Below are 72,089 nucleotides of genomic sequence, written 5' to 3'. Positions count from 1 at the left end.
GAAGGCATCAGCCTCGATCGCGTTGAGGTCCAATCCTGCATACCTCGAAGGCATCAGCCTCGATCGCGTCGAGGTCTAAATCCTCCGCATCTCGAAGGCATCAGCCTTGATCGCGTCGAGGTCCAATTCCTTCACACCTTGAAGGCATCAACCTCAGTTGCGTCGAGGTTCAAACCCTTTGCATCTCAAAGGAATCAGCCTCGGTCGCATCGAGGTCCAAAACCTCCGCAACCTGAAGGCATTAGCCTCAGTCGCTTTGAGGTCCAAACCCTTCATAACTTGAAGGCATCAGCCTCGGTCACGTCGAGGTCCAAACCCTCTGCACCTAGAAGGCATCAGCCTCGGTCCTGTTGAGGTCCCGACCCTTCGTACCATGAAGGCATCAACCTCAGTAACGTCGAGGTCTAAACCCTTCGCACCTCAAAGGCATCGGTCTCGGTTGCGTCGAGGTCCCAACCCTTTGCACCTTGAAGGCACCAGCCTCGGTTGCATAGTAGTGTTGTCAAATTTTCCAAAACAGAAATGTACTGCGATAACTTCACTTTGGGAACTGAAGAAGCTGCTGAAATCTTCGCTCTTTCAAGTCTTCGAAAGAAGGGACTGTACTTTTGATGCAAGGTCTAGAGGAACGAACTCATGTTCACACTCTCCGCACCGCGAAGGCCTACTCTATCCTTGCGCACCTAACATACCTATAGGTACTCTTACTATTGCACCCTCCAAACGCCAGCAATCGCAGAGTGCGAGGGGGCTAAGGAAAGGGAGAACTCCTGGAGTATATGTGTGAGCACAAGGCGAGGAACCAGACCGCTACGTCTCCCTGAAGTAAATATAGGTCTAACAAGCACATGAGACCGCTACGCCTCCCTGAAGTACGATGGAACGAAGATGGCCGGCCTTGGCTTCTGGAACTACCGCCTCTGCTGGAGGACCTGTAACGGCGCATGACGTGATGACGTGGGTACCCTAAGCACAAAGACCTATTGAAAATAGAATCTCCCCAAACCCGAGTAGTCGTGGGTTCCGCCTGGAAGGAATACGAGTCGAAGGTTGTAAAATCCAGCTCCTATGACGCCTTCGCATCTTCCTCAGCATCATCCTCCTTAGCTCGGGACATTACATCCGCAAGGATGTCTGGTGGCAACAGGGCCAAAGGCCTCGAAGGCCGTCCACCACTCGTCCACCCCTACAAAGCTCGAGCCGGCATTCGAAGAGGAAGCGGAGGGATCCCCCGACTCCGCCCTTACCAAAACATCGGGGGGCACCCATGGGTCCACATGTCCTCGGAAATCGCGAGGAAGGACGAAACGCTCCCATTGCAAGGTCGGTGTTATAGACGGGGGGGGGGTCAGACGCCTGGGGCCCCTCCCCGAAGGCAACGGTCCGAGTACCTAAGATGCTTCCGGCTGCCTCAGATCGCTCGCCTTGTACACATAAGCCCTGCTCAAGGATTAACGCGATGACATATGCACCCCAATATATCAACAAACTAAAAGACAAGATAAAAGATAGACATCATCCCACTAAAAGATTAGCCAATAAAAATCAGGATACATAAAGCATGAGTGCCGGGCCAACATGATACGTCCTCGGACCCCACAGAAATATAAGAGAAGCAAAACATAACACACGCGAACCCTACTTAGAATTACACCTATAGCAGTAGGTCACGTGGGGTGTCACCCACGCACGGGGGTAGCTGCTGCGAAGTGGAGTCCGGCTCGGGAGGCTACCCGGAGAAGTCCTACTGAGATGTAGTTCCACTTGAGGAGACATCGGGACGCGGAGCTTGAGCCCCCGTTGGAGAATCCGAGCGAGGAGCCTCATGGGCGCTTAACTCTAGGCGATCTGTTATGAATTGTAGCATCGCGGGCCAGCCATGCTTCATCCATACGCCCCAGCGGAAGCCGGTAATCGTTGCACGTACCTCCGTTGTGGGCACCTCGAATAGGTGGGCCTCCACCGCAGAGTTAGGGACCAGCTGCTCCAGCACCACAAGATAGCTACACCCCGCGCAGTGCAACAGCGCCAGCTACGCCCTCAATGCAACATAGACGCTGGAGTTGGCAAATACCTCAGCAGCGTTGATCGTTGCCCTTATGGGAGATTGGAGCTAGCGGAGCGTCGGGCACATGTTGTTCGGCCCCGATGGCAAAGGTGTGGCATGGGCCTAAGGTCTTCCAACACCTTCTTGAGGACCTGGGCCGCCTCCGTCGCACACCTGTGCAACCCTTGGCGCTCAGAACACAGTGCGTCCTTTGTGGCCCGGGTAGCCCTCCCCTCACGCTGAGCCTCGACCAAAATAACCGAAGATACTAGGCCTCGCTTTTTGAGGAAACATGAGCCACATTGGCCATGCCTATAGCATCCTCTGTAGCACGGCGGGCCTCGGCAGCCTCCCGGGCCACTTCCTCCACATGCTCCTGGTGCGTCACCTCCTCTTGCAGGCAGCCCTCTACGGTTACCGCTTGCTTCTCAGATTTCACCAATGCGTGATAGAGTCTGTCTACGTCAGCGCAAGCCTAGTCGTGAGCCGCCGTGAGGTCCTAGCACTGCAAACACTCCTGCGCCTCCACCAGGACCAATTGCTGCTGGTTGCAGTGAAGGGGCGTAAGGACAACATTCAATAAATTACCACCACAAGGGTCCCATGCAAATGAAAATACCTGCCAAGCCATCACTCAAAGACACACCACCACCTCTTTCAGAGGCCTCTGAGCCAGAGATCACCTCACCTCCCCACTTGTAAAGAGATATGAGATGGAGGCAAAGATGCTCAACACCTCCGGACGAAGTGCGAAGTCGACCAGGGTCAGGGCCTTGAGGGTCAAGCCCCACTCCAGAGGAGCAGAGGCATGCATCCCAGAGGGTCCAGAGCCCCCAGCCCTAACCACGACAACCAAGACCTTGTCCGCAGCCACGACTCAGGGTGGTGAAGTCTTGGCCTCCGGCGTGCTACCTCCGGCCCCCTAGAGGAATTAGCGGGACTCTGGCCGAAACCAATACCTCTGGAGAGGGGGTCCCTAAAGGGTTCATACAACGACCCCTGCAAACAAGAAGGCAAAGTCAAGACTTTGCCATGAGTACAGCCCAAAAAGAAACATAGAGAAGAAAAATGGAGAATTGCGGGCTCACCAGCGCTAACGATCATGGCTGCCATCGGACTTGTCACATCCTTATCATCGATGGGGGAAGGATCCCCAGGGTCCAAGGTAATCCAGGGAAACCTCGCACCCTCCTCCGCCTGGCTGAGGATAGTCGGGTCTAGACGGGTCGAAGCCTCCCTGAGTCCCTCGCCTCCGGACCAGGCCTCATCTTCAGAAACACCACCTCCGGCCCCAGAGTCCTGGCCGAGCCTCCGGCGCTTTGCCCCCTCTGACCCTGTCCTGGACAACCCGGTTGTTGAACTAGTGCACGATCCCACCGAGACGATGGGAGTCCGGGCCGGGAGCGAGGTCGTCGCGATCGTGGATCCCATGACGTCGACAGTAGAACGCCCACACTTTACAGCTCTCTAGGGCTCTGCCAGATCGTGCCACACCGGGACCGCCAAACTGAGGTGCGAGCAGATCTGGTGACGCTCCCAGCTCCCTACTAGTTCCATGCGCTACTCCTACTCGGTGAGAGAAGGCTGACCGAGGAACTTGTCCACGGCTTCAGTGGCTTCCTCCAGTGTTAGGCACCATTCTGAAAGAAAAAGGTGTCTCGCGTCTGCGAGTTTGAAGTTAGATAGCAGGGAGGACTCACAAAAATCAATAGCGATTCGGCTTGCCTTCGGCTTCCTCACCTTGCTCAAAGGCATAGTCCTAATCTACCTGGAGGGGTTTGATGCACAGCATTGTGAACTCCTCCACGAGGTCGCGCATGCTCATACTTTGTGCCACCCTGTCGGAGGAGCTCCAACCTCAAAGTCATCCAGGCCTTAGGCATCTCCACTACCAGAGTCTGAATGTACTGGATCTCTTGGTTGGTAGAGCAAAGAGGAGACCTGGAGCCCACGATGTAGTAAAATCACCTCTTCGACCACCCAGTGTACCACCGCTTGTTTATGGCTTTCACCGGGAACACTCCATGATACTTCGGCTGGAGCTGGAAGTTCACGCTGGCGAAGTTGAGGGCTTTCTTCACTCTGTCCTCCATCTGAAGCTTTAGCTGGCAGTTTGCCTCGTGGAGGGTGACAAAGAACTTTGCGCGCCTCTCACAGCCCTCCGCCCGCATAGCCCACTCAAAGATAGCCAAGCAGACAATGGCGTTGGTCGAGAGCTAGAGAAGCTCCACAAAATAATACCTAAGCACCCACTCGAGTTGTGGCATCTTTGGGAACCCGATCCTAGCATTGAGGAAGGTTTTGAGGACCACAGTTTCATGGCTTTGTGCTGTTGGGAAAGACTCTCTTCGTGGAACGTGGCTCGACCAGCCGATCGAGCTCGGCCTCGGTGGTGGTCAACGCACCCAATGCACCGATCTGAAAAGGGTATTTCCTGCTGGCGTGGCGGAGCTCTACACCTAGCGACAAGCTAGGCAACGGCGGAAGGTTTTCCGCCGCCTAGGATTTTGCTGACCCGTGGGCATCGATGGTTTCACCTGCATCACTGCCAGTGGCGGCCGCTGCCGCCGTGGTGGCATGATCTCCCGATGACACGTGACCCTTCGGTGGTGAGCCCGCTCCACTATGGGTGCCGGAGCAAGCCATGGCTCCCTAAAAAAATGATGTGGAGAGCTTGTCTACCCAGGAGTCTGCATAGGATGGGGCTGGTGGGTGCATGCGTAAGAACTCAAGTAGCAAAAACAGAGATACCAGATGAGAATGATGCTCGTCCAAAACCCCCCACCTTAAAGATTGGGGAAATGGGCTGTTACCTCCTCGCGGTGCATGTACATGTCCTTTTTCCTCTCCTTGCAATCATGGGGAGACAAAAACCACTCTCCAAGACGCTTCAATGCCAAGGTGTCACGTGCGCTACCTCTGACCGAACAGACGTGACTACATCACCCACCTCAGGCCGCATTTGATGTTCTCCCCCATAGGTAACGTTAGGTATTCAGCCTGCACCCCTGACCAACACTTCCAAGTTCATCACCATCGGAGGGTTGAGGGCTTGTAATCGTGGAGCCAAAGATCGCCGGAGGCCCTGCTCCGGATACCACGGGGATGGCTGCGACCATCCTCGCGAGGGGCTGCTATTGGTGGAATCACCATTAAAGACCCCCGACATCTCTTGGCCCTGGAGGTTCGGGCCTGAAGACCACCAGACTCCGGCCCCCTCCGAGCCTAGGGCTCCGGGGCGGTCCCGGAGGCCATGCCTCCAAACTCTCGAAGCCTTCAATCCTTCAGAAAGATCAATCAAGAGGGGGCCCACAGACCGCCCCCACGTGCGGTGAGGTGACCGATATTTAATGCTGGTGTAGGTGATGGCTTCCTGGTAGATGGTGCAGGTGGTGGTCATCTAACACGCTGGTGCAGTGCGGCACCAAATAGATGACTTATCGCTAGAACAACCGTCTTACCAATCGTAGGGATAATTTACTAGGCTAGAACGCTCTCTGGTTATACAGTATAAGACATATATCTCTATCTACCTCCTATGAACATATTTATATATTTACACTCTGAATATCAGTATAGATACAGACCCTTGGCCATCAAACTAAAGAAAGAAAAAAGAGATTGCTCAAACAATCTTGATGTTTCTTCTTTCTCCGTCTCTCCTTAAAGCTTGAGCCTTTTTATAATTAACTCTCGCCACACTTTATTTGTAGAAGACAATTTCTTTCATCAAAGACTGAAAGTGTCTGTCTCAAAACCTGGTCAGAAAGAAAGGGTCGGTCAATGGCAATGCTGGTTGGGCACCCTCCTGAAGCAGTACGTTCTCGGTGGCTTGTTCGTTCACTCACCAGATCATGTATTTATCTGCAAGGAATTAATGCAACTGTGGTTGGTAGGCTCCATCGTTTACATTTATGTTGCTTTCTGAAGGTTCCTTGCAGAATACAATGAAGTTTGTGGTCAGAGTTATTCGAACATCGTAAGGTGATTATATTTGTTCAGTAATCATACTCACTCTCGTGATTATCAAATTTGCATTCTCCGGCTGTGCGACTACATGACTAGAAAAGGGATCGGACTTTCAAGTGCTATTTTTCTTTCTATATATTCGCCGTCTTTTGCCAATTCCAACATTTTTATTCAGCGTGGGGCAGCCACCGTGGTGGACTGGTGGTAGGTAAACAGAAAGTTATCGAAACTGTGTTTGGTAGCTCTCACATCTGCTCCAATTTCTGGCCTATAGTTTTTGCTTCAGAAAGCTACTTGTTCCATCCAGTACAACAACTAACGGACTGAAAATTAGTATATCACTTACATGCTACTGAAAATTCAGAACTCGCACACTGCCATTTATGGCCTAGTTCCTGCTTAAGGAAGCTACATATTCTACAATGTCAAATAAACAGATTGCTGATTGCCACTTGAGTACATCACTCAAAGAACAGTAGAACTTCAAGACAGGTCAGGTAGAAGTAAATAACAACCCAACTGAAATATAATTTTCAGGCCAAACCCAGAGGAAGTGTTACATTTGGTCCTCCTGCGACAATTCTTTTAGCATACCCAGTGATCACTCCATCACCCCAAAACAGCAATGATTACCAGGGGTAGGGCGCAAATCATTTTCCGAGTCAAGTTGCCGCCATTGATCACAACCCAAGAGCGAACTTCAAAGCGATTTAGACACAGTACTAGCACTCCATTGCCAAAGCGCCAACAGCAACTCTTTCTCGTCGTACTAATTTTGTCCCATGCGGTAGGTATGAGTGGAGAGCTCATGGCGACAGGCAAAGAAATCCCTTGTGCTCCCCCTCCGCTACTAGCAATCATCAACACAAAGGCAAATTATTTAAGCAAAGGACCCTTTTGCACTCTTGTGAGTTAAGAACCATATCCACCATATAAAAAGAACCCTTTGCGATTCAGGGGAAGTTAACGCTGTCTGGATGATTTTGTTTCTGGCAAAGCGTCTTCCTTTCCTTTTAGCCAATTCAGGTGAAGTTACTTGTATACGTTAACTGATTCGGCAAATTAAACCTTGTGCTTTATGACATGATTCTCTTTTGAGCTGTTGTGAAGAAAGCTTCTCCAAGAATAGGCTAAAATGGGACTCCATAGTCCATATTAGATGAAACATCATATTACGGGAGCAAAACATTCATTATATTAGGATAATTAAAAGAAGGAATTGAGTAGCATAGTTCATCCCAAATTAATACAACACCATGTCTTAAGAAGCTGCTGGCCATGACATGCACATTGCAGGCTGTGGCAGCACAGCTACACAAAGAACAACGCCACGCACACACTCACACATGGATCGATCAATATAGCAAACACCAACGAACGATCAAAGGGAAACAAAAGAGACGCGATCTGAACATACACGGCGTGTTTATTTTTGATGTATTTTTCTTCTTCTCCTCACCTCTTCTCCTCCGGCCTTGCATGGATACGTGGATGGCACGTGGACCTAGTTGATGGGCAGGGGCTTGCCGTCCCACTCCTTGAGGCACTCGAGCATGGGGTCGATGAGCTTGCCCTGGCTGATTCCGAGGAACACCTTGTTGCACTCCTCGCCGGGGGACTTGAGCTTCTCGCCCGTCAGGAACACGCAGCCCAGCTCTTCGCGGACGAAGCGGTACAGTGGGAACGACCGGCTCTCCTTGATCCGGTTCGCGATAGGCGCGGTGCCCTCCGCCACGGCCACGCGGGCGGTCTCCACCTCCCGGGGTAGCACGGAGCGCAGCTCCTCCTCGAACTTGGTGATCTTGGAGAACACAGAGGGCTCCCGCTCGGCCTCGCCGCTGGTGAGGGCGTGGTCCACGAGCACGGCGCGCAGCTTCTGCATCAGCGGGAAGCTGGCGCTGGCCGGGTCCTCGGCGTAGGTGAACACTGCCTCGCGGTCGATGGCGGTGATGAGGTTCTTCTCGCTGAAGCGCGCGATGGAGAGGTCGCCGGTCGGGTTCATGGTGAGCACCTTCTTGGCCACCTGAGTCACGCAGTTCTTCACTGAGGTCTTGATGTTCTCCTCGAGGTGGCGCAGGTCCACGGCCTGGCAGAGCGCGACAATGTACGTCGAGGACATGAGCTTGAGGATGTCAATGGCCTCGGCGGTCTTCCTGGCCGAGACGAGACCGAGGGAGTTCACGTCCTGGTTGTGCTGCTCAGCGCTCTGGACGTGGTTGGTGATCGGGTTGCCGAGGTACTGGAGCTCAGAGCAGTAGGAAGCCATGGCGATCTCGGTGCCCTTGAAACCGTAGTCCAAGCTGGGGTTGCGGCTGCCGGCCAGGTTGGAGGTCAGCCCGTTGTTGTAGAACTCGTTCACCAGCTCAGAGAACTGCGCGAACATGAGCTTGCCGATGTTGGCGATGGCGAGGCGGGCGTTGTCCATGGACACACCGATGGGGGTGCCCTGGAAGTTGCCGCCGTGGAGCGCCTTGCCGCGGTGGACGTCGATGACCGGGTTGTCGTTGACGGAGTTGACCTCACGCTCGATGGACTTGGTGGCAGCGCGGATGACCTCGATCTGGGGGCCGAGCCACTGCGGCGACGTGCGGAGCGCGTATCTGTCCTGCTTGGGCTTGAGCAGAGGGTCCAGCTCGTTGACCTTCTTGGCGTGCTTCATGAAGGAGCTGCCGTCCAGGATGTGCTCCATGATGGCTGCGGCCTCGATGGAGCCCGGGTGGTGCTTCAGCTTGTGGGTGAGGTGGTCGGTGTACTCGGGCTTGCCGTTCATGACCTCGCAGAACACGGCGGACAGGACCTCGGAGAGGACGGCGAGGACGTTGGCATCGTACAGCACCGTGGCCGCGAGAGCGGAGCCGACGGACGTGCCATTAACAATGGCGAGGCCCTCCTTGGGGTTGAGCTTGAAGAAGCCGCCCTCGATGCCGGCGACCTTGAACGCCTCGGCGGCGTCCACCTTCCTGCCGTCCACTGTGACAGCCTGCGCGTTGGGGCGGCCGGTGATGAGACCGGCAATGTAGGACAGCGGGACAAGGTCGCCGGACGCGGTGATGGTGCCCCGGAGCGGCAGGCAGGGGCTGACGCCGGTGTTGAGCAGCTTGGTGATGGCCTCGAGGATCTCGAAGCGGATGCCGGAGTAGCCCTGGAGGAGGGTGTTGATGCGCACGAGCATGGCCGCGCGGACCGTCTCCGACGGCAGCGTGTGGCCGTCGCTACCGGTGCCGAAGATTCCGGCGTTGAGATGCCTGCAGGGGAGCGCACATGGTCAGCACGGGCAAACACCGATCGCCACACAATTCGTTAGTTAACTGCCCAGTTGCAGTAAAAGAAAAAACAAAATACAAGTCGACAACTAGAAGCACTAGTGCTTGTTAATTCTTTGTCCTTTTGTTACAGCTCGTATTCAAATCTCGAAATCAGAAAAGGTCCGTGACTGAGCATGTCCTGACGATAGAAATACTCATACTCTTACGTTTCGGATTGGTACTGTTTGAGTCTACATGGGTATGCACCATTTTTTTATTGTCAGTAATTCACATCTAGACTTGGGTACATGTTTGTAAGTTGCACATCTAAACAAGTAGATTACTTTTTGATGAAACTTGAAAGAAGAAGAAAATATCTTGATATACGTGTTTTTGGACTATGTATGCACATGATGCCATAAATGTAGACATATAGAGGCGCCCAACTGCCGTTTTTAAGTACATGCATAGGCACTTTGTTTTCTTTTCCAGCTCACATGCATAATATACAAATTCTAGCTTCAGTCTAAAATAAGCATCATTTTGAGTTACATATAATCAACTATTTTAAACTTTAACTATAAATTACTTTTTATATATTTAGTTTATATATATTTGAAAATGTCATAGGTAAATTTATCTTAAAAAATATTTCCATAATAATATAATTTTACTATATTTTATTAATATATTAAAAAATAAAAGTCAAAATTGTATTACGGGACGTGTCGATGTAAAAAAATATATATCCGCAAAGTTCTGACTTTTCCCCACCGCGTCCAACGAGCTACAAAATAATTCGGCCGGACCTCCAAATTCCCTGCTGACTTGTCACACAGCCGCCAGCCCGTGCCTGCCTGCCCACTTTTCTTGTTGCTCATTTCCCTCTTACTATTTCGTTGCTCCTCGCCGAACCACGACGTGTTAGAAAGATAAACGTTTTCTGGAAGGCAACCGTGTCACTGGGCACAGGCGTGTCCGGTTTCCCGGGACTCATGCAGGTGGCATGCATGTACCCCGTCGCCTCCTGCGAGTGGAAGGCACGCAAGCCGGCCAACCTTGCGACCCAACTGGGAGCTGTGACGTCGGGTGGGTGGAAGAAATAGACGCGCTGCCAAACCAGTCCTCCTACGCGCGCTACTGCCAGTTCGGCTCGGCTCCACGGCGCTCGGCGTGCGTCACATCAGTGCATGTGCACCTGCGCCGCGCGCATCCGATCAGATCTAGATGTTTCATTAGCACCGGACGGCCCGCACGATAGAAGTGCATGCCACCGTATTTTATCTATACTCCTGTAAAATTCACAAATTATAATAGATTTGATAATGTTTTATCGTACATCTAAATTGATTAAACATCGCTGTGTAAAATTAAACAGCGGTACAATTGCTGGCTTCATTAAATGGACTGAAAGAATCGTAGTACTTTTAACTGGCGTGTGGGCCACCAATGGAGGGAGTCAGGGGCCGTTCGTATACTATAAGTCTCCGAGCGAAAGAATGGAATCGGAGTCGGATTATTCACAAGAACGGATCTACTACGCGTTAACCATGGTGATTAAGGTGGAGTAAACCACAGGAGTAATGATGCATGGAGATTAGGGGGGCTGGGTTAACGGATGGATGGATGGTTAATTACCTGAGGAGCTCGACCTGGAGGGCGGGCCCGTCCTTGGTGCGGCGGTGCGAGGTGCCGCCGAAGCCGGTGGTGACGCCGTAGATGTCGCCGCCGTGGGCGATGCAGTCGAGGATCCACTCGCTGCTGGCCTTGACGCGGGGGCGGGCCTCCTCGTCGAGCTCGACAGCGACGGCGGAAGCGTCCTTGGCGGCGGCGACGGCGGCCACCTGCCCCACGCGGAGGGTGGAGCCCTCGATCTTGACAACCGGCTGGCGGGCCTGCGCCACCATCCGCTTCACCTCGTCCAGGTGGCTCCCGGCCAGCTCGGCCGCCGCCTCGCCCCACTTGAGCGGGTCGTTCTCGAGGATCAGCCCGTTGCCCGCCATTGCGATGGTGGTGGTGGTTAGGTGGGGTACACGGCGCAAGGAGGTGGAGGAGGTGGAGAAGAAGAGCTGGAGACTGTGGCGTGCTCTTCTTGAGGGAAACGGACGGGGAAGGGGAGCTTAAATAGGGGGGCAGGGCACGGGGGTGGGCGGGTTTAGGTGAGCCCGGCCAGGTCGCTGCTCTGCTCTCCTCTCCTCTGCTCTCTAGTGGGTGGTTGGTGAATGAAAGGGTGGATCTTAAAGAAAAAGATTTCTATTTTTTCTAGTTGCGTTGTTTAGCTATCTTTTTCAGGATGTTTTTAACGTTTTTTAACCATGTTTTTTTTTGTTTTTAATGTCTCTCTCTTCGATTTCTAATCCTACTGCGAATGGTTTTCAGTTTTTCTCTTGAGGTTGTAGGCGTGCTGGACAAATCTCACCAACCCTGAAAACGAAAACCGGGCTGCTCCCAAGTGGAGACCGGAGTTGTTGGCGGGGGCAATTATTGCGTGAGCCACTCGTAAGAAATCAAGTCTCGGACGCACCACTTCCCTCCTTCTCTGTGTGCTGGCTGCGTTTTCCCTAGTTTTTTACGTGCGCGGCTCGGAGCCCTCGTCCCTGTAGCTTTCTGGCGACTCCTTCCGGCGTGGGATTTGTTTAGAGGTTTCGATCGCGCCAGCAGAGGCCTGTGCCCTGACCAGGCTGGGCACACAGGCAGTAGTGGGTTTTTGTTATAATCCTCGTCCGCTGACTGTGTCAGCCTAGCCAGAGAGCCGGTGCACGCCTGCACGGGCGTCGTCGTCCCATACGGGAGAGCGTAAACAGAGAAAGACAGATGAATGCTGTGAAACAACAACGTTATCCAGACAAAATCCTGGTCAACATTGGGGTACAAGGATTACAGTTTCCTTTTTTTTTTTTTGTTCGGAAGCGCGACATGCATTAAGTATTAACATTTTGTGATGTAAATAAGGCGACATTTTCGTCTTACCTCAGAAAGGGCCAAGATTTTTAGCTTTGCAGTTAAAAATGAGGATATGCTGGACAATCCTCATGAGCTGAGCATTTGGACAATCAGGAATGGCATGGCATGGTCTTCGATCACGTGCAGTCAGCTGTCGTCCAAAATCCAAGCATGAAGGTTATCCATAGAACAGAAGCCAGTTGTTTCCCTTTTATTTCACAACGGCTAGAGTCTTTTTATCAGTACGCTCCTTTGTAAATACTCTATATATCATTACCTATAAAGTTATACTCCCTTCGTTTCTTTTTACAAGATGTATTAGAATTTCAGAAAGTAATTAAAAGTATACTTTAGCAATTAATTTCTCTTATAATATATTATCAATTGCTACAAAACCAATTTGTTATTAAAAGATATATGAAATGCGAATCTATTGGCACATCTTTTTTAGACTAAACTGCACATAATTTGACTAATTGTTGATCAAACTTTACGACTTCTTTTAATCCTAATACGCCCTGTATTTTGAAACGAAGAGAGTATAACCAATAGTGGGTAACCCTACTGTTCCCTCAAAAAAAAATGAAGATATGCATATCACAGTACTTAGTGCTCACTGGTTACTGTTTTTCTAAATGATGATCCACAAGTTAGCACAAAAACCTTTTGACAATATTCCAAATCTTAAAAAGCAAAGTAACAACTAACCAAGATAAATATCCAAATCAATCCAAATCCTCATTGGTTTCAAGTTCCAAAAGATAGACAACATTGGATACCAATACAAGTTAGAGGGAGTATAAAATATGAATATGAATCAATAGATATATGTATATCTCAACGATCCATTATCATCGGTTACAATAGCTAACTAAGATAAGTACTACATCTCTTATGTATCTATACTCATCAGTTCTAAGCTCCAAGAGATAGGTGACAAATGGCACCAATACCCCAATTTTAGTTAGTACAACACTTTTCACTAATTGCATCAAAAAATAAAGACTACTTTTAGCATAAATCTTGTGAACTATTTCAAATATAGAAGGTGAAGTAATAGCTAATCATGATAAGTACTACATATCTTATGTATGCATTCTCATCAATTTCAAGATCTAAGAGACAGGTGACAGATGACTCCAATACATCAATTTGAGTTAGTACAAGTACAACATATATAGCATGAACTAAAATATATATGCATTTCTTCATCCTCAAAATTTCACCAATTACAAGTTTCCTAGAATAAAGGCAATGCTTTAAGATTAATCTTGTGAATTATTTCATATATAGAAGCTAAAGTAATAGCTAACCAAGATAAGTACTACACCTCTTATGTATGCATCCTCATCAGTTTCAAGCTTATGAGATAGGTGACAAATAATACAAGTACAATAGATATAGCATTAACAAAGAGATATATGCTTTTCTTAATGCTCACTTCACACTAGTCGCAAGTTTTCTAACGTAAGACAACACTTTTAGTATAAATATTATGTAATATTCAGATATAGAAGCTGAAGTAATAGCTAACCATGGTAAGTACTGTACCTCTTATGTATGCATCCTTATCCATTTCAAGCTCTAAGAGATAGGTGAGAAAATGACATCAATACACCAATTTGAGTCAGTACAAGTACATTAGATATAGCATGAACAAAGAGACATATGCTTTTCTTGATGCTTACCACTCACTAATTACAAGTTCCTAACATCAAGACAACACTTTAAGCATAAATGTCGCGAGATGTTTCAAATATAAAAGCTGAAGTAAGCTAACCAAGATAAGTATTACACCCCTTATGTATGCATCCTCATCGGTTTGAAGATCGAGAAATGACACCAATATGCCAATTTGAGTTAGTGCAAGTACAACATATATAGCATAAACACAGAGATATATGCATTTCTTGATGCTCACTTTTCACTAATAACAGGTTTCCTAACATAAAGACAACACTTCTAGGATAAATCTTATGAAATATTTCAGATATAGAAACTAAAGTACTAGCTAATCAAGATATGTACTACATCTTTTATGTATGCATCCTTATCGGTTTTATGTTAGAATAGAGAGGTGACAAATGACACCAATACACCAATTTGAGGGAGTACTAGCACAAGAGATATATCAAGAACAAAAAGGGTTATACATTTCTTAATGTTCACTTTCACTTTCTATAGCTACTATTGCTCCATATCATTGACTAAGATATGTGAAATCTCCAGGCTTACTTCAATATATGTACTTTTGGTTTTTGCTATTTTTCAAGTGCTCAAAACCAACCAAGTTTTTAGTCAACATCGTAGGTTCTTTACGAGTTGTGGTAGTCTGTGTTGATCTAAGGACATATTTTATAGAGAAAATTACTCCGATGTAAAATGATTGTACCCTCTATTGCAAATTTTGCTCCTTTCGCCGATTTTTTCTGTCTTTTCTTTTCTTTTCTTTTTGAGAGAGAGGATTTCTCTCTTTCTGGACCTGATACCCCATGCCAACTAAAACCTGGGCCAACCAAACATTTCAGCCCAATTGGCACACCCTTCTGGGCCGTGTCTTCATGGGCCTCATTGCACACTTCTGATTATTATTTCTCTTCCCTATGGAACACTGATGTTTCTCTGAAGGGCTTCTCAGTTCTCGCTCACTACTTTCAGTATCCCAACGTCTGCCCGGTTGATCCATGGTGTGCATACGTACGCTCCTCTCGGTTGTTACACGTGATCAATTGTTTGCTCTGAATACTGTACAGCTTTTCTTTCTGAAGTCCATCCATGACAACTACATATGCATGCAGATTGGACTTTGGAGAAAGAAGCTAAACCTGCAAGTCCGATGGTACTACCTAGCAAGCCAAAAAGGAGCTCATCAGTTATGACTTCATTTCATGCTTTGGTGGTAGAACTTTGGTTGGACACTGCCTTCTACTGGATGGAACAGGATTAAAATTTTATCGAAATTTTTGGAGAGAAACAAAATATTTAATTCTGAAATTTTTTCACTAACACGTGAAACACACAAAGCAGATGACGAAAAATGATTAAAATCTTGACAATTTTTTTGCGAATTTTGGTCTCTTCCTAGTAAAAAAATTGTAAAATGAAATTGAAATCCTGGTTGGAACAAACATTGCTGGTTACAGAAACCACATGACTCCAAGGTTTAGGTCAACCAGACGTACTAGATGTTCTTCTCACCTACTATTTCAGATCTCACCAGAACCTACTGATGCGTTTCCAATCGACATGTAGTCTGAACAGTCGATCCTCTCTGAATCAGAATAGTTGTACTGGTGGGCTACAATTCTGTGTGCGTAGTACATCAGTACATGACAACCCGAGAGCATTCGTCTTTGGTTTGGCTCACGCATCTTCAGAAGTGAGACACGGCGACACCAAATGGTTCACGGCTATTGGTAGTCTGTGACCTCACATTCATCGTTGGATTTTCGCAGAATAGGAGGAGCTAGGAAGTAGGAACTAAAGAATTGTTTGGTTTTTCTTGTGCTAGCAAACTATCAAGTATATATCCATCGGGGCATGCTGACAGGCGGAGACAGGGCAACCAGAAACTATTAAGTAAATTTCATAAAATTATAGATATTTTGATAAAATTATTATAAACCTATATATTTAAATAATAATTTCATAAATTTACATATGTAATGCTAATATTATCGAAGAACTATAAATCTTTGATAAAATTATTGTAAAACAATAGTATATTTAAGCAATAATTTTATAAACTATACATTTTTCGTCGATTTTATCGTAAAACTCTAGATTCTATCACATACATGTTAACTTGATGAATGAGCATCGCTTGTAGTCACATGAACTCTCGGATGGTCTGTTTCATAAGCTGGCAACTGCTGTTAGACTGCAAGTGGGGTCCGGTCGTCATAGTAATAGGGTTAGGAATACTCTTCTAGAATCTGTAGTTTTATGATAAAAGCGACGCTAAATCTATAATTTTACGAAACTATGGCTTAAAAATGTAGTTTATAATAATTTTTATCAAATTATCTGTTGTTTTACGATAAAACTAACATTAAATCTGTAATTTTATAAAACTATTATTTAAATATGTAGTTTTATAATAATTTTTTTATTAAAGTATAAATAGTTTTACAAAATTTACTCAAACTAATAAGAACCTAGAGTTGAAGCAAGCTGTAGATCGATCAGTGTGGTCCTTTGCTTGTACGCCCAGTTGGTAATTCAATGGAGGCTTGCGGTTACATCACGTCATCTAGACAAAGGAGCCGTGTGTACTTCCGTCATGGCCAGTCTGGTGCTAATGAACAACACTACTGTTCATCCATGGCGCCCATATGATAATGCATGATCTAAAATAATAGGAGGTCTGATCGAATAAGTAGTCTTCGAAATGTGATTGCCGTTGGTGTGGGAACTTGGAACCGGAAGGCAAGGGTGTCAAGTTCGTTGCATTGAGATGCATGTTAGCTGTCACATGGGATGGGAGTTCCTATCAATGAGAAGGATTGCTCGTGGAGTGTACAGCACGAACAAGGCATGTTAACATCTGAGCTAGAAACCTGTTTTCTGCAACCGACGAAACGTTTCTATTCTGTATGGAACTAGTAATGTGTCCAACATTAATAATATAGCTAATTTTGTTATAATATTTTATCATGATAATTTTTGATTAATTATATTTTACATAACACTTTTATTAGGAATCTGATTTTTATAATAATTTGATTTTTTAAGAATATATTTAATGTGGATCTATTTTTTTCCATTCTAACACTAATTTTAATTATTATTTATTTTATTTTATTTGGATTTTTATTTAGATATTTTGCTTCCTAAACTATATGAAAATAGAACCACTAAATTTCTATAAATTTTAAATTTCTAATTTAACTACTTATTAATCGTATTTTGTATGAACTCTTTAATTTAATCTAGATTATTAGATGTTTATAATAATAAGTGATCTATATTTTTTCTTTTTTCTGATTAATGTGATAATTTTATAACTTAGAAACATGATGACTCTTTTAACACTCAAATAACAATAATATAAATAGATGTAATATGGACATTTGCACTTTTGTAGCACATAGAAAAGAAAGAGGAAATCACACGCCATGACTTACGGCAGTTTATACACTGCTTGGACTGATCAATGGAACACATGGATTATCTAATGGAGAAACTAATCCCATGCTATATATGACTTGGTCACTTGTGCAGATATAAAGGCCAAACAGGCCACGCTAGTGCAGTGGTTGGTGCTTCAGGTTTGACAATCTGCAGCTAGCTTCTGGAGGCGGACTGACAGCGAAGGTCTGCCTGCCTGACACCTTGCGGAACCAATGCAGGTCGCCGGACACAAAGAAGCGATGCAAAAGCAAAACCAAGGAAGAAACACTACGTGGATTTTTTAATATATAGGCCTTTGTGTCAGGCTTTGTAACCGAATTGGTTATATGTCTGTACCGTCCAAAAAAGATGGATAGATGGAACATGGACCCTTTATTTTGATATTTTGTTTTTCAATCGGCATGCTTTATTTTCCAATGTGTATACAGATTGAACTGCTAACCTTTCACATCTTTTAATTCCAAAATTATCTAATTATTAATCATATTTGATATGAATTTTTAGTTAAATATTGACGGTTAGATGTACATTTGATATGATTTTTTTTATAAATATAGATCGTTAGATGTTTATAATAATGAGGGATTCAGATCATTTTCTTTTTCAGATTAATGTGTTAATTTTATAGACTTGAGAGTGAACGTGATGACTTCTTTTCTCCTAGCAAGGTGTTCCATACTAATGGTATGACTAGTCTTTTGTAATATATTATTACGATAATCTTGATTAAAAATTAAGGAGAAAATTAGTCTCCTTAGTTTTTATGAGATTAATGTCATTTAGTTACAAAACATAAATAAAAATTATCTTACTAGAAAATAAAATTATTTATGCACCAAACTTGTACCCGAATCGTATACACGTATCGGTTTGATTCGTATATATTTTGATCAACTGTCAAAACTGTACGTCAGGTGTAGGTAACCCAACTAAAATCAGAATAGATTTGTATTATTTGCGTGCTGTGCTTTACCTGCTGCCTGCTTGATGTCATGATCTTGAGCCACACGATGCTTCTTAATCTATTATCTTAATAAATTTTTAATTTTTTCATTAATTTTCATTATAATTTTTATCTATTGATTAATTGTATTTTATCTATCGAGCTAGCCATTAATGAGTTGATATGTGGAATTGTGGATGCTGCGGTTGCATCAACATATCTGGATTATAGTGCCTTTATTCTAGATAATTAGGCAACGAATGCGGATGGGAGATAGAGCTTGGAAATATGGAGGGAGTGTTTGATATCAAGTGTTTTGTTTCATATGCTCTAGTGTCGCTAGGATCAGAGTGTCTTTTACTGATTGTATGTAGAGCTATTGTTGGATTCAGATATCTATTGTTCATATAATAAATATCATATTATAACATTGATGATGGTTGGTGCATGCACATAGAGATTTATTTTCCGTGGATTTTGATTTCAATCCTAATTGCTTAGTTGTTAGGGCAACGAAAGGAGCATAGGAAGCATACGATAGCCGATCTATCTTACCAGGTGGTGTCACGTTAGAGGAGGTTGGAAGGGAGGCCATGCACCTACACCCACGTCTTGATCACCTCCAGGAAGCACAACAACACTATCGATGACTGCGATTTAGAGATCCTGGTAAGAAATCCAATCCGACATTATGCTAATCTAAAGACATCACGACCTTTATATTCGATTGGAAGATAACTCGGCACCAAAACCAATCTGACAAAGATAAATTGACAGATTCTTCCGCAATGCACAATCAACGTAGGTCGATGAAGATCACAAAATCCTAACAAGACAACCAAACTGTCAGATTTGCACAACCAATGCACATGGTCGAAGATCATGAAATCTTGGCAAGAAAACCAAACAAAGTATTCAGCGATGCAGCACCACTGCAGATAGACAAAAACAAAGAAGCAATGTAGAATTTCATCATGTACTTTTTAATATATATATGTCTTTTTACCAAACTTCTCTTTGTATTCGATTCGGTTGCATATGTGTACCATGCAAATAGATAGAAAGATCAAACTTGAACTCTTTCTAAAAATATATTGCTTCCCAGATACATGTGTGTACCGACAAAATATATAGCAAAAACAAAATTGGACTCTTTGTTTACATATTTTTCTTTCTAGTTAGATGTGTGTATTGTCTGAATTCAAATCTAGAATTTGATATGGACTCTATGGATAAATATAGACTGTTATATGTTTATAACAATGAGTGGTCGAGATTATTATTATTTTTATTAATATGGTAATTTTATGACTTCAAGAGCAAACATGATGATTCCTTTTGCATCTCAAATATTAAGATAATAGATAAATAGATGAATGCGCACATCGTGCAGAGAAGTTTGCTGCTTCAAGTTTTGCACAATTGTATAATAGCGCGTAATGTGAAGTTAACTGCTCAACACACAAACAAGGCATTTTCTGACTTCGAGGATATTAAGCAGGACAGAACTGATCAGCGAGGAAAAGAACCAATTTGGGGAGAACTCCAAAGGAATGGTAAATTTTCAGTAGCATACGGCGGACTTTTCTCCTGCTATTGAATCTTGTGAAAGACAAGAATCTAAGGTATGGATCATATTTCCAACGTGGTAGGTAAAGGATAACGAATTGTAACAATCCAATCATCCTTGCAAGTTGACCAATTCAACATACAGTGGTTGGCCACAAGTAAAAGTAGGAGAACCACCAGCCATCCAACCAAACTCTCAAACATTGCACTCCAACTATATGCATCATGCTGTCCTTGTATCAGAAACAGTCAAACAGACAACCATGAACCAGTTCGAGAACAACACGACAGGACTGACGAAGGAAATGTTAATCGGCACCCCTGAACGATCAGAAATGGCAGAATCGATGTAAAGAACTTGTTATGCACCATTGTAGAACAAAATAATTTACTTTACCCCCAACGAACAAGTTAAAACAACAAAAGTTCAGAAGCTACATGCCAGGCCATGCGTGTTGCAGGCTATGGTGTCGCAGCAGCCGGAAACGACAACATTCACATCAACTTAGCTACAAGGGAACGTAAATATAGTATGATAATCAGCTAGACTGATAGTAAACCTTCACAGTAATCTTGGAATGCTCTGTCTTGAGCCGCTATACTTTGTTTTTCTTCTGTATACCTTGTCTTCTCTCCTCTTGTGCAGCTTAGCAGAGTGGCAGGGGCTCGCCGTTCCACTCCTTGAGGCACTCGAGCAGCGGGTCGATGTGCTTGCGCTGGTTGATGGCCACGAGCACCTTGTTCAGCTCCTCGCCGGGCGACCGCGTCTTCTCGCCGGTCAGGTACTCGGTGCCGACCTCCTCGCGCACGAACCGGTACAACGGGTACGAGCGGCACTCCTTGATCCTGTTGGGCACCAGAGGGGTGCCGTTCTCCACGGCCGCGCGCGCGGCCTCCACCTCCTTGGGCAGCGCCGCGCGGAGCTGCTGCTCGAACTCGGCCACCTTGGCGAAGATAGAGGTCTCCAGGACGCGCTCGGCGTGGCCGTTGGCGAGCGCGTGCTCGATGAGCACCGAGCGGAGCTTCTGCATCAGCGGGTAGTTGGGGCTGCACGGGTCGTCCGCGTACGCGAACACCGCCTCGCGGTCGATCGCGGTGAGCAGGTCCTTCTCGCAGAAGCGCGCGATGTGGAGGCCGCCCATGGCGTTCATGCTCAGGGACTTCTTGGCCACCTGCATCACGCAGTTCTTGACGGCCGTCTTCATGTTCTCCTCGAGGTGGCGCAGGTCGATGGCCTGGCATAGGGCGATCAGGAACGTGGAGGACATGAGCTTCAGGATGTCGATGGCCTCCGCGGTCTTCCTGGAGGAGATGAGGCCGAGAGAGTTCACGTCCTGGTTGTGCTGCTCCGCGCTCTGAACGTGGTTGGTCACCGGGTTGCCCAGGAATTGCAGCTCAGAGCAGTAAGAGGCCATGGCGATCTCGGCGCCCTTGAAGCCGTAGTCCAAGCTCGGATTGCGCCCGCCGGACAGGTTGGAGGGCAGGCCGTTGTTGTAGTAGTCATTGACGAGCTCCGAGAACTGCGCAAACATGAGCTTGCCGATGGCAGCAATGGCGAGACGGGTGTTGTCCATGGACACACCAATGGGAGTACCCTGGAAGTTGCCGCCGTGGAGCGCCTTGCCACGGGAGACATCAATGAGCGGGTTGTCGTTGACGGAGTTGATCTCGCGCTCAATTGACTTGGTGGCGAAGCGGATGACTTCGATCTGTGGGCCGAGCCATTGTGGAGATGTGCGGAGCGCGTATCTGTCCTGCTTCGGCTTCATCAATGGGTCGAGCTCGCCGAGCTTCTTCGCCAGCTTCATATAGGAGCTGCCTTCCAAGATGTGCTCCATGATGGCGGCAGCCTCAATCTGTCCTGGGTGGTGCTTCAGCTTGTGGGTCAGATGGTCGGTGAACTCCGGCTTGCCGGTCATGACCTCGCAGAACACCGCGGAGAGGACCTCGGCAAGGATGGCGAGAACGTTGGCCTCAAAGAGCACGGTCGATGCAAGACCAGAGCCCACGGCCGTGCCGTTCACCATGGCAAGGCCTTCCTTGGGCTGCAACTCAAAGAATCCGTGCTCGATGCCGGCAATCTTGAACGCCTCGGCGGCGTCCACCTTTCTGCCATCGGGGGCCACGGCAACGGAGTTTTGGCGCCCGGTGATGAGACCAGCAATGTAAGACAACGGGACCAGGTCGCCGGACGCGGTGATCGTGCCCCGGAGCGGCAGGCACGGCGTGACGTTGGCATTGAGCAGCTTGGCGATGGCCTCGAGGATCTCGAAGCGGATGCCGGAGTAGCCCTGGAGGAGGGTGTTGATGCGCACGAGCATGGCCGCGCGGGTGGCCTCGGCCGGCAGAACGTGGCCGTCGGTGCCGGTGCCGAAGGCGCCAGCATTGAGGAATCTGTCAAACAGAACGAGACAAACCAGAGGTTAATTCAGAGCTGTGAGTGGCATCGCTGCATGCTAATTATGAATTTGTTACTGCCGTACTAGTAAACAATAACTTGGTCAGAATTTAAAACCCAGACTGAACAATAACTTAGGCAGAAAGAAAAAAAAATCTGTGACGACTTTAGAGATTAGATTATGTTATTACAGTATGTCCCCATGACAAGGAACTGCTACCAAGTCTTGATACATATCAGATACTGCTACTTAGTCAGACACGCGTGTTTTGCTACAGTGCTACTCCCGTGACAGATATGCAGAGTTGTCGGTGCAAGTAAAATACATGCCTTCATTTTTCCAGCTTGTGTAAGGAAAAAAAAAAAGGATTTTGGAACCTTATCTGCCAAAGTCCAAAGAAACTTCCCGGATATCAGTACTGGAATAAGTCCACATGCTATGGGTAGTTGGCTGCCTAATTTTCCATTTTATATTGCTACGTACATCATGTCATTCACTCATGAGTCATGACACGTTCCCGCCGTACTCCATCAAGAAATGAAAACTTTCAGAAACGTATGATTTGGCTTTTGTTAGGTAAGGAGGAAAAGAAATATGCAGAAACTCATACTGCTCGGCTGCTAACGTGTTCCAACTCTGACGGAACCCATGTTCTGATACACATTTCGGCCGCTGTCCAGCGCGTGCACGACCAACTCCTCCAACCTGAGCTCGAGCTCCAGCAAGCGCAGAGCCTCATCTAATCCGAGTGGCGTCGTGACACGCGCGCCCATCCCAACGCCGAGCCAAGCAGCCACCGCACAGCCGCCGAGAGAGACAGGGGGAGATGGCGGTTGCCAGCTTTTGTTCGGCCATCGTTGGTTATCACGCGCGGTGTCGGGGGCGGGGAAAGTGCAGCCATGTTAACTGGCAACCGGGATAGCAGATCATGTCAAATGAACTGCTACACCCTGGATGATCTAGCATCCATCGCTTCACCTCTTTTGGTTTGGAACCGGGATACCATGATTGGTTGGAAAAGATTTTAAGCTAGTTTATTGTCATCCCACCACGACCCAGCTAACATCCCGCAAAGAATCTTTCAGATACTGCTACTTAGTCAGACACGCGTGTTTTGCTACAGTGCTACTCCCGTGACAGATATGCAGAGTTGTCGGTGCAAGTAAAATACATGCCTTCATTTTTCCAGCTTGTGTAAGGAAAAAAAAAAAGGATTTTGGAACCTTATCTGCCAAAGTCCAAAGAAACTTCCCGGATATCAGTACTGGAATAAGTCCACATGCTATGGGTAGTTGGCTGCCTAATTTTCCATTTTATATTGCTACGTACATCATGTCATTCACTCATGAGTCATGACACGTTCCCGCCGTACTCCATCAAGAAATGAAAACTTTCAGAAACGTATGATTTGGCTTTTGTTAGGTAAGGAGGAAAAGAAATATGCAGAAACTCATACTGCTCGGCTGCTAACGTGTTCCAACTCTGACGGAACCCATGTTCTGATACACATTTCGGCCGCTGTCCAGCGCGTGCACGACCAACTCCTCCAACCTGAGCTCGAGCTCCAGCAAGCGCAGAGCCTCATCTAATCCGAGTGGCGTCGTGACACGCGCGCCCATCCCAACGCCGAGCCAAGCAGCCACCGCACAGCCGCCGAGAGAGACAGGGGGAGATGGCGGTTGCCAGCTTTTGTTCGGCCATCGTTGGTTATCACGCGCGGTGTCGGGGGCGGGGAAAGTGCAGCCATGTTAACTGGCAACCGGGATAGCAGATCATGTCAAATGAACTGCTACACCCTGGATGATCTAGCATCCATCGCTTCACCTCTTTTGGTTTGGAACCGGGATACCATGATTGGTTGGAAAAGATTTTAAGCTAGTTTATTGTCATCCCACCACGACCCAGCTAACATCCCGCAAAGAATCTTTCTTGCTAGGAAACCGACGGAACCCCGTGCAGTAAAGAAGTACCGGAGCACATGCAGGCGCAGCTAGCGCGACGCTGCAGGATCTCGTGAATAAACCACTTTGCAGTGCTATTTGCTGGGATCATATAACTACATACTAGTACTACTAAGCTCAGAATTAATCTGCTGTGAAAATTAATCAAGCGAGCAAGAAAGGAAGCTCAGAATTAACAGTTCTCACCTGATTAGCTCCCTCTGGAGCGCGCCGCCCTCCTTGGTGCGGCGGTGGGAGGTGGCCCCGAAGCCGGTGGTGACGCCGTAGCTGTCGGTGCCGTTCATCATGCTGTTCATGACCCAGTCGCTGCTGGCCTTGACGCGGCCCCGGGCGGACTCGTCCAGCTCCACCCGTGCCTCGCCGGCGCCGGCGGCCACGGCGGCCACCTGCGCGATGCTCAGACTGGCGCCCTCGATCTTCACCAGCGGCTCGCGGTACTCCGCCACCATCCTCTTCACCTCCTCCAAATGGCTCCTCGAGAGGTCCTCCGCTGCCTTCCCCCAGTTCAGGGGGTCGGCGCGCGGCACCGCCGACGACATGCACAGGCCGTCGCCGTTCAGGGAGCGCACGAGGCCGGTCTCGCACTCCATTGCAGCCACACAAGGTGAACACGAACGAAAATAGTAGCAGTAATTCTAGTAGTTGGGGGAAGGCGAGAAGAGTGGTGGTGCTAGCTGATTAGTATAGCTAATTGCGTGTCTGTGTTGTAGAAGAAGAGCTCTGTGGAAAGCTAGGCTCTTCTTGGAGGGGAACGGAGCGGGCGGGGGCGCTTAAATAGCGCGGCCACGGGCGGGGGGTGGTTGGGGTCAGACTCTCGGGCATGGGGTTGGTTGTTGGCGAGCTGACCCGACCAACAGCCAGGCCGCCTTGGCCCTTGGATGGACCTGCCAACCGTGCGCCGATGCGCGCCACGCGGAGTGGCCAGCGCGCGCGGCAGCCTGCGGCTGTGTTGTGCGTGGTGGTGGTGTACTGGTGGTGGGTGGGTGGCGACTGGATGTGACGGGGTTGGTGGGTGTGAGCCCGTGTGTGGACGCGAGCTTTTGCCGGAGTCAGTAAGTCCCGTCGCCCAACGACTTCGGGACTGGAGACGCTGTAGGACATGGTAACTATATTCTTTTTATTTCGTTTTTTTATCTTTCTATTTTTATTTATTTTATTTTTTCTTACCTTTAACGATTTTTTTTCAAAAAGATTTATAAATAAAAAATAGAGAAAATTACGTTTTAAAAGGAATGATCTTGAAAATCTCTTTATTAAACTATAACTAACGGTTTTTCTTCGAGGACGAAAATCCCACCGTGAAGAGATATTCATTCCCTTCAATACTCTAACGGTTTCAGTTCACGGTTCTCGTCACGAAGGGATTCTCAAGGTTAATCCTTTTAGAATAGGATTATATCTAATTTCCCTTTGCGATTCCCATCGAAAGGAGGCTGTTAGAGATGAGAGAAAATAAAGTAAATAAGAACAGGAAAGGAAATCAGGAATAGAATAAAATAAAAGGAATATAGTTGAAGATTGTCTGACGGGAACCGTGAAGAAAAACCGTTAAAACACTGAAGAAAAAATCCCTTCATGAAAAGATTCTGAGCAATGATAGAACCCGGTTAGAGATGATTTAAACCTGCGCAATGTCTAACGTCTAAAGCTAACGGGACGAAATGACGAGTCCTTTTCGTTTTACAAGTTGCTTCATCTGATTCTTCAGGCAGCACCAGCAAGAGAACTTGCAAGGAAAGCAAGGCGCTTCGGACGATCAGATCTCGTGCAGCAGCCAGCAAGTTGTTAACTTCCCCAATATATCTAGTGCGGTTGAGGAACCACTAGGTTATGGGTACCAAAGTTCTGATAAACAAATCATTGCCCTTGCGTCGTTCAGAAGAGTGTCACGGGCACAGTTGAATCACGAAGATTCCGCTGACCTATTCCCTTTTGGACGGAAAACATATAAAACCTTTGGCATATACAGGACAGGTCAAGAACAATGCATCATCCATGCAATGCACTACCTGTTTCTTATCAGTTTACAGAGCGGTGGTCTTATGAGTTTTTTTTTCCCGGGCCGCACCATTTTCATGCGGTTGGTAACAACGAACTCATGGTGACAGACTCAGGGCATGCACCGGCCAGATCACCTCATAGTGTAAGCTGGTACAAAACTACTTTCTCCGTTTAGAAACACTACACGTATTTTATTTTGGAAAAAAAATAAATTTTAGATACTTTAACTAACATTGAATTAAACTAATAAGGTGACCCGAGCAATTGAGTAGTTAGATCTATTTCAATTGTACAAGCGCCACCAACAATATTTGTTAATATTTGTTGATTGGACATCAATACCTAAGCTCATACTGTGTCGGTTGCAATCACCTACTCTACTACCAAGGCCACGTCCCTTGTCTTACTTCCACTAATATAATCGTCGCCTATAGCTATCCAAGTGAGTCGTGCCTACCAGGCTGATCCGAGGCACGTCAATGTAGATATGGCACGAGATATCGGACTGTGTCTGGATCAAGTGTGCGGCATACCCGGTCGACACAACACGACCCAGCTTAGACGGATCGCCACAGGCATGATCCAGGCACGGGCATAGCCCGCCCTAGCTGCCAGGCCGCCTCACCTCCACCCCACCTCTCGGTTGCCCGGCCTTCCTGCTCAACTGCCTGCCCCTGCCCTGCTGCTCAGCTGCCCAGCCGCCCCCTCCCCTCCTCGGCCGTGTTGCCCCCACCCCGCCCCACTGCTCAGCCACCCGGTCGCCCTGCCCTGCCCCACCCCTCGACTGATCAGCCGCCTCTGCCTCACCACCCCGTCCCGCGCCGCCGCCCGACCACCCTGCTCGACACAGCCCGCCGTGCCGCAACCATGCCCAGACCGACTTGACACAACACTGTGTTTCACGGGCCGTGCCGTGGGTCACGCCTCCGACGCGTAGGCCGGTATGACACAGCCTAATTAGTTAATCGGGCTAACCAGGCTGTGCCTAAACAGGCCCGGGTCGTGCCGTGCCAAGCAGCCCATTTGGCCTGGTCTGTTGTCACTATCAACCAGTTCTTTATATCATCTTTTTCGGTTGTCTTAAAGTCACGAAGTCAGCTTTAGCCAGCCCAGTAAGGCCAACTCTCGAACTCTACTCCCTGTCTTTATATCTTTGACCATGTTTTAGATCCTTTTCTTTTACAATTAACGGGAATTTCTAGACTTTGGAAGATACTTTTGGTGTCTATAGAACCACGTTATATCTATGTTCACATATTAGTTTTGCACATGGGAAAAATCATGGTACCATAGGAAAATAGTGGATTTAACATTGAATCCTGGCACTAATGTTGATGTGATGGTTTCTAATTATCTTTTCACCCAAAATATAATCTTATTTTCCCATAGCTTTACTTTTACCACCTAGGAGATTTTAAGTTGATAAATGCTACATGTTAACCTCAATGCAAGAAATTAGTCTTTAGCTATCAATTGAACTCAGTGAAAAACATACTGATGACATGTATATCACATTTTGTTTGTTCTTGATCTTCTCCTAAGTGGAGCCTTCTTCTTTATTTTCTTTGCGGTCTCTCCACTTAAACTTTGTCTCTCATAATCTTCTATTTCCTTTATAATATTAGTCTCACAAGTACTAATAGAAATAGATGCATTATTATGAGAACAAAGAACCATATCATCATAATAAATAAGCATGTTTGCACTAGATGATATGCAAGGGTTAACAATACAAGTGGATATGGAATTTTCATTACTAGTGTTGTAGTTAGAATCCAAAGAAAGAGTTGGACACTTACTCATCACACTCACCATTTCATTATCTTGCTCAAATTTGTATGTTGGTGAGGAAGATAACAAAGTAAAATCCTCTTGGACAAAGGAGAAACTCATTTGGTGCTCCTAATGATGCGATGATGAAGTAAAGCACTCTCCAAATGACATCTCTGTAAGAGAAACCTCTTCATCCCATTTAGGTTTATCATATCTTTGTTTAAACGTTATCCAAATGAGATTAGCGTCATCAAGCGGCATGATCGTATCAAATACATCTTCACTCAAAGCATTAAATAAAGTATTAGTAGCTTGAGCATTGATATGTATGCATTTCTCTTTCTCATCAAATTGTATGAATTTATCATTAGGAGGAGAAATGCTCGCATCTACAACTCACTCTATTTGAGGATCCAAAGTCCTAAAAATAGTAAGCATGCGAGTACTCCACTCAAAATAATTTGAGCCATCTAATAGGAGTGGTTTTATATGCAATAATTCACTAGTCGACATCTTTACTCCCTAGACGGTAAAGCCCTAAAAGGGATTTAACTCTGATACCAATTGAAAGGACGATGATATCACCTAGAGGGGGGGGGGGTGAATAGGTGTTTTAACAAAACTTTATCCCTTTTACTATTTGGCCTAAACTTGCAGCGAAAATAAACTAACGGATTTTCACAAGTGAAAAATCTAAATATGCTAGACTCAACTAGTGCACAATCACCCTAAACAAATATGAATGTTACAGTCCTAGGGTGAGACAAAAAGATTATTTAAATCAAACAAGATAACTCTAATATGAAATTCTGAAATTACTGTTCATGGGAAGTTCCGTAATGTTCATCGAAAGTTCCAATTTTTCAAATTGGAAGTTCCAATCAATTCAAATAGCAGATTTCAGAATTACGAAATTAACTCTATGCACATACAAACAAACATACAAGCATGGACATCAAAGTAAAGTACAAGAGTAAGTAAATACGGAAGCAAATGATTTGTTACCGAAGTTCGTATATCTACCGATATCCTACGTCTCTGTTGAGGAAGCTCGATCACACTTGAGTTGGGTCTTTTTCAACCATTTTCCTCATGAGGCTGCACATATGTACTTCTTGTCTCTACTATGACCAACTCTTCATCCACTCCAGAGATGGTGAGTTTTACAACCACTTATGGGCCTCCTCACAATCTTCATTTGAGGAGATCGCCGGCAATGCACCACCGAGCCATCTAAGAGATGGTGGTCTCCAAGAGTAACAAACTCCTGAACTCGTGCACGATCAACACCGAGTGCTCAAACACACGCAACCTATGCGGCAATCCGTGGGCTACCAAAGCATCACAACCCTTATACACCTCTATCTACTCATTAAGCCACCAAGACTTGATTTTCACCAAATATTGTTAAAGAGGGAAGGGGAGCACTCAAGGTGGAACAACAAGTTCAAAACACCTCACAAGAGTAGCACAAAACCCTCTAAGCAATCAACCCCGCGAAATGAGGCTAAGAGGTATTTATACCCCACTCTGAAAAAATAGCTGTTGGGCAGATTCTGTACAGATCGAAACTTCCGATCCCCCAATCAGAGTTTCTGATGCCAAAAATCCCAACGGTTGGAAACTAGCCGTTACAGTCTTTTCCTAGCACACATCCGAACTTCCGATTCTTAGATCAGAACTTTCGATTAGCAACAACCCCAACCAAGAACCTAAGGCTTTGAGGATATCGGACAACCCGATTTAGATCAAAACTTCTGACCAAAATATCAGAACTTCCGATTATAAACTAATTAGCAAACCAAGAGCCCTGAATTCCTAAAACATCAGATTTCCGATTGATTTCGGAACTTCCAATTTTAACACAGTTGGCACTCTAAAAAGGCATAACTTTTGATTCCAAAGTCCGGTTTCGACGATTTTTGATTCTACGGAAAGATTATGCAGAGTGATACACATCCCTACTAAATTAATGATCTAAAACACATTTGGTCAAATCTAGGAACACTCCGAAGACCGACTCGAACACTTTCACCTATTGTCCAAAGCTTAATCCCCTGCGATTAAACTAGAAACCACATGGAACAAGCCAAATACCACTAAGGCTTGGCCACAACCACTTTTTGCCACTAAGGCCAACAACACAATGGGTTAGATATAAAACATATTTTAGATACCCTTGACTCCTAAAGTGAACTCTCAACACAAACCCATCCCGTATTAAGCACATGGTTTGAACACTCGACAGAACAATCGAGCAATGCTTTCGGCGGTTCCTCTCGATAGTACGACAATCAATCATATAACCCAGTCTCCCATCAAACTCCTTGAGATCGGTAAAACTAGAAAAATCTATTATAGTTATACCTTTGTCTTGAGCAATCCCGTCGGACTTGACGAATACACTATCCAAGCCGTGATGCTTCTCATAGCTCTTCAAGGCTCGACATCAATTCCTCTTCTCTTGATAACGATGATCATCCTCGCTTCTATTTTGATCTTTACTTAATCTTCCGAAAGCTTGATGACGTTCACTTGATTGCTTTCCATGCACCAAGCATGTAAGACTTCTCTTTTCACTTCATCTTAATCCGGTTCACCACTTATGCATGAACCGCAAGAATCAAACACACAAATTGTGTATTAAGTTTGTCTTAATCTTGCTCTTCCGATTTTGCATATTGAATATCTCAATTCAACTCATGCCTTCTTATAGAATCTAACCACAACTCACCATCAAGCACAAAATACATGGGCTAGTTCATAAAACCTAATTGATAATATCATACCTTTAGTTACTTGATCTCCATAAGTAACTTAGCATTTTTGCTTATTGTCAATCTTCTTGAGCTTCTCATGAGCATCACTAAGAGCTCAATGATAACGGTGTATTTCTTTTGATATCATGGTATTCTTCAAAAAATCCATGCTTCATTTCTTATATATCTTCTATGGAATAATCCTAATAATAATTCTCACATAATTGTTAGTCTATATGTATTGTCATCACTTACCAGAGCATCACTTAGAGCTCATTCATCTTGATGCTCTTCTCAATGCATCACTTATGGAACAACCTCCTAACAATTCTCAATGATATTGTTAGTCCATAGTTATTGTCATTAATTACAAAAATCATACTTAAGGGCTAGATGCACTTTAACTTTGAGGCGCACCAAGTGAACTAGCACCTTATTCATTTGACCCCGCTTCGGCACCCGCGACTCGGCCCATTCGATGTAGGCCTCCGGTAGAGGAACGTGGACATGCAGGATAGGTCCCTTCGGCTCTACTCCGTGACAGTGACCCACACCGCCTTTGGAATGGCGCTCAGGTTTGGTGACCAGGCATGGAGCATGAACTCGTCCATCCTGTTCTGACGATGGGAAGCTTTCTCAGCAAAACGCATCGCACACGTACAACCAATGATCATCGCCACAATCTCCTCGGTCCACAAATGCGCAGGCATCCCCTCTAGGGTGTGAGGAACTGTCCAAACAGTACTCTAATTAATCATTAGGAGGATCATTATTCACAATCACAACCTACATGATTAACCAGAATGCCATCCCGGTAGTCCTGGAATGTGTTTTGTGCCAAAAATCAAAACACGTGCCTTTCCAACATAAGTCATTACAATAAATCTTAAGAAAGAGTGAGTAATTAAAGTTATCTTACAGGCCTTTAGGGAAGCATCATTTACAATAGTTACAGAGATACTACGCAGCGAAAAGTAAAGCTAAAACAACAAAAGCTAGGTAAAATCGTATGCCCATAGGCTCCACCCCAAAGCACGCCATTTAGAGTAGGATGCACAACTCATGCCCGCCACCAACATCGGCAGGTGTGAAGTAGCCAAACACCGCCTCTTCCTCACTGACAGAACCTGAAAGAGTAGCGTGAGTACGAAGGTACTCGCAAGACTTAATCCTTATAGAGCACATATAAATAGCTCGACTCCAAGGATTATGCATTGAACCAATAGCAAAAAAAAGGCCATAAAGTTAAGTAAATTTTGTATGTGACCGCAACATAGACATCTATGTGTGAGCATCTAAATTAACCAAACTACCATTCTAACATGTAATTCCCCACATGAACATGTTTGTAATACTTGCCTCGCTAAAGTACACACAAGTGGTACTTGTGACAACCTTTCTCATACCCAGAACCACCACTGGCATATGCCCCTATGGCACCAGGGTTACCGCGAGCAAGCCCCGGCCATGCTCCGGCTCCCCAACACCTTGCTTCTCCTCATTCTTTTTCTCTTACGCGTCATAGGGCTGCAAGGCAAGTATCAGCATGACGTATGATAATCGGCTTACCTTACCATTAGATCAACATGTGGTTAGTACAAAAAGTACTGGAGCCAACTGCAACAACGATCAGTGCTTAAACGATGCAAGCAGTCTATGGTGTTTGGGCTCCTCTCCCGACCTACCTAGAGGAACTCCACCTCCGGGCAGGAGAAACACCCCTAACATCACCCACATCTCGTCTCATCATCACAACTCATCCATCTTAACCTCATAACCATTATTGTAAACAGTAAGTAAGCCCTAGGCTCGCGAACAACGGATACACCATCGCTCGACTTCTACCGATGACCTAAGCAGTGCTAAGCATTTCGATTAACATTTGAAACTAGACACCAATTACATAAAGGCTACAAGGATATGGATGAACAACAACTCAAGATAGAGGTAATGCAATCAACTTAGATTCTACCCATACAAACCCGACATCGACTCACTGAACATGAAATATACATAGAGCATAATTTATCAAATTAAACTCCATTTATTTTGAACCAAAGAGTGCAATATGCTTAGATACTTGCCTTGCTGCTCTGGTGCCTGCCTAATGCTACCCTTACAACACTTGCAAAACTCCAGTAGTTTGGTATTGTCCTTGATCGCGCCCGCGTCATACTCTGGTCCTTCGATCACTAATGAAGAACACATGCAATGATGAGCATGAATGAAGTGCAAATATGGATGCTACATAGTGCATGAAAAAGTGGAGATGCAATGCATGACATGGGCTTAAAGCATTAATGATTTCCTTAATATACACTATTGTTAAATATTCAAAATTCATGGCTTTGATTAAGCTTGAACCAAGTTTAAAACAAATTAGAAGGTTAACTATGGTTAACATGAGTTTGAGTATTTATAATAAAAAGGGCACAAAATAATGAGATTAACAGAATTGACCTCATCAATTTTGGGGTTACCAACAATTAATTATGGATTAATAAAGCTTAAATATATTTTATTAACCAATATAATTCCAGTACATATTTCATAGCTCTTAGTATTTTTATCATGTAGGTTATGATCATACAAACATAACAAAATTGGTTTCACAAATTTTGGAGCAACTTTCGATTTTCTATGCATTTTGGAGTGTTTTAGTCGATTAAACAATACAAAATTAAACCTATTTTGATTTTTCTCTAGATTTCTGAATTAACCAAATAAATAAAAGGGCTAAAACCCCTTTTCACCCTGGGGCCGCTAGCCACTGAGATGAGCAGTGGGGCCGGTGCTTGACTTGAGTCAAAGCTGGTCCGAGGCCACTGCCGCATAGCACCACGGCGGGGCGACCGGCTCAGCCAATGCCTCGCCGGCGGCGAGCGACGGCCATCAGCCTGGCCGAGGGCACCAACGGGACCAGCATAGGCACGCGGACATGACAGCGTGACTCATGGCCAATGGGTTCGATTGGAAGGTAGCCACCGGCAGCACACAGAGGCGATGGTGGCTCGGTTGCCGTGGAAAGCTGCTTTGTCGACGGGCCGCAAGGGAAAACGCGCGCACACTAGACTACATGGGGGATGGGGAAGCTCACTACATCTTGGTTGGACCAGAGAAGTGGCAGTTCGGTGGGTCGGCGGAAGGAAAGGTGCTGGCGCCGAGGAAGATGGCCCACGCGCGCGAAATCCAGCTAGGAGGAGTGGGGTCTCAGCAGGATTAGGTCGGTGAAGTGTTGCAAGACCCCTTCCTTAGATCCTCGTGGCTCAATCTCGAGGAAGCTCATCGGGGCACATGGGATTTGGGATGCTGGCCGCTGTGCCTTGCGCTGCGCTGCACTGTGCTCTGTGCTGTGCTTGGCCAGGAGGAGCAAAAGAGTGAGGGAGAGAGAGAGCAACGAGAGAGAGAGAGAGAGAGAGAGAGAGAGAGAGAGAGAGAGAGAGAGAGAGAGAGAGATAAGGGTGCGAGCGCTCTCTTTGGAAGGTGCCCAGGTGTGACTCGACGGCGTAATGGACTGGCCAGCCTCAAAATCAACAAAGCCGGCAGACAGAGAGCGCAGAGAGGGAGGGATGGGTGCGATGAATAGTAGCCAACCAAGGAAAATATCCTCTCCATTTGCTCCATCCAAGAGAAAGCCTTCCCAATCTTCAAAAATTGCGGGACAATTTTTGTGTGAAACTACAATCCATGTGCAATCCATTTTAACTTGATTAACCCAAAAATCTTGAGCTAAATTTGAACTAAAATGCTTCAAACATTCAACCTTTCCTAACTTGTTGTAATTTTTATGCCTTCAAAATAATTCCCAAAATTTAGGAAAATTCACTAATATTCATCCTATGATATGGACTAATTTAGAAAATTGTTTCTAACCCTATGCTTCATATAATTTTTGTGAGTTGCTTCACATGGCACCAATTATTATTAAACTTAACACTTTAGGTTCAATTTGTTCGGAATGAATAAACATGATGCTAATGAACACTTTACCACACATTTAAGAATTCTGGGTTGTCACATAGGGTGAGTGTGACGTGGAACCTCAGAGCGGCCCTGTTGTACTGGTTGCGCACAAACCAACGTCGGAGCTGGAATTCCCAGACGACGGAGATGAACCTGGAGCGCTAGCCGGCCCTCTTGAAGGCCGCTGGGTCAGAGATCACCACCATGAAATCTTTAGGGTGGTATTTGGTGACCTGGATGTCCATGAGGTGGACGCCGAACTCGGCCCTGAACGTGTCGATGACGTGGTAAGGCTCCGTCATGGGGCGATTGCAGCCAATCCACACCAGCAAGGCCGAGCGCTCGAAGAAGGAAACACGCTCCCTGATTTCTTTAGACATTGGAAGCATGAAGACCTCTTGCTCCAGGCGGAGGCATGGATCTCTAGGGAGGGCCATTGGAGCAGAAGCCGCAGCGGCCAACCCGGAAGAAGGAGCCGCCTGGCGCTTGAGCACCTTACTCGGAGCGCGCTACGAGCACCTTCCACCCGGTGGCCCTGCATACCGCTCTCCCAGCACTTCGACAGGTCCCATCATTGAGCAGAGTGGTGGTCAAGAGTCAGGCAGTTGAAGCGGCGACCTCTGGGCTTCTTCAAATAGGTGTCACGCAGAGCAGAAGTACCACGCCTTTCCTCCAAATCGTGCGTCCGACGAGGCGGCATGGGGTGAGTCCTACACCACCAATGTGGTCGCTTCACCACATGCCACTCTGCCTCACCGATAGAATCCTCAAGTACCTGGCGATGCGTTGTCGATGCCCCGAGCTGAGACCAAATGTCCCGACTGAGGCCGTTGTCCTCCTGGAAAATGACGGCCGTCCGACCGGCATGACGGAAGTCCTCCCTAGCGATCACATCGGAGATGGCTCGCTGTCCTACGCAGACATTCTTAGGCATAGGTCACAACGACCACTGGTCATCAGAGTGAGAGCTCCTGGGTGAAACGGTGCCCACCACTACAGACTTCAAAGGGATATTTGTTGTGGCAGCCTTACCCTGTAGATCTGAGTTGCGGCAGATGCCATGCTACCCGGGCCCCCTACTATTTTACTCGGCCTCGTCTTCTTCTTCATAGCTCCAAGATTCAAACTCGTGGGGCAGATCGAGGTAGTGACATATATCTGGATTTTGGGAAGGGACGGGGGCAACGCTCGAGCTACAGACACGGGAGTTCTCTTGGATTGTGGAGGTGGTTGGCGAGTGGGGTGAAAAGTGGTAGGGTTGGCAGCTGGGTTGGCCTGAAGGCTGGGCGACCACCGACAAGGCGTCGGCGATGGGCGCGGTTTCCTTAGGAGTCGCTAGCCTTAACTTTACACCCGGCAGGTCAGTTACTTTTGTCTTCGCCTTGTGCCTGCCTTGTAGTATGAATTTCTTTCCTTCTTAATTGAACAGTAGATCTCCTTCCATTTTCATTCAAAAGAAAGAGAAAAAAATCACTTATATCACAGAGTCATAAACAACCCCTTTGAAGGGACTTTCACATAAAATAGTAATATAACTTTAGCCAGCTGCCACAAGCCTATGGCCATGCAGCTATAGACCTTAACCTTAAAAGATGACATATAAAGATCTGAAGAAAAAGGATGAAATAAATGAAAAAAGGTATCCTCAGCTAAACATATCAGTAGGCTTTATGAAGAAAGTCATGTATTGGATATTGATGTAAGAATTTATTTTATGTGGTATTGAATTTCTTTATTTCCTTATATTTTCTTTTTTCCTTTTGCATTCTAAACATGTTTTTTATAGAATAGGCACCATTTTTTAGTACGCATGCCTACCTAGTCGTGTGGCCCAAGTGACAAGGTGGATATCCACAAGGTCCACCCGTCAATACTTTAGCTATTGTTTCGTCGTTCAAAAGCATCTTGTTCATCACCAGGGGCGAATCCACCGCTAGGGCAAGCCCGGGCGGCCGCCCGAGCTCCCGGCGGCGGACTCCCCCTCCTCCTCATGGATTTCTAGAGGATTTATCGATTTTCGGCGGCGTGACTGCGTGAGGCTATGTCTCTGTGAGGAACCGAGGAAGAAGAAGACTCATTTGGGGCTTTGGGCAGTTGGGTTGTGAGGCTGACACCCGCACCTTTTCATCCGCACGGCTCAATGACCCAGTTGGATTCCAATCGGCCCAGTTGGATTGCTTCCTCTTCGCCCTTTCCCGTTTCCCCCAAATCAGACTCCTAATCTTCACCATAACTCCAATCAGCCCCTGCCAACCGTAACTCCCGGGCTCCCTGCGGCGGTGGCCTGCGGGCAAGGAGCAAGGAGTCAACTGTCAAGGACGCCATCGGCTTCGGTAGGCCCACACAGGGGCACAGCCTCCGGGGAGCTACAAGGAGCCCGGCGTCGGGACGTCGGGTGGATGACCGGATTCCTCCTCGCTATTAGCTTCATGGGGCTTCTCAACTTTCTCCCGCTCAGAAAGGTGCCTCCTTTGTCCATTTCCACAAATTGTCTCGAATTAATGGAGCACTAGGATAGCATGCAGTATTTTTCCCCGAAACTAACAACATGCAATTTTGAAGTAGTATATTGGCAATTTTTTTCTAGCCAGCTCAATTGCTTAAGCCTTTTGATATCAGTTCTCCAAAACTGCTAAATGGGACACCATTGCGTCATAAACTATAAATTGACTTGGATTGTGAAGAGGCACTACTGCACAGGGCACTCCGCCACTTCGGCACTGGCTGCCGCCGTGAGCCACAAATTCATTCGAGGTAAGGTACTAAACTGGTTAGCTATCAAACTGATTTTGCTTGTCCAGTTGAGTTGTCTGTGTTAGAGTGTGTGTGTGTGACTATGTGAGGCAATTATTGATTGATTGATTGATTCAGGACATCAATTGTTGATTGATTCTAATTGTGAGTGTGACTGTATGAGGCATTCAGATTCAGGATTTGAGGTACTGATGATGAGCAATTGAGAACTCTTTGCTTTGTGCAAGTTTAAAATATGCAATTTGCATTGTGCAATGAATGAATCATGAATGAAGAGATTTCTTACCGTGTGTTGTGTGCTTTGTAGGATATCAATTATTAGATCATCAAGACATCAATAATAAAGAGATTTTCAAACCAACATCTTTGGATACCCGAAGTACGAGGGAGAGTGGAGTTGGTGATAGACATGACACAGAAAATGAAACAGTAATCCCCACTCGGCCACTCCTACTCCTACAACTACTCGTATAGAATACAAAGGTATTAAGGATTTTGTTAGCTTCGCTTAATTATTGGGTACTTGTTCACTTCACCTAATTATTATCTTAATTAAGATACTTTTCTTTAATCTCATCTTAAAGTTCGCCCTAGCTGCTTTGCCCGGCTGGATCCGCCACTGTTCATCACAGGGACAAATCATATGTTGCATATCTAGAGTAGAGTTTCAAATTCTTTTTTACCCAAAGCACACTACATTGAACTAAAAATGCGCTTCCAACCTAATAGCTAATTTATTTTTTAATTAATTAAGAGACTAAATGAATTAGAGTGGTGACCCAACTACCTCTAACCCCTTAGGTACCCACTTGCATCCCTATAGGAGTCATGTTTGATTGTTGCATTATCACTTGGATTAAAATAAAAAGCAATATGATTGACAGTAGTAAAAAACTTACAAGTTGCTACTACAATTTTTTCAACAGCCCACCAGACCATGCTCAAAGCAGGTTATGGCATTGCAGCTCTACAACGAAGAATCCTTAGCACAACAACAAAAATATATATAAAAAATGAATAAGTCCCATATGCTGAAAAATACTATCTTCAGAGTTTAGACTCTCGCTTCTCTTCCTTCTCTGTTCCCAGTTCAGCAGATGGGCAGGGGCTCGCCGTTCCACTCCTTGAGGCACTCGAGCAGCGGGTCGATGTGCTTGCCCTCGTTGATGGCCACGAGCACCTTGTTCAGCTCCTCGCCAGGTGACCGCGTCTTCTCGCCGGTAAGGTACACTGCTCCGAGCTCCTCGCGTACAAATCGGTACAGAGGGTATGAGCGGCACTCGGCAATTCTGTTCGGCATCGCTGCCGTGCCGTTCTCGACGGCCGCCCGTGCAGCCTCCACCGCCTTGGGCAGCGCAGCGCGCAGCTCCTCCTCGAACTGGGCGATTTTGGCGAACACGGATGTCTCCGCATTGAACTCGGCCATGCCGTTGGCGAGGGCGCGCTCCACGAGCACGTTGCGCAGCTTCTTCATCAGTGGGTAGTTGGCACTACACGGGTCGTCGGCGTACGCGAACACCGCCTCACGCTCGATCTCCTGGAGCAGGTCCTTCTCGCAGAAGCGGGCGACGTGGAGGTCACCGGTGGAGTTGGTGCTCAGAGTCTTCTTTGCCACCGTCATCACGCAGCTCTTGACGGCGCTCTTGACGTTCTCCTCGATGTGGCGCAGGTCCATGGCCTGGCACAGAGCGATCAAGAACGTTGAGGACATGAGCTTCAGGATGTCGATGGCCTCGGCGGTCTTCCTGGAGGAGATGAGACCGAGAGAGTTCACGTCCTGGTTGTGCTGCTCCGCGCTCTGAACGTGGTTGGTCACCGGGTTGCCCAGGAATTGCAGCTCAGAGCAGTAAGAAGCCATGGCGATCTCGGCGCCCTTGAAGCCGTAGTCCAAGCTCGGATTGCGCCCCGCCGGACAGGTTGGAGGGCAGGCCGTTGTTGTAGAAGTCATTGACGAGCTCCGAGAACTGCGCAAACATGAGCTTGCCGATGGCGGCAATGGCGAGGCGGGTGTTGTCCATGGACACGCCGATGGGCGTGCCCTGGAAGTTTCCGCCATGAATCGCCTTGCCGCGGGAGACATCGATAAGTGGGTTGTCGTTGACGGAATTGATCTCGCGCTCAATAGACTTGGTGGCGGCACGGATAACCTCGATTTGGGGGCCAAGCCATTGCGGCGACGTCCGAAGCGCGTACCGGTCCTGCTTCGGCTTCATCAACGGGTCGAGCTCGCCTTGCTTTTTAGCAAGCTTCATGTAGGAGCTGCCTTCCAAGATGTGCTCCATGATGGCTGCTGCCTCAATCTGCCCCGGGTGGTGCTTCAACTTGTGCGTGAGGTGGTCGGTGTACTCTGGTTTGCCGTTCATGACCTCGCAGAAAACGGCAGACAGTACCTCGGCAAGGATGGCAAGAATGTTCGCCTCAAAGAGCACGGTGGAGGCAAGTCCGGAACCCACGGCCGTGCCATTTACCATGGCAAGACCTTCCTTGGGCTGCAACTCGAAGAATCCTCCTTGGATGCCGGCAATCTTGAACGCCTCAGCGGCATTCACCTTGCTGCCATCTGGGGCGACTGCCACAGAGTTCTCGCGCCCGGTGACAAGGCCGGCAATGTAGGACAGCGGGACGAGGTCGCCGGACGCTGTGATCGTGCCCCGGAGTGGCAGGCACGGCGTGACGTTGGCATTGAGCAGCTTTGCAATCGCCTCGAGGATCTCGAAGCGGATTCCGGAGTATCCCTGGAGGAGGGTGTTGATGCGGACGAGCATGGCCGCCCGCGTTGCCTGGGCCGGCAGAACGTGGCCGTCGGCGCCGGTGCCGAAGGCGCCGGCGTTGAGGAACCTGATGAGCTCCCTCTGGAGAGCGCCGCCCTCCTTGGTCCTCCGGTGGGACGTAGCACCGAAGCCGGTGGTGACGCCGTAGCTGTCGGTGCCGTTCATCATGCTGTTCATGACCCAGTCGCTGCTGGCCTTGACGCGCTCGCGAGCCGACTCATCGAGCTCGACCTTGGCCTCGCCGGCCGCGGCTACCGCCGCGACCTGCGCGATCCGGAGGCTGGCACCCTCGATCTTCACCACGGGCTGTCGGTACTCCGCCACCATCCTCTTCACCTCGTCCAGGTGGCTGCCCATCAGCTCCTCCGCCGCCTTCCCCCAGTTAAGCGGGTCGGCGCGCGGTGTCGCCATGCAGAGGGTGTCGCCATTGGCAGCAGCTTTGCTGTTCTCGCACGCCATTGCAAGCACAGAGAACTAAAGCACTGATCAAGCTGTGGAAAATCAGGGGAAAATATGTAACGGATTCTTGGGAAGCTGTGCAGAAGAGCTAGTGTTGCGCTAGGTTTTAGTAGTCGAAGTGTAGCTCTTCCTGGAGAGAAACGGAGTGAGAGGCGAGGCTTAAATAGGCTTCCGAGAAGGGACTGGGCAGTGTGGATTGTGGAGACTGGTCCAAGGTGACCAACTTACAAAGGCAATGTGTGACTGTGAGTTGGTGAGTCTACGAACGAGCAACATGTGTGTATCTTGCGATGCCAGTGGCGTGGAAATTTCGTGGTCGCCGTTGGGGCGGGTTGCTCGGTCGCCGGGCTGTGGTTTCCTGGTTTGGTGCGTGTAAAAGGGTTGGTGAGGGCACTGTAGCATCGGATACGGTCTCTGCTGGAAACTGAATTCCAATGCTACAGTACTTTGCGGGGTACTGTAGCATGGGATAGTAGAACTGCTGGAGTTGGTCTTAGGGGCGATATGGCTGGTTCACCGCAACGCGTGCGCAAGGCTTTTTGGCTGACCGTGCTCAGATGCTCGCTCTTAAACTGTCTTTGTGTTTTTTTTTTCTCATATTAATAATATAGCTATAATATTTTATCATAATAATATTTAATTAATTGTATTTTACATTAACTTTAGGTATATAATTTTATAATAATTTAATCTTTCTAAGATTATATTTGTTATGGATTTTTTTTTCTATTGTAACCCCGATTTTAATTATTATTTATTCTATTTTATTTTGGATTTTTTTCAGATATTTTGCTTCTCAAATGTGAGGAACGGTGATATACTGAGAGAGGGTGAATTACAATATTTAGAAACTAATGGCTCTAAAATTTTATAAGATAAACCTATCTCAAATTCTATCAAAATATATTCTAGGTTTATCTAGTGTGTCTACTCTACCGTTTAATAGGATTGCAACATACTCTAGCAAGATAAATTGCAAGAATGTAAATACGAAAACGTAAATAAGGTAGAGAGATAAGCTCAGAATAAGGGATTTTTATCCCGTGATATCGATGTCAAAAATGTCACTCCTAGTCCACATTAGAGATCCACCAAGGATATGCTCTCGATCGGCACCTAGTCAAGACTCTTAAGCCACCAAACCACCAAGGTAATGTCTCACCACTACTCTTCCGGACACTTGCCGTCGTAATCACTTTGAAGCTTGAGCCACAAAGGCAAGGGTCTTCGCGTCCCCGTATACGTGTTTTGCCGCCGTTCCACACCAAGTCAGATGGTCAACAAGTTATCGGCGAGTCACAAAGACTCTAAGGCACCGATGTACCTCTCGGTACATGGTTGGATTACTCCTTAATCTACTCTCTAAGTTGCAGCACCTAGTAACAATTATCTCTAAGCTTAATAGTATTAATCACTCTCTAATGGTGTGCTAAATTACATTGGATGAACACTTTAAGTACTTTTGTAGCTTGAATGTCTTCTTAAGTATAGATGAGATTCTCTGGACTCCAGCAGCATACCACACCTTTAAATGACAAAGTGGAGGGTTGTTTATAGCTTAAAACCCACCAACTAGCCATTTTCTCAATGGCTCAGAAAAGCTGTTAACACTGGATAATCCAGTGAGAACAGTAGTACTAACATCGGATCATCCGGTGAGTACAGCATCAGAAACTAGCCGTTGGAACTCCACTCAATGCCTTTGTGAACACCGAACACTCTGGTGTACCTTTAAATATATCATCGGACTTTCGGGTGAGTTATCTTGAGGCATATGAGCCCTTGTAGCCTCTCTGTGTAAAATACTCTGGTGCACTCATCCTTAGAGCACCAGACCTCCCGGTGGGTTGTTCTTCATTCTTCAACGCTTGCAGTCGCATTTGCAAGAAATGCTCCGGTGCTATAATCCGGTGTGCACAAACCAAACATCGGACCATCCAGTGGGTTGATCTTCAGTCTTCTACACTTGCATTCTTCTCTGTAGGAAATACTTCAATGTTACCCAGTGCAGATCAACAGATTATCTAGAGAGGTCCTCAGCCTTCTCCCCTTTGTCAGAACACTCCGATGGTCTCATGTCCTATTTACCGGACTATCCGGTGAGGCTATCAGCCTTTGGACACAATGCTTCGGTGAGTGCAAAGTCCTCTGCACCAGACCATCCGGTGAGGTAAATCTTCCTAGGACCTTTTCAATTCAATCAAACTTTATCTCAACTACGGTAGCTTCTTGATATATTGCATCCATAAGATCTACTAATATATATTATTGACAAACATATTAATCTCAATGACTATATTGTCATTAATCAACAAAATCATAATCATGTCCTAATAGATCTATTTTTCTAGAATCTCTCATTTTTTGTGATTGATGACAACACAACCAAAACAAGTGATAAATAATAAATGAGACCAATCGTAAAGAGCACAAAACCTTACCATATTACTTAGATACATGTTCTTACCATTTAGTTTTCCTTTGTTGTGGCTCCTCCTTTCTCTATTGTCACCATCTCTCTTGACCGATCCATGCAAGAAACTTCTCCCTCTTAGTTAACCTAGGTGTCTCATGTTGCTTCTTGTATCTTCTTCTTCTCCCCCTTTGTCAACTTCGGTATTCTTAGACATCTTGTATTTTTCTTCTTGCTTTGGTCATTAAACTTCTCCCCCTTTATCAATAATCTCAAAAAGGGCTACAAATATATATCAAACTCGAGGAAAAGCGTTAGAGCACATGGGAGAGAGTTTTATAAATCAAGATCCAATGAAATGATACCAATTGAAAAGATGTACTAATTATATGGATATGAGATATTGATATCAGTTAAAAAAAGTCAAACAAATATCATAATTCATGAAACTCATATGATATAATCTAAACTCCCCCTTTATGTATGCATACATATAATGAAACTCACTTGTGAATACCACTTGTAGGAATATAGTAATATATGCATATCTAGAAAATAAATAGAGATAGGAAGTTTAAGTCATATTATGCATAGAGGTAACTTAAATGTAGAAATAAATTGACAATGATGCCAATTAAAACCTTTAAGCATTGCATACCTTCGGAGACATGTTAATTTCTCTATGAGACTATAAAAGATATATCTAGCAACATATATTAGTCTCAAAATCATAACTCATAGGATATACTCCCCCTAAATATGTACATACAAGTGTTAAATACTTGCGAGACATATACACTTGTTATTAATAACAATAGGAAGCATACCCTATAAATTGTTTTATGGCACTTAAAAGATACCAATTTGTGAAACTAGTACCATAAAATAAACTTATAACTAATAAACCATGTAGGTTACTCATAAGAAAGAGAGAAACACAAGTAACCTACTATATGAAAACCTATACTAGGTATTGCAATAAATTGAAATATGCACATATAATCCTAGACAAGAAAAATGAGCTACAATAATTGAAAGATTTTGCATGTAGCTCCATTACCTTTTTTACCTTTGATAGGGATTTAGATATATGATGATCATGATCTTCATCAAAGCGTCCAATCTTATACACTTAGCTTCTTTGCTTGAACCTTCACTTTATTTTATGAGTCAAGTCTTCAAATCCCCATAGCTGCCTTGGGCTTCAAGTCTTATTTGGAACCCAAACCGATTGTGGTCCTTTCATATTGGTGATGACTTCCTTAGGCACCTAAGTGTATTGGTTCCACCCCAGTTCCTTTCTCCTAACCATATGTGTAATCACCTTACCATTGTTCTTCTTCTTGAACATGTAGTGGTTGCTCTTGGTCTTGATCTTGTAGTTAGGCTTAGCGTAGATCTTGGAGGTCTTATCAGAGAGGTGCGTGATCTTCTTCTTCTCCTTGATCTCCTTCTTGACTTGCTATTATTGGAAGTACTTGTGGCCTTCTTGATGACGTTTGAAGCATGACACGGTGGACCCATCTGTAAGCTTTTTTACCATGGTAGCATGGTTATCTTGAGGAGGTTGGATATGGTTCTTGCCCTTTAACCTTGCTAAGTCCTATTTGACCTTTTCCACTTCTTACTTGAGCTCATCATTTTCTTATGCAATGAAATCATCACATATTTCTACAACAATATTCTTAACACATATCTCACTGCAATTGGGTGAGCTAGATAGATCAATTAAATCATCAGAAGAAGTGCAAACATCTACCTTATGATTGAAATTAAATAGATAGGTAGATTGCTCTAAAGGGGCCTTAGATTGAGATTTAATGCACTCAAATTTTGCTCTAAGCTTTTCATGCTCCTTATTTAGTAAATTGAATTTTCTCAATAATTGATCATAGTTAGAAACAAAGGTAGCATGAATGTTATTGAGGGTATTGAACTTCTTAAGTTCTTTAGATTATTTTTTAAGAGCCATTTGTTGTTCATTGATCAAATAAAGAAGTTCATCATAGAAGGTAGAATCCTCATCAGATTCATTATCACTTATATCATTATCCATACCTTTGGCTATAAAGCACTTGTGTGATGACTTATGCGATGACGACTTGCGTGATGATGACCTTGAGAAAGAGCTTCTCTTGGAGGAGTGGATGGCGAAGCTCTCATCACTTGAGTTTAAATCTTCATCTTCACTCACCCACCTTCCCATACTTGTAAATGCTTTGGATCTTCCCCTTGTCTCCCCTCTTGCTCTTGGTCTTCTTCTTCTTCTTCTTGATGCGATCAATGGTTTTAACCAAGTCTTTCATGAAGATTCAATGATCAATCTTGGTATTGATCTTTTTTATGTTCTTCTCCACTTTGAGAGATGAGCTTGGTAACTTCAGGGTCTATTTCTTCATCACTTGATGTGCTTTGCTCATCATCTTCATTGCCCTCTTCATCTTCATCTTCATCTTCATCTCCATTATCTTCGCTTGAGCTTGAGTCTTGCCTCCTCATCTTCGCCTTCATGTGCGAGAATGGTGCTTGATTGCTTGTGAGAGCAAGATTCTTAGCATCAGATGAGGAATAGGCTTTCACCCTATGTTCATGTCATCTTATGGGCGGTGATCTTGCCAAGCACTTGACTTGTAGTCATCTTCTTGATGTCGTTGTTATCATAGATAATGGAGAGTATCAACTTGTACTTCGGAAGAAAAGCTTGAAGTATTCTTCTCACCACATGATCATCATAAATTTGCATCAAACCTAACCCATTGATCTCATTAACAAGAATATTTAATCGTGAGTACATGTTATTAGCACTTTTATAGGCAAATTGTTTGATGTTGTTGAGCTTAGTAACAAGCACATGATATTTCTCATTGCGCACATCCTTTGTGCCTTCATGTATTTCAATGAGGCTAGTCCAAATATCATGTGCATTGGTGAGCGAATGAACACGATTAAATACATCAATATTTAAAGATGATAAAAGGATACTCTTCGCTAATACATCTAATTGCCTCTACTTGTTGCTGACGCGAGGTCTCATCCTTTCCTCAGTGACCCTCCAAACACCTAAACTGTTAGCTTGTAAATAACAAGTCATTAAAATATTTAATGGGGGAAATTAGTGCCGTCAAAAAGTGAAGCGCTATGGGTATCCATCTCAACCCCAGACGTCATAACTCTAGGCGATTAAACCTATTAAGAGAGCAAGGCTCTTATACTAATTGTGAGAAACGGTGATGTCGTAAGACGGGGGTGAATTAGGACACTTAGAAACTAATGGCTCCAAAACTTCGCAATATAAACTTATCTAAAATTCTATCTAAATGTACTCTAGATTTATCTAGTGTGTCTACTGTACCGCTTAAGAGGATTGTAACATACTCTAGCAAGGTAAATTGCAAGAATGTAAATACAGAAACATAAATAAGTTAGAGAGACAAGCTTGGCACAAGAGATTTTTATCTAGTGATACCGATATCATGATGTTATCCCTAGTCCATGTTGGAGCCATACTAAGGATATGCTCTCGGTCGGCACCCGGTCATAACTCTTGAGCCACGAAGGCAAGGCCTCAAGCCGAATGAGCCACTAAGCCACCAAGGCAAGGTCTCACCACTAGCCTTTCTTCCGGTCACTTGCCGTCGTGATCACTTCGGAGCTTGAGCTACCAAGACAAGGGTCTCCGCATCCCTGTACATGTGTCTTGCTGTCGCTCCAAACCAAGTCAGAAGGTCAACAAGTTAACAACGAGTCACAAAGACTCCAAGGCGTCAGTGTATCTCTTGGTACATGGTTGGATCACTCCTTGATCCAATCTCTAGGTTGTAACACCTAGCAACACTTCTCTCTAGGCCTAATAGCATTAATCACTCTCTAATGGTGTGCTAAATTACCTTAGATGAATACTTTAAGAACTTTGGTGCATTGGATGTCTTCTCAAGTATAGATGGGATTCTCTAGACTCCAACAGCATGTCACACCTTTAAATGACTGAGTGGAGATGTATTTATAGCCTCAAACCCGTCAACTAGCCGTTTTTCCAATGGCTCAGAAAAACTATTAATACCGGATGATCCGGTGAGAACAGTAGTACTAATATCATATCATCCGGTGAGTACAACCTCAAAAACTAATCGTTGAACTCCACTCAATGCCTCTGTGAACATAGGACATTGTGGTGTACCTTCAAATCTATCAACGGACCTTTCGGTGAGTTATCTTGAGCCATCCAAGCCTTTGCAGCCTCTCTGTGTAAAATACTCCAATGCATTCATCCTCAGAGCACCGGACCTTCCGGTGGTTTGTTCTTCATTCTTCAACACTTGCAGTCGTCTTTGGAAGAAATACTCCGGTGTTATAATCTGGTGTGCACAAACCAAGCACCAGACCATTCGATAGTTTGATCTTCAATCTTCTGCACTTGCTTCTTCTCTGCAAAAAATACTCCAGTGTTACCCAGTGCAGATCACCAGACTATCTGATAAGGTCTTCAGCCTTCTCCCCTTTTTAGAAACACTCCAATTGTCTCATGTCTTATTCACCGGACTATCCGGTGAGGCTATCAGCCTCTAGACACAATGCTCCAGTGAGTACAAACAACTCTACACCGGACTATTTTATGAGACAAATCTTCCTGTAACTTTTCCAACTCAATCAAACTTTATTCCGGCTATGGTAACTTCTTGATGTATTACATTTATAAGACTTACTAACATATATTATTAACAAACATATTAGTTCTTAAATGACTATATTATTATAATCACTAAAATCACAATCATGACCTAATATGACCATTTTCGCTACACCAAACCGTATAAAAATCAAACTACTAATTTTGTATAATTTTTAATTTTTTAATTTAGCTATTTATTAATCGTATTTGATATGGACTCTTTAATTTAATCTAGACCATTAGATATTCATAACAATGAGTGGTCTAGAATCTTTTCTTTTTTTCAATTAATGTGGTAATTTTATGACCCTAGAGTGAACATGATGATTCTTTTCAACACTCAAATAATAATATGATAGATATTCCTGCTGCATTTGCTTTGGTAGGTGATGCTAAAATGGAAGCGCTATCTATTATATTAATTAGTAATTAGCCAATAAAAGAACACTCTTCCTAAGCTTCATGCATCTAAAAATGAGATGTATCGATCACGCAAGAACGCCAATGAGGGTTAAGGGAGGGGTTGATTTTTTTTATGGAGGGGGAGGGCTTCATCTTCAGACTTAGAAGAGGTCTTGGGGAGGGAGGCCGACTGGCGGAGGATGGTCGGTGAGCCAGTGCAGGGCGATGGAGACAAGGATGCTAGATTAATGCAATGGCAGGTAGCGCCAGTGGATCCGATGGTGAGAGCGTCGCCGGAGACTGGTGGGGGAGGATGGGAGGTGGTGGCAAGCATGCGAGCCACGGAGACGCGTGCAGGCAGGCGGGTGAGAAGAATCGATCGAAGGAAGAAGAAGGGAGGAGGGACTTCCGATCAAGATTCGACGCATGTCATTCGTCGACCGAAACAAAACATTTTTTGAAGCACTTGAACGATAGCTTTGCCCCATAAAAAACTACTCATTCGCTCTCAATGCCTATAAATTACTACGTTTTAGGGAAAAAAAGAAAACAAAGTGTCTATATACATGTTTATAAATTATCCACCACTGCTATTAAAAAAATTAAACCCAAAATACCATTATACTTGCTTCTTTATTATCCACCCCTGCCATTATTAAGAAAAAAACCTCCATGTTAACCTTGGAGGGCTATAAATTACCACATTAATCATTGTAAGAAGAAAAGATCTACACCGTCTATTTAATGGGACCAGATTATAACAATCTAGATTTAGTAGAAGAATATTCATATTTGAATACAAGAGATGAAATTGGTCGAATAGAATTCCAAATGAGTACTACAAGGTATAGAAACTAGCATGTTGGCAGCGCAAATTGCACGGCTAGCAATCTTGTTTCCAGTTAATTTGTTTTTTTTCATAAATATCTTCAAATTCAGTTTAATCCATAAATTTATTTTTCCTAAGTGATCTTCTATAATTCAAAAGAATAAATTTATTCTGATTACTTATCGCACATCGTATGAATCAGGATGCCTATGCAAAACTAAGTGCTAAAGTTTGTTTAAAGATGTGCAAAGTATAACATCTAACCCTAGGCACCAAAGAACTCAGGGGCTCAACACAAACGGCACATTGATATGCATGTGAATGTATATACAATGTACATGTAGATTATGCCATGAGCTTTTTGGCGCACATAATTCAAATATATGTAAGCTAGATATTCTACATTCATAAGCTCACGTGTTCTAGTGGACCTAAATTTTCCATGCTCGCATGTTGAGCTTCCTCCAGAGTAAATCACACATGCATCTTTTTTTCTGGTTATATCGAAATCATTGATTATTAAAAAATTGTGAAGTAAACCATTTCATCTAAAGACCCTCTCTTGATCTCTAACTGAACTTAGTCAACAACTTATTGAACATATTGACATGAACTAATGTGGTGCCGAAGCTTATACAACATTTGAGACAACTGATGTCTGTGATAATATCTATATCATCCACCGACAATCGTAATTAGACAACCATTACAATATGTACAATAGCAATGGCTCACCTAATAAATACACCATAATTTTATAATTTGTACACCCAACTGGTCCCATTTGGAGTCAATTTCCTTCTTTTCCAAACCGGCCTCACACAAGTCAATTTATGTTTTTCTCTCTCTCCCCCGCCCCACCCGACACAGCTTCATCTTTTTGCTCGATCGCATCTATCTCTTCCTCCCTCCATCTTCTAATTCATCCAATACTTCATTGGCAGGTCAGATTTCGCAGCCTTCAACCACAAATCGGAGCCCCAAGCTTCCCTAATGCTCCTCCTTCGCAGTGGCCGTGGACCGTGGTGTCCTCTCTGCGAACAGGCTGCTGTTATTCACGAGCAGTGCCGCCTCATCGCCCCGTCCACCATCCATCACCACCACGCTAACCCGTCTTCGACAGATCATTGATTTGACATCCCCGCTCTAACCCTACGTACCGGTGGTGCTCTGTCGCTATCTTATCGACCCACCCACCAATCGTCACCACTGTCAGACCAGTTTGCCACCCAATCTTCCCTCTAAACCTACATATCTCTAGTGAAACCTACCCCGAAACTCTAAAATCCTAACCCTAGCCTCGCCCGACCTTCTCCTGAGTTGGAGATGAAGCACCGAGAACGAATCGTAGTGTTGATCTGTCGGCCAGAAAATCAGGTGATAATGATGGCTAAAACACTCGAGTGCAGTTTAACAATTCCGTGTTCGAAACTGTTAGCATGTTATATATTTGGCATTAGTCCCGCTCATGCGGCTGTAATTGTGCATGCAGCCCTGCCGGCTGCCTATATATATCCTGTACATCCTATGGAATATAATCAATCAATTCCATCCACACTTTCATGGTATCAGAGCGGTTACGATCCGCACAGCTTCCGCAACCCTAGCCGCCGCTAGCCACTGCCGCCGATCCGATCGCCTGCACCCGTCGCTGACTTCGTCGCCGGACGCAGCCGCCGATCCACTCGCCAGTGCCTTCCCCATCCACTCGCCAGTGCCGCCGATTCCACCGAGGTGCTTCCCACCCGTAGCCGCTTCACCGCGCTGCCCCTCCCTTTCCCAATGACGGACGACGCCGCCGCCAAGGAGGCCGAAGATCGCCGCGCCGCGGAGGACGCCGCCGCCAAGGAGGTTGCCGAACGCTGTCACGCCGAGGAGGCCCGGCAACGGACGGCTGCTCTTGACGCCTACGAGGCCGCCAACGAGGCCCTCTGGGCGCAGGCCACCGCCGTCATCAACGTCAAGGCGCTCATCCCCGTCGTGCTCGAGCAGTCCGCCAGCAACTACGGCAAGTGGCGTGGCCTCTTCCTCGTCGTACTCGGCAAATATGCCCTGACTCGCCACGTCCTCACCGACGAGTCCTTCCCCGAGCGCCCGGCGTGGGTGCAGACGGACTGCACAGTCTTGTCGTGGATCTTCGGCACCATCTCCAACGACCTGCTGCAGTCGCTGATGCTTCGCCAACTCTCCGCTCGCGGCGCCTGGCGCTTCCTTGAGGGTGAGTTCCTCGGCCACAGCGAATCTCGCGCACTCCTCCTTGAGACGCAGTTCCGCAATCTTCGCCAAGGCTCCATGAACATCACCGACTACTGCCGCCGCCTCGAGTCCATGGCCACTTCCCTTGCCGAGTTCGGCGATCCCATTGGCGATCGGCAGATGGTCCTCACACTCCTTCGAGGCCTGAATGGTCAGTTCCGCCACATGGTGTCCATTCTGAAGATGCATCGTCCGTTCCCGACCTTTGAGGAGGCTCGGACTCACCTGCTGCTGGAGGAGATCGAGAATGAGGCACGGCCGCCGTCGCCGCCCTCTGCCTTGGTCACCACACTGGCGCCCGCTCGCCCGGCGCCAGCGCGCCAGGGACCGCCTGGTCCTCCCCACGCGCGCCCTGCTGGTCCCCTGGCCGCACCTCCACCAAACAACGGCGGTGGCCAGCGCAACGGCCGTCGCCGCGGCCGTGGTGGCCGTGGCAGCTCCTCCGCCCCTGCTGGCGGTCCGCCACCCGGGCTGCACCCGTCCTTCGCCCATCCCTGGGCTGGGACTGTGCAGATGTGGCCGTATGATCGCACTGGCCGCCCTCCGATGGCGCCCTCTCCACCAGCATTCGCTGCCGTGCCACACGGCACCCACGGTGGCACCTACGGCAGCGCCTACGGCCTTCCCCAGTACGGCCATCCAGGCTCGTACTACGGGGGAGTCTCCCCGCAGCCACCGGCGCTGCCCCCGTCGGCCATCCAGGCGCCCCCGCCGGCGCCCTGGACTTCGCCGTCGACACCCTGGAACCCGATCCATGGTGGCTCCTGGGATCAGGGTTCTTTGGCGCACTCGTTCAACACAATGACCCTCAACCCGCCGTCGACCCCCTCCGAGTGGTATGCTGACTCGGGCGCTGGCTCTCATATGACTTCTGACGCTGGTAACCTCTCCACCATTTCCCCACCTTCCTCGTGCACTCCTTCATCTATCATTGTTGGTAATGGGGCGTTCCTTCCTGTCACTGCCACTGGATCTCACTCATTTTCTTTCCCGCAACGTAATCTAGTTCTTAACAATGTCTTGGTCTCTCCTAGCATTATCAAGAACTTGATTTCCATTCGTCGTTTCACCACCGATAACAACTGTTCCATTGAGTTTGATCCTGTTGGTCTTTCTGTGAAGGACTTGCACACCAGGAACGTGATCGCCAGGTGCAATAGCTCCGGCGACCTCTATCCGTTCTACCCTCTCTCCACCAGCGCCGCCGCGTTCGTCGCAGCTCCTACTTCACTTTGGCATCGTCGTCTCGGACACCTTGGGCGTGAAGCTCTGTCCCAGCTTATTAGTTCCAGTGTTATTTCTTGTAATAAGGATGATCTAGACCACATATGTCATGCGTGCCAACTTGGTCGCCACGTGCGTCTTCCTTTTGGTTCATCTAGCTCTCGGGCACTCCATAATTTTGATTTAATACACTGTGATCTATGGACATCCCCTATTGTCAGTGTGTCGGGTTACAAGTACTATCTTGTTATACTTGATGATTGCTCACACTACATTTGGACCTTCCCTCTTCGCCTCAAGTCCGAGACATTTTTCGTTCTTTCTCATTTCTTTGCCTATGTTCGTACGCAGTTCAACACTACCATTAAGAGCGTCCAGTGCGACAACGGCCGTGAATTCGATACTTCTCCGGCCCGCACGTTCTTCCTCACCCACGGTGTTGCACTTCGCATGTCGTGTCCATATACCTCGCAGCAAAACGGGAAAGCGGAGCGTTCCCTTCGGACCATCAACAACATCCTGCGCTCCCTCTTGTTTCAAGCGAGTCTTCCTCCAGTTTACTGGGTTGAGGCTCTTAACACAGCCACTTACCTTGTAAATTGGCTCCCCACCAAAACCCTCGACCACTTGACACCGTACAGCTCCCTCTATTCCACCCAGCCCTCCTACGACCACCTTCGTGTTTTTGGCTGTGCGTGCTACCCTAACATGTCCTCCACCGCGCCCAACAAGCTCGCCCCTCGCTCCTCCTTGTGCGTGTTTCTTGGATACTCCTCTGAACACAAGGGCTATCGGTGTCTCGAGCTCCAGTCTAATCGAATCCTCATCTCACGCCATGTCGTGTTCGATGAGTCCTTTTTTCCTTTCTCCGAAATGTCTACCACACCCATGGCACATTCCGCCTTGGAATTTTTAGCTTCTGAGGATGATCTCGCTCCGCCCCCTGGAGTTCGTGTTGTACATACAGGTTTGCCGTCGCCCGCGCCAGGTGATACGGTGCCCGTTCAGGCACCGGCGCCCGAGCCTCCACGTGCTGTGCATGGCACTGTGCCCTTGCATAGGCCTGTAGCAGCCCCGGCGCCGGTGGCTGGGCCCTCGTCTGGTGCTCCTGCGCCGCCAGATGCCACGCGCGCCCACGCCTCGACGTCGCCTCTGACCGGCCCTGCTGCCCCTGTGCACCCCGCACAGGCTGTTGCCAGCGGAGCCACCGTCTCGTCCTCAGCAACGCCCCCACGTGTGGCCGGTTCTGCTGCCCCTGTGCCTCGCGCTCAGGTTGCTGCTAGCGGCACCGGCCGCACCACCTCCACCAGGCCCGTTGCAATCTCAGCGGTCGACAATGCGCACCCCATGCGCACGCGTGGCAAGGCCGGCTTTGCTCAGCCTGTGGATCGTCTCAATCTCCACGCTGTGCCCGTGTCGCCATTGCCTCGCTCCGTTCGCGATGCGCTGTCAGACTCCAACTGGCGTACTGCCATGCAAACTGAGTTTGATGCTCTTATCGCCAACGACACTTGGAGTCTTGTTCCCAGACCTCCCGGCGTCAATCTGGTCACAGGCAAATGGATTTATCGCCACAAACTGCTAGCTGATGGTTCGCTTGATCGCTATAAGGCTCGCTGGGTCCTGCGCGGGTTCACACAGCGCCCAGGCATTGATTATGACGAGACTTTCAGTCCTGTGGTCAAACCAGCAACAGTTCGAGTGGTTCTGTCCTTGGCTTTGTCTCAACATTGGCCTATTCATCAGTTGGATGTCAAAAATGCCTTCCTTCATGGCACTCTCACAGAGACAGTCTACTGTGTGCAGCCTTCTGGGTTTGTTGATTCGTCCCGTCCAGATTATGTTTGTCGGCTGAACAAGTCTCTCTATGGTCTGAAGCAGGCCCCCCGTGCTTGGCACACCAGGTTTGCATCCCATCTCTTGTCCCTTGGTTTTGTTGAGGCCAAGTCCGACACTTCGCTGTTTACCTATCACCAAGGGTCTGATACTGCATACCTGCTGCTCTATGTTGATGACATTGTTCTGACCGCCTCGACAGCTGGGTTTCTTCAACACATCATTGCAGCCCTCCAGCGTGAATTTGCTATGACTGACATGGGACAACTTCATCACTTTCTGGGTATTTCTGTCTCCCGCCAAGATGGTGGCCTCTTTCTCTCTCAGCGGCAGTACACCCTGGACATCTTGGAGCGCGCCGGGATGAGCGCCTGCAAACCTTGCAGCACCCCTGTTGACGTGCACTCCAAACTGTCCGCCGATGGTCCTCCAGTTGCCGATTCCACGCAGTATCGCAGCTTAGCTGGTGCACTACAGTATCTGACCTTCACCCGTCCTGATATTACCTATGCAGTCCAGCAGATCTGCCTCTACATGCATGATCCTCGGGAGCCGCACCTCGCCGCTCTCAAGCGCATCCTCCGCTACTTACAAGGGACACTTTCACTTGGCTTGACGCTCCGTCCCTCTCCACCTGTCGAGCTGGTTGTTTACTCTGATGCAGATTGGGCCAGCTGCCCTGACACTCGCCGATCGACTTCTGGCTATGCCGTGTTCCTCGGTGATAATCTGGTCTCCTGGTCTTCCAAGCGTCAGCACACAGTCTCCAGGTCCAGCGCAGAGGCTGAGTATCGCGCTGTGGCAAACGGTGTCGCTGAAGCGTCCTGGCTCCGCCAGCTACTTGAGGAGCTTCGCCACCCACTCCGCCGCGCCACACTGGTCTACTGCGACAACATAAGTGCTGTGTACCTCTCCACCAATCCGGTTCAGCATCAGCGCACGAAACATGTTGAGATCGACCTCCATTTTGTTCGGGATCGCGTTGCCCTCGGTCAGGTTCGGGTTCTCCATGTCCCCACGACCTCCCAGTACGCCGACATCTTCACCAAGGGCCTCCCCACCTCTGTATTCCAGGAGTTTCGATCCAGCCTGAACGTTCGCCATGCTCCCGATCAGACTGCGGGGGAGTGTTAGCATGTTATATATTTGGCATTAGTCCCGCTCATGCGGCTGTAATTGTGCATGCAGCCCTGCCGGCTGCCTATATATATCCTGTACATCCTATAAAATATAATCAATCAATTCCATCCACACTTTCAGAAACAACACACTCCAACACATCAACACTCTCTGTCAAGGCCTATATATTATGATTATTTGTGAAGGGGTGGGAGATGGCTTTAGCGGGCCCAATAATGTAAGCACACCACAGTCCACATATGCTGCGTCGCCATGCCGGCAAACCTTTGGATTGCTCCGTGGCTGATGCCAAGGAAATCCGACCTGGCAGTTGACATGGCTGAACGTACGCCTCTCGCCTCACCACCCATCGCTATTCGGGAGGCCACACTCACTGTCCTCCTTGTGCAGACGATTAATGCACCAGTTCCATTGGTACCTAACACGAGGCTGCAGCCTGAGCTAGGAACCATACGCCTGCTTCCTCAACAACATAGCCTACGTTGCATGCTCGAGCACTTCACACAAGGCTGTGGCAAGGGACCCTCGACATGGACACATAGAATATGTCTTTCATGAATAAAATGTGGCGAAAGCTAATTTATAGAAATGATAGAGAAGTGAAGATGGATAAAAAACCATGAATTTTTAAGGAAATCTGTTCTTGGTTTGGTGGCTAAGAGTCTGCATTTATATTGATATTCAGATGGATAGAACACGAGTTTTTATGGAAATCTAACCACTAGTTTGGTGGCCAAAGGTCTATATTTATATTGATATTTAGAGTGTAAATGTATAAACATACGTATATGAGGCCGGTAGAGATACAAGTTCTTTATTGTACCACAGGGCATAGGGACAGCCCAGTAAATCATTGCTACGACTTGTGATGCGGTTGTTCTAACGGTTGATCGTCTATTCCAGTGCCACACTGCATCAATATTTTAGACAGCCACCACCTGACTAATATTAAATATCGATCACCTCTATGTAAGTGAGAGGCAGCCTATGAACCCCTCCTAATTAATCTTTTTTAAGGACCAATGACTCCATAGATCTAGCGGGCTCTGAAGACATAGTCTCCAAGACCCATCTAGAGCCATGTGTCTTCAGTTCAATCAGTGTAGAAGCAGATGACCAAACATATAAATCACGTGGAGGCAAGGACTGGACTAAGGCCACGCCCAACAGCTTCCCTTTGTGGACGAGATTTTCGTCGTGAAGGGATTCTCGTTCCCTTCAGCGCTCCAACGGTTTCCCTTCACGGTTCTCTTCACGATGGGATTCGCAGGGTTATTCCCTTCAGGACGGGATTCTCTCTCCTTTCCTTTCGCGATTCTCCTCGAAAAAAGTTGTTGGAGATAAGAGAAAATAAAGAGAATGAGAACGAAAAAGGGAATCGAAAAGGGAACGAAATGAAAAGAATATGGTTGGGGATGGTCTAGGAGACCTGCTGTTCTCATATGCTGTATGTAAATCACGTGGAGGTGAGCAGATGATACTATATATAAACGTACTGAATCCAGGACCCCTCTAGAGCCATGTGTCTCGGAGGGATCCTAAGCTTGATGATCCTTAGGTCTAGATTGACAGAACCAAGAGGATTTCAGGGTCCTAATGACGACCCCAATAATTTGCGCACACTATCTGGCACCCTGATTATCATCACATCGTCATCAGTCATCACTTGCTACTACACAGAAAGGGAAGGCCGTGCCCATACGTGAGCCACAAAAAGCGTACATAAATGCTGGTCCCGTGCCGGTTCCTGTCATCTTCGTGTACATGTACATGTAAGGACCATAGATAGTATATGCAAGTAATGCACCCAACTGCGTGTACACTCGGCCTCCTCATGGCCTCCTGTGACGGACCTGCTTCCATGTGAAGATGAAGAACCCCGACTCTGGCTGTGGTCCTCTGCATTGTGTGCGTTCACTTGCAACTTGCAAGATTAAGAAACGAGAGAAGAATATTCAGTTGCGGGTTTTGTCAGTTGCGCGTTATGGTGATGGTGTACCCCTGTGAAGTTTCGCAGTGTTTGTACTGCAATGTAGTATGGTCAGTCTTATGGATCTAAACGTTGGTTGCTACTTCTTTTTCATGAAAGAACAAGTGACAGTACCAGCAATTTCTCTTCAGTTCAATCAGTGTAGAAGCAGATGACCAAACATATAAGGGCACCAAGGACTCAGAGTCAGAAGCAGACCGAGGACTGGACCAAGAGACCTGCTGTTCTCACATGCTGTATGTAAATCACGTGGAGGTGAGCAGATGATGCTATATATAAACGTACTGAATCCATGTATTTTCCAGGAAAGTACTGAATCAACAAGTCTGATGAATACATACGTTGTTCAATAATTATTATTACTGTGCATGTTGCTTTGTGGTCCATAACCATGTCATCAGTGGTCACTAGAGCGTCAAGACGGATGCAGAAAATTCAGAGACCGGGGTGAGAACTTACTGACGGAGCCAGTAAACTACCTTATTACAAATAGCGTTTTGCCATGAAATTACAGCAGGCAAATGAATCGCTTATAGTTTCAACAATTTAGAAAAAAGAAACGGAGAGTTGTGCGTTGATGTTGTTGACCGAAAGTCTTATATCAACACAACGATGCTTCAGAGTTCAGGGCCAATTGAACTGTTGAAACGAATGCATCTTCAACCATGCATCATGCGGCTGCATATACTCGATTGAAAATTGTTCCAACTACCGAAAATTTGACCGGTTATATTACTTTCCTGACAAGTGAGACCCCCCCCCCCTTCCTAATCGATCACACAATCATGCCACCCCGGGAACTTGGACTTTTTCTGATGATAGCCGAAAAGCTGGAAGGAACTGGTCTGTTCTTAGAAAACAGCAGCGTTTTCAACCATCGTTCATAGCTTAGGCCCTGTTTTCAACCATCGTTCATAGCTTAGTCTGTGTTTACAGCTTCGTCCTGCAGGAATTCAACTATTCGCAGTGAAATTCTCGAGTCCAAATTTTTCCTCGAAACAGTAATAGCGAAACTCGGTTGCATTCACAGTATGACAGTTCCTGTGCCCTTCTCAGTGCCAAAGCAAGAATGCAATATCGAGCGAGCAAAGTAATCAAAGAGCACAGACGAATAGCAAGGTCAGCCCATGCACGGCGAGCCCTCCCCTCACCACCAACCCCCGTGCCTCGCAGGCGTGCACCAACCACACCCCGGCCCCGCGCGACCGAGCCCTCCGCCCCAGAGGCGTCCACGAAATTTCGACGCTCTCAACGCCACCGGCCCCCTCAAAAAAATGCTCGCGACGCGGCACTAGTGCTGTTCATACGTAGGGGCGAGCTAGCTGACTGGCCGGCTTGCTGGACGCCATCCTCTGCCCCTTTGCTTTCGACCAACCCCCCGTGCCGCCCGCGCGGCCCGTCCCCTCCCTATTTAAACCCGGCCTCCCCCTCCATTTCGCTCCAGGAAGAGCAGCACCATCCAGTGCAAGCAACACAAGCTCTTCTCCAACATACACTACGACGCGAGTCTAAATTGACAAGCCATCGCTCACTTCTGATCCTCAATCTCTTTCGGCTTAGTGCGTTGGTTGAATTCCCCGCCCTTTGCAATGGAGTGCGAGAACGGCCACGTTGCGGCTGCCAACGGCGACGCCCTGTGCATGGCGACACCCCGCGCCGACCCGCTTAACTGGGGGAAGGCGGCGGAGGAGCTGATGGGCAGCCATCTGGAAGAAGTGAAGAGGATGGTGGCGGAGTACCGACAGCCCGTGGTGAAGATCGAGGGTGCCAGCCTCCGGATCGCGCAGGTCGCGGCGGTGGCCGCGGCTGGCGAGGCCAAGGTCGAGCTCGATGAGTCGGCTCGCGAGCGCGTCAAGGCCAGCAGCGACTGGGTCATGAACAGCATGATGAACGGCACCGACAGCTACGGCGTCACCACCGGCTTCGGGGCCACCTCCCACCGCCGCACCAAGGAGGGCGGCGCGCTCCAGAGGGAGCTCATCAGGTTCCTCAACGCCGGCGCCTTCGGCACCGGCGCCGACGGCCACGTTCTGCCGGCCGAGGCAACGCGGGCGGCCATGCTCGTCCGCATCAACACCCTCCTCCAGGGATACTCCGGAATCCGCTTCGAGATCCTCGAGGCGATTACAAAGCTGCTCAATGCCAACGTCACGCCGTGCCTGCCACTCCGGGGCACGATCACAGCGTCCGGCGACCTCGTCCCGCTGTCCTACATTGCCGGCCTTGTCACCGGGCGCGAGAACTCTGTGGCAGTCGCCCCAGATGGCAGCAAGGTGAATGCCGCTGAGGCGTTCAAGATTGCCGGCATCCAAGGAGGATTCTTCGAGTTGCAGCCCAAGGAAGGTCTTGCCATGGTAAATGGCACGGCCGTGGGTTCCGGACTTGCCTCCACCGTGCTCTTTGAGGCGAACATTCTTGCCATCCTTGCCGAGGTACTGTCTGCCGTTTTCTGCGAGGTCATGAACGGCAAACCAGAGTACACCGACCACCTCACGCACAAGTTGAAGCACCACCCGGGGCAGATTGAGGCAGCAGCCATCATGGAGCACATCTTGGAAGGCAGCTCCTACATGAAGCTTGCTAAAAAGCAAGGCGAGCTCGACCCGTTGATGAAGCCGAAGCAGGATCGGTACGCGCTTCGGACGTCGCCGCAATGGCTTGGCCCCCAAATCGAGGTTATCCGTGCCGCCACCAAGTCTATTGAGCGCGAGATCAACTCTGTCAACGACAACCCACTTATCGATGTCTCCCGCGGCAAGGCGATTCATGGCGGAAACTTCCAGGGCACGCCCATCGGCGTGTCCATGGACAACACCCGCCTCGCCATTGCCGCCATCGGCAAGCTCATGTTTGCGCAGTTCTCGGAGCTCGTCAATGACTTCTACAACAACGGTCTGCCCTCCAACCTGTCCGGCGGGCGCAATCCGAGCTTGGACTACGGCTTCAAGGGCGCCGAGATCGCCATGGCCTCTTACTGCTCTGAGCTGCAATTCCTGGGCAACCCGGTGACCAACCACGTTCAGAGCGCGGAGCAGCACAACCAGGACGTGAACTCTCTCGGTCTCATCTCCTCCAGGAAGACCGCCGAGGCCATCGACATCCTGAAGCTCATGTCCTCAACGTTCTTGATCGCTCTGTGCCAGGCCATCGACCTGCGCCACATCGAGGAGAACGTCAAGAGCGCCGTCAAGAGCTGCGTGATGACGGTTTCAAAGAAGACTCTGAGCACCAACTCCACCGGTGACCTCCACGTCGCCCGCTTCTGCGAGAAGGACCTGCTCCAGGAGATCGAGCGTGAGGCGGTCTTCGCGTACGCCGACGACCCGTGTAGCGCCAACTACCCACTGATGAAGAAGCTGCGCAACGTGCTCGTGGAGCGCGCCCTCGCCAACGGCATGTCCGAGTTCAATGCGGAGACATCCGTGTTCGCCAAAGTCGCCCAGTTCGAGGAGGAGCTGCGCGCTGCGCTGCCCAAGGCGGTGGAGGCTGCACGGGCGGCCGTCGAGAACGGCACGGCAGCGATGCCGAACAGAATTGCCGAGTGCCGTTCATACCCTCTGTACCGATTTGTACGCGAGGAGCTCGGAGCAGTGTACCTTACCGGCGAGAAGACGCGGTCACCTGGCGAGGAGCTGAACAAGGTGCTCGTGGCCATCAACGAGGGCAAGCACATCGACCCGCTGCTCGAGTGCCTTAAAGAATGGAACGGCGAGCCCCTGCCCATCTGCTGAACTCGGAACAGAGAAGGAAGAGAAGCGAGAGTCTAAACTCTGAAACAGTATTTTTCAGCATATGGGACTTATTCATTTTTTATATGTTTTTGTTGTTGTGCTAAGGATTCTTCGTTGTAGAGCTGCAATGCCATAACCTGCTTTAAGCATGGTCTGGTGGACTGTTGAAAAAAATTGTTGTAGCAACTTGTAAGTTTTTAAGTACTGTGAATCATATTGCTTTTTATTTTAATCCAAGTGATAATGCAACTATCAAACATGACTCCTATAGAGATGCAAGTGGGTACCTAAGGGGTTAGGAGTAGTTGGGTTACCACTCTAATTCATTTAGTCTCTTAATTAATTAAAAAATAAATTAGCTATTAGGTTGGAAGCGCATTTTTAGTTCAATGTAGTGTGCTTTGTGTAAAAAAGAATTTGAAACCTGCATCTGTACTCTAGATATGCAACATATGATTTGTCCCAAATTCCTGTGATGAACAATATCAAATCCCTAAAACTTATCTCCATCTCCCTCTTTCTCTCTCTTCTCTCTCTCCCGTCCCTCCCGTGACCCGGGTGCCCGCGCCGCGCCGCGCCGCGCCGTGCTGTCGCGTCGCCGACCGGCAGATCTCGCGCCCCGCGCCTCGCTTCGCGCCCCGCCCCGCGCGCCCGCTCCGTCGCCGGCCTATATAAGGTGATGAATAGTGCCCTCCTCCACCTCACCCCCACTCTCTCTCCCTCTCCGAGCCCCTCCGGCGCCTCACCGCCTCACTCCGAGTGCGTCGCCGCCGGTGAGCCTCTCCCCGGCCCCCTTCCTCTCTCTCTCCCTCTCCCTCCTTTCCCTTCCCCGTAGACGTACCTGGGCCACCCTCACGTCGCCGGCCGCCGCCGCTTTCCTGTCGCCCGGCCGCCGCCGTCTCCCCGCCGCAGACCGCCTCCCCGGCCGCCCGCCAGCCAGATCCGGTCGGCGAGGCCTGCCGCTGCCCGCCACCGGCGCTCTGCCGTCGGTGCGCCGCCCCATCGCCCCTCCTTTTCTCTCCCACTCGCGCTCTCCACAGCCGGCCGGCCTCTGCTCTCTCTCTTATATCTCCCTCTCTCTCCCTGTGTGGCTGACGAGTGGGCCCCTTCTATTAGCCGAGCCGAGCCGAGAGCCTGAGCCGTGAGCCACGAGCCGAGCCGAGTCGTGAGCCGATCCAAACAGAATATTCCTGGAATATTCTCCCCTTTTCTTTTTTCTGAATTTCTCTCCCGGCAAAACTTCCGAAGCCCGTTTCTCCTCCGTCATAACTCCGTTTTCGTCGATTCTTCCACCCGTATTCATCTAAATTCGAGATCTACCCAATCATGTCAATTTCATAATTTTTGTAAGTTGTTTAGTCCTTGTTTTAATCATTTGATTGATTGTGTGCCTCTGTCGTTGTTGCGATTATTAGAGGAAGGAGCATTCGAGGAAGACCCCGAGGACCTGGAGTTTGAAGAAAGAGCAGACGAGGACTTCAACGAAGGCAAGTCCTACAACCGTTGGTCATGTTGATCCTATGTTTTTAAATACAACCCGTAGAGCCATTGTTTCAAACAATAGGAGTATGCATGATTAGATTAATAGTTGTGATTTTTAAGAAATACTAGAATAGTTATGGCCCAACTTGTTTATCCCATACCTTGTCATTGTTACCTTTATTCCGTTTAAATCCTAGAAGGTTCCCAACATCAACTATAATGATTGTTTGGATAAATGCTTGTTTACTAGTATGCTTAGGATTGCTTTGCTCAAAAGAAAGAACTAGATTATTTACATGTGATAATCATGCTTTACAATGTGAAGTGATGTGTGCTTGGTGCGTGTGCGTGTAAAACTTGTGTTCTTGGGAAAACTCTAGAGTAGTGTTGACGAGGGTGAGTAAGGTGCCCCACAAAGGTGGGAACTACTTTGGGACAATGTTCGCCTTTGTGGTGTTCTTGCTGGGAGACTCTTGCCTCGGTCATATAAGGACCGGTTCACTGTGACATCTCACCTAGTATCCACTCGTACAATCACATGGCTTGTATGGGTAGGACTTGACCTAACCCCTCTGACTTAGTGCGGTACCCACCCGGAGGCCGGTAGTGGCAATAGGGACCAGGAGAAGACTCAGGTAGTGTGTAGCCCAAGGTCCGGCTGGTAATATTATTGAGGCTATGTCAAAGCCTTGGGATTTCTAAGTGGTCCTTCCCGTGAATCTTCTAAGGCCACTGGTATCTTAGTGCCTCATGGGTGGATATTGTGGCTTCGTTGTGAGGTCGTTGCATCTCGTTATGACAGCTTCACCAGTTGCTAAGGTGGGAGCCTGTGCATATCTTGTGGGTAAAGTGTACAACCTCTGCAGAGTGTTAAACCTATCCGGATAGCCGTATCGGTCAAGGACATGCTATAGTTTGGTCACAATGATTAGCTTTTCGGCGTGAGTATCTCCTTGGTGTGTGAGTGGGCTGTGTGCCCGTGTTTTCGAAAAGAAGGGTTTTGGCTTTGTACCCTAAGCCTCCTGGACTGTGTGTCCGCTGGCAAAAGACTTGTGGGAACTGCTGGGACGGATGTATCTCCCTCAGGGCCGTCAACCCCCATAAGCTCAACTTATGTGTTCTCTTCGGAAGTGTTTTTATTAAAGTTAGTCTTTGCAAAATGAACCTTGCATCAACAAAACTAGCTTTCCGCAAAACCTAAAAGACTCTACAGCCTTATCCTTGATCTACCCTTAAGCATCTAATTTTTCCCCTTGAGGTAGGACTTGCTGAGTACCTTATGTACTTACACTTGGTAATTGTGGATCCAGATGATCCAGAGGCTGACTTCGTCGAAAGAGAAGATGAAGATTAGAGAAGCCAGTTTCGTCTGCACTCGATCTGCCTGTAGGGCATGGGTCGCTTTTATGTGTTTTCGCTGTGCTTTGAGGGTTTGTTAATTTATGCCTTCGAGCTTCTGTTGTAATGAACTCTATGTTGTACTCTATTATCGTATTTATTCGATGTATGTCTGTGATGTCTACTTCTGTTGAAGTTCGTGCGTACCAGCTACCGATCCAGAGACTGGTATGAGCTACATGAGGTGACCCCAAAAGAGGGGTCCGACAAACAAGATGCTTTTGAACGACGAAACAATAGCTAAAGTATTGACGGGTGGACCTTGTGAGTATCCACTTGTCACTTGGGCCACACGACTAGGTAGGCATGCATGCTAAAAAATGGTGCCTATTCTATAAAAACATGTTTAGAATGCAAAAAAAAAGGAAAACATAAGGAAATAAAGAAATTCAATACCACATAAAATGAATTCATACATCAATATACAATACATGACTTTCTCTCTAGACATTTTTGGATTTTTCAAAGCTTAAACAAAATAATTTTAAAACTCTTAAGCCCAAGCCTAGTGAACAGAACCATCATGCCGTCTCAATTGGTTGGCACCCGACAACCGGCTCCCCTAGATGCAACAAAGGGCGAAATCTAAGTAATTTTGAGTTTTGAAGACGAAACTTTGATTTCAGATATCACTCTAATACGTTATAAGTTCTGATTTACTTGAGTTCAAATCTAATTTATTATGTTCGAAGTTGATCTTTTGTGTTCAAAACTGATGGATTGTGTTCAAAATTTCAGTTATATCTAATCCAAAGTTGTTTTTTTAGTTCAAATATGTAAATTGATTTTGATTCGTGATTTCAAAGTTTATAGTTTGGGTTCAAAGTTGGCTGTTTGCCGAATCCAAAGCACCATTAGTTAAGTTTGTGTGCCCGTGACTTGGGGAAGCCAGGCACCCGCGGATTAGAGATCCCCAAAGAATTTTGTGTGTAAATTTTTCTGAATCATAATTGTAGTTTTTTAGAAAAGTTGATACACATAGTATACATTTAGTCCCAACTTATCTTATTAGGGCTTGGAGAGACAGGCCAGAAGGACTCACTTTCATACCAATCCAACTTGCATATGGACTTTTACCTCATTTAGTCATTTATATGAGGATGTGTGGAGCGCTAGCAACAGGGTTACAGGATAGTGGCCACTTTGTCATGGCACGCATAAACAAAAAGGGGGGAAAACAGAGCAACAGAGCGACGGCTAGGCGATGTGTGCCTTACTGTTACTATTTGAAGACTTTTCTGAGTCTCCACGTTAATCATCAAATGAGACACACTAAAGACAAAGATAAATCCTAAAAATTCTCAAAAAATGCAAAACATCTAACCATTGATTTGGTAGACTCTAATAATCATTTATAACAATAGCCTAACATATTTCTAAATTACCCACCTTTACCATTATAAAAAATTATTCCAAAGTACCTCAATACATTTATACCACTATAAACGAGTTATGGTAAATCCGAATGATCTCCATTATACATCTTACATGATCAAACGACCCACAATCAAAATGCCCCCCATCTCCTCCCCTCTCAATTGTTTATAAACCTCTAATCAATTTAGAAACCTATAATTAATATGCGCTATCAGTATTAAAAAGTATTAATACATTATTATTTTCTTCCATCTATATCCAATAACTATAATCAATCTATATATTCTATAGTAATTAGATATAGAATGCAAGAGTTATGCAGGAGCTTTTGATATCTATCGTCCATGAGTCTTAATCATACTGCTCAAATTCATACTTGTACCCTACAAATTACATAACGTAATTAAATCTCTTGATCCCCTCCCCTAGGCAACAACCAATCACCTTACATATCTCGCATGATCACATCCAACTCCAAGCCTGTTTCGCCATGCTACGCGTCAAAGGTTAGCTCGACCTCCTGCCTTTTTCTTTCCTTTTATTTCCATGCCATTTCTTTTCCCTACGCAAAGATGGATATGTTTTCACTATCTTAAATTGTGAAGCTTTAGGGATACATACTCAACCTTTTGTTTTTCAATTATTTTTCCCATGAATTTTTGGCTCCGCCACAATATTATTGATTTCACATATGTAACATATGCATGGTTGCTAGTGTTTCTTAATTACCCACTTCTGTCATTATAAAAAAAATATCCTAAAATACCTGATATATGCTTCTAAATTATCCACATTTGTCATAATAAAAAAAACTAACCAAAAGTCCCCAAATAACTACTTCTAAATTACCCAAATACGCCATTATAGCAAAATTAACACAAAGTGCCGTTGCCTTGCAATGTTCTATATTCTTTTCATCTGAATATTAATTTAGGGGTCTCTCTCAATTATGTTGTGAAGTCTGGAGACAAGCTAAAAAATAAAGAAAATATTATATCACGGATGGCTACATACACATTAATGAATATCGTGAACGTGAGGAAAAAAATAAGAAAAATAACTTTACTCAAGACTCTGGTTTAATAGTGAAATATAGTAAGAAAAACATGTTCAATATACATACATGAATTACATCTAAATACTAAATCATAAGCATTTCATAAAGTTCTATTATCTATATATATTTTTTAAAATATTTCTAGCCCATGCAAGCGCACGGCTTGATGGACTAGTATGGCTAATATATAAGCTCTTCACCAACCCACTATGAACTACTCCGTATGAAGTATGAATTGGACCAGTGTTTTCTTTTCTCCAACTTCTGTGTCAACAAGTTTTGCTCACCAACAAACCCATTTTGACCCTGGTCCGTTTTTCCAAACTCCATGCGTCGTTTTGAGACTTTCAACGTTAGAAAACGCAGCTCGGCACCTGCTGCATTATCAGAGTTCTTCACCTAACATGAATAACGGGTAGGGTAAGGACGGCGTGCATGGCTTCTTTGTGGGTTTTCTGAGTACTGACTCCTTACGCCTCTATTCCAGGAATAGGATGTGTTTGACCGAGACATTGCTCTAGATATTTTTAGGATATAGATCAAATTTGTAATGAATAAATCATAAGAATTGAAATTCAAAATTCTCCAAATACAAACAGCACTTGCAAAGAAAATTCCTACGGGACCATCCCCACATGGGGATCGTGATTGGATGGCTGTGGAAGTCCACATGTCGTTACAATTTTTTTTTTATGTGGATCGGCCGTAGTGCACCATTGATCGTGTAGCATACAGTAATAGATTACGGATCAATTCCCACGATTAACTTTTTCTGTTATATTTGTAGTGTCATTCAGCCACTTGTACATTTTTCCTTTGGAATCTGCAATGCAAAACATGTGCATTCGTGCGTTTTTTCTTACCATACCACTTGAGTTATCCTTTCCATTTTTAAGTCGCATCATCATGTATCATACAAGTGAGATTATCATCTGCCCAATTTGGAGGTCAGCCAACAACTTGTAGATTATGAAAAGGCTGGCCCCAGTGCAAGAGCCAATCCAAAACCTTATCAATACACTTGTTCTTCCGTTCTTTTTATAATTTCTTCTTCCATCTTTGACAGTAGTTCTCACCAACCCACCTTTTTCATAGCTAACTTGAAGCACTCAAACTTTGTTCTGAACATGGTCCACGTTCATGTTTTTCAACATAAAAAAAGTAACAAAAAATCAGCAAAACATCGAGCACGCCTGTGAGTTGTTGGTCCAGTGGATTGCTGGTTATACGTATACGCGTCAAAAGGGGCTCTAGAAAGGCAGCATGATAGTGCTTCACGGTAGGTGAAGGTGCAGGCATCACCAATCATCACGGCCTGGAAGCCAGCTGAACCAGTGGTACACCCTTGCAAGCAAGTCGATGATAAGGTCCAATTATGTGGCTGCGATCTAGACGCTGCAATTGCTCGGTAACGATTGAGATCGCGAATGTCGCACGCATGTAGAAAAAACAAGAGATGGCAGAGGCTAACCAGTCCGTTGTTGTCCATTGGTAACTGATGATATTGAAGTACATTTTTGAGAAATATGTTGTTTGAAGTAGGTTGCCCAATGATTTCTGAACAGCTTAGGTGTTGTTTGGTTCATACACTGGTAATGTAAACGCAAACGGTATTAAATTACACCGCTAATGTAAATCGAATGGGCTAAAGTAGGATTTGTTTGGTTGGACGGTGTTATCGTGTTAGAGCTCCATCCCTCCCAAGCAGCCGACGTCGTCGACCTCAATGCCGGCCACTCCTACTACAAGCCCTGAGCAATGCTGGGTCTCGCTGCTCAATTTGTCGCCCACCCCATTAGTGGTCGGTTCCCGTCAACCACCCCACCGACCGCACTAAACCTCGAGGTTGGGAGCTTTGCATGGTAGAGCAGCAGCGCACCACTGTCGAGCACCGAACCGGGACCACGTGAAGTTGATGGTGCTAGGACGTGCCGTCCTGACTTGGATCTGGTTGGCTGTATCCCCTCCTGGATTTGGTTGGAGGCACTTGGAGTCTTGGATCCCGTCCTGGATCTAGTTGATGGCGCCTTCGCCTTGTGTAGCAGGGAGGAGTTGTCCGGATTCACGTGGAGGAGCTCGATTCCGCAGGGAGGAGCTCGATCCCGTCGACGATCGGATCCAGAGGCGAGGAGCTCAATCCCGCGAGATCTTCATCGAGGCGGCAGCAGCTCCTCACCGCGGGATCTAGAGAGAGAGAGAGAGCGGCGATGAGCAAAGGTGCAAGTGAGCAGAGCAGAGGTCCTTACGTCCTTGCATGACTTGTTTTCTTTGAGCCCTGCTTCTCCGTTCCTCAGACGCAAGCGAGCGGAGGTCGAAGGTGAAGGCGAGCGGAGCGGAGGCATGCCTGGGTGTTCGTGAGAGGATTATGATGTGATTATAGCAAGGAAGGGCTGGATCGGTTTTGAATAACACAGTATTGGATTGCATGGTAATCATTTAAGGGTAAAGTTGAACCAAACAGCAGTAACGTTATCTCTTTAACTCTGTGTAGTCTATTTACATTACATATCCCAAACCAAACAGCACCTTAATCTTTCGTGAGAGGTGGTTGACACACACGCTACCGATTGGCGGCTGCAGATCAGTCAGTTTCAAGTGCCGCGTGAAAGCAGCATCCTCCTGAATCGCGCTGTCAAGACAAATTTACATAAACCACACAATTCCCTGGCTTGCATGGTCTGCATCAGAATTGATGGGAACCTGGGACCATCCACCATTCCTCCTACCAACATGTCAGAGCATGGGGGTTGGTTTCCCGTACAGGTTATCTTCCTGGACTTCTGGATGCTGGAGAACAGAGACTCCTCATACCAAGTGTGCCATGCAGCAGCGCTGTGACAGGATCGTAAGCATGTCCTTCCTAACAGCATTGCCGGTTTTGATCATTCACGGCGATCTCTGAAACTTACCAGTGTTCCTCCAACCAAGGGGAACCAAGGCACGTACGTTGCCCCATCGGACACCAAGCGCCGGATTACCAGTTGGCGGCGTAACATCCACATGTTGTACCAAACGCGCACAAGTTGCAACTGGGCTGCTGTCCGCGCAGCACTGTCAGAAAACGGCACTTGCGTCTCGGGCAGGGCAGAGGCTCGGAACTCCCGGAAAAGCAACTGCAGCAACCGACTTGCCAGTACCCGGTAGCTCCGTACCCGGCGCCGGCACGCACCCAACTAGACCCCGGGCTGAACCGGGCACCGTGCAAGAGAAAAATCAAGTTAAAATATATATTAATTTATATGTAATAAGTGATTGGTTATATTACTATTTTGTTTTGTTGATTTGCGGAATTATATAAGCATGTATATGTACCGTAAATATGATCTTAGTTAATTAAAGTTGTAGAGAATATGGAGTTGACGTGTTTATCTCCATGTAAAAAAATTGTACACATCGGATGATCCATCACTAAAGAAAAACTCGTTGAATGATCTGGCGTTCATATACAGTACACGTCGGAGTATTTAAAAAAAATTAAAGTATAACATCGAATGGTCCGGCGTTGGCCATCAGTGAACACTGGAGCTTTTCTTGCAGAGATGTTGCAAACTGACTCTGGCGAACTTGTATACGTCGGATGGTTCGGTGCTGGGCAATGTGTACGTCAGATGCTTCGTCGGGGTAATTTTTACAGAGAGAGTGCAAAATGGGTTCCGGCAAGAATGGATATGCCAGATGGTCCGGCGATAGGCATGAATACACGCAGGGCTATTTCTTACAGAAATGATTTTAGACGGCCTGGTCTGTTGAGTTGAACACGTCAGATGGTCTGATGCTCAGGAAGAGTGAACACTGAATCATCCGACGTTCATGATTTTTCAGAGATGTGTCATTTCTGTAGGAATGTTGATTTCGACTAACTTGTGATGGAGTTAAGTGGTGTTGAAAGTACATGTTTGCTTGTCTCATGATATGTAGGTGGTGGATGCAACTTGGTAGGCGACGGCGGGAAGATCGGGGCTAAGCGGGGAGTTTGGTATCAGACGATCGAGGGAGCCAGACGAAGTCAAGAGTGATTTTAGCTGTACACGTAGAGTTAAAGCGAAGCATGAGATGGAGGATGAAGATAACGTGTTGACAAAGTCAAGCAAAAGGGATGTCGATGTAAGTGACAAGACGATTTGAGGGATCGAAAGTATGAGAGACTTCCCGACGGTCAAAACTGGAAGATGTAGTACACGTGTCGTCATCGGGATGCTTGCATAAGGTTTTGAGAGTCATGTTTTGAGAAGCTTGCCAGACGGTTTTTCGGTTTGGCAGCAAAAATTGCGGGAGGATGAAGTGCATGTGACATCATTGCGAAGCTTGCGTCGAGGCGAAACCAAGTTATGAAGGCGCTACAGTCATCCAATAGACGAAGAAAAATTTGGATAAAAATATCATCGGTGGTAGGTGGAAGTGTATTGTAAGGGAAGTGCAGTTTAGGGATATGATTATTTAAGGGTTAAGCAAGTCCCTAAACTTATAAATAGAGGGATATGGCTCGTTGAAATAGTAAGGTCTTAGAGAGTTTTGGGGAGTTTTAAAGTCTTCCACTTATTTTGAATGGAGAGGGAGAGGAGAGTGTTTAGCCTATGTTTAGTTGAGAGTTTTTGTGAGAAAACACATTGTAATCTGCCAAAATATGGTGTTCCTCTAAGTTTAACGAAGAGAGTGTTTTTACATATACTTAGGTTCATCTACTTTTAATCTTCTGCTTTTGGATCTCGTGTTTTCATGCAAGTTCTTAGTGTTTTCTTGTTAATTTTCTTTTTCCTAGAGAGCTACTTGTTTTGAATCATGTAAGACGTGTTGTTTTATTGCTAGAGGATTAATCAACTCATATGAATTGGTCTTGAACTATTCTAACATTCTAGATATATCAACTTGAAGAATTCTTTCTCCCTATGACTAGTTCTCTTATGATTAGAAGTTTTTTTAAGTTACTTGATTTCTTGCACTATGATTTTTAATATGATCTTAATCGGAATCTAAAGTTCACATTTATCTAAGAGAACATTGGTTTTGGATTTTTCGCAATTTGTGGTTTTGAGGTACTTAAATTAAGGAATATGATAAGATCATTCATTTTTTTAAAAATATTAAGATATCGATTCACCTCCGTTAATCATCTATCTCAGTCCTACAACAACAGAGACGCGGAGGGAACCGAACGAATTTTCTGCTCACTCGGACGGCGATCACGGTAGCGAAGTCGTCTAGAAGACGGCCGTCGGTGCGGTGCGCTCGGCGTGGAGGAGAACCGCATGAGCTCTCCGGATCGTGTCACCCGTCGCGTTGCTTTCGTGGCGCTCCGTCGTCGGCTTCGACGCTTAGCTCCTGCCGATCTCATGCCGACCAGAGTCCCGTCGTTGTTATCCGGGTCGTGACATAGCACGGAGTGATCGAGCGCCTCGGCGTGCACGACGTACCGGTCTCGGCGCACCACACTGGGAGATTGTGAATGGGGTTCCGCGGCACGGGGATCTTGAGCTCGGGTAGCAAGCAGGTGTAGCCACTCATGGTGTGGCACTTCTCTAATCTGCCGCCATGTCAATGTATGATCATGCAATATCATGATAGTGCGAGCACTGGGCCGTCGAAATCAACGACTTTC

At 46.6% G+C, this 72,089-nt stretch overlaps 4 protein-coding genes across 4 annotated transcripts; 1 reads left to right on the top strand and 3 right to left on the bottom strand.

Moving 5' to 3' along the window:
• Positions 1 to 7,375: 7,375 nt before the first annotated feature.
• On the bottom strand, positions 7,376 to 11,366 carry LOC133921733 (phenylalanine ammonia-lyase-like). The gene is made up of 2 exons (XM_062366733.1): positions 10,900 to 11,366; positions 7,376 to 9,261 (listed from the first exon to the last, which is right to left on the bottom strand). The coding sequence occupies exons 1-2, from the start codon at positions 11,262 to 11,264 to the stop codon at positions 7,521 to 7,523; spliced, it is 2,106 nt and encodes a 701-aa protein (XP_062222717.1). The 5' UTR covers positions 11,265 to 11,366; the 3' UTR covers positions 7,376 to 7,520.
• An 8,854-nt stretch (positions 11,367 to 20,220) lies between these two features.
• On the bottom strand, positions 20,221 to 24,974 carry LOC133921732 (phenylalanine ammonia-lyase-like). The gene is made up of 2 exons (XM_062366731.1): positions 24,396 to 24,974; positions 20,221 to 22,243 (listed from the first exon to the last, which is right to left on the bottom strand). Exons 1-2 carry the CDS (start codon positions 24,797 to 24,799, stop codon positions 20,497 to 20,499), a joined length of 2,151 nt encoding a protein of 716 aa, XP_062222715.1. The 5' UTR covers positions 24,800 to 24,974; the 3' UTR covers positions 20,221 to 20,496.
• A 13,341-nt stretch (positions 24,975 to 38,315) lies between these two features.
• Positions 38,316 to 40,810, bottom strand: LOC133921731 (phenylalanine ammonia-lyase-like). Its single transcript, XM_062366730.1, is given in 2 exon segments — positions 38,316 to 39,368; positions 39,370 to 40,810. Coding segments are annotated over 2 exon segments (2,139 nt in total). The 5' UTR covers positions 40,690 to 40,810; the 3' UTR covers positions 38,316 to 38,549.
• Positions 40,811 to 58,873: 18,063 nt separating this feature from the next.
• LOC133921730 (phenylalanine ammonia-lyase-like) lies at positions 58,874 to 61,409 on the top strand. The gene has a single exon (XM_062366729.1). The coding sequence runs from the start codon at positions 59,038 to 59,040 to the stop codon at positions 61,177 to 61,179; it is 2,142 nt and encodes a 713-aa protein (XP_062222713.1). The 5' UTR covers positions 58,874 to 59,037; the 3' UTR covers positions 61,180 to 61,409.
• Positions 61,410 to 72,089: the final 10,680 nt, after the last annotated feature.

The sequence above is a fragment of the Phragmites australis genome, chromosome 6 (assembly GCF_958298935.1).
Source record: "Phragmites australis chromosome 6, lpPhrAust1.1, whole genome shotgun sequence".
Taxonomy (NCBI): Eukaryota; Viridiplantae; Streptophyta; class Magnoliopsida; order Poales; family Poaceae; genus Phragmites; species Phragmites australis.
This window is presented reverse-complemented; position numbering and strand designations above follow the sequence as displayed.

What these genes read in the sequence shown, in the direction of transcription:
- LOC133921733 (XM_062366733.1), bottom strand. Translation starts at nt 11,264, where the DNA reads ATGGCGGGCAACGGGCTGATCCTCGAGAACGACCCGCTCAAGTGGGGC. An exon ending in CTCCAGGTCGAGCTCCTCAG is followed by an intron (nt 9,262 to 10,899) that starts GTAATTAACCAT and finishes GCTCCCCTGCAG; the next exon opens with GCATCTCAACGCCGGAATCT.
- LOC133921732 (XM_062366731.1), bottom strand. Translation starts at nt 24,799, where the DNA reads ATGGAGTGCGAGACCGGCCTCGTGCGCTCCCTGAACGGCGACGGCCTG. An exon ending in CTCCAGAGGGAGCTAATCAG is followed by an intron (nt 22,244 to 24,395) that starts GTGAGAACTGTT and finishes TCTGTTTGACAG; the next exon opens with ATTCCTCAATGCTGGCGCCT.
- LOC133921730 (XM_062366729.1), top strand. Translation starts at nt 59,038, where the DNA reads ATGGAGTGCGAGAACGGCCACGTTGCGGCTGCCAACGGCGACGCCCTG.